Source organism: Nestor notabilis, unplaced genomic scaffold (genome assembly GCF_000696875.1).
Source record: "Nestor notabilis isolate BGI_N333 unplaced genomic scaffold, ASM69687v1 scaffold632, whole genome shotgun sequence".
NCBI lineage: Eukaryota > Metazoa > Chordata > Aves > Psittaciformes > Psittacidae > Nestor > Nestor notabilis.
Genome location: NW_009918409.1, coordinates 26,918 through 92,173, shown reverse-complemented (window position 1 = coordinate 92,173; position 65,256 = coordinate 26,918). Strand labels below are relative to the sequence as shown.

At 40.1% G+C, this 65,256-nt stretch overlaps 1 protein-coding gene across 1 annotated transcript; it reads left to right on the top strand.

The window, feature by feature from the left end:
* Positions 1 to 4,752: 4,752 nt before the first annotated feature.
* On the top strand, positions 4,753 to 61,845 carry SLC7A11 (solute carrier family 7 (anionic amino acid transporter light chain, xc- system), member 11). Its single transcript, XM_010009694.1, has 12 exons — positions 4,753 to 5,029; positions 6,454 to 6,580; positions 10,586 to 10,701; positions 18,274 to 18,399; positions 20,617 to 20,716; positions 23,718 to 23,762; positions 49,799 to 49,922; positions 51,098 to 51,201; positions 51,691 to 51,787; positions 54,721 to 54,870; positions 56,571 to 56,748; positions 61,778 to 61,845. The coding sequence occupies exons 1-12, from the start codon at positions 4,753 to 4,755 to the stop codon at positions 61,843 to 61,845; spliced, it is 1,512 nt and encodes a 503-aa protein (XP_010007996.1).
* The last annotated feature ends 3,411 nt before the right edge of the window (positions 61,846 to 65,256 follow it).

The following is a 65,256-nucleotide window of genomic DNA, read 5'->3' as shown; positions in this document are numbered from 1 at the left end:
CTAAAAATTGACTGGCAGCTATCAGCAAATTGGAGACAGGAAAACTTTCAGAAGTATTTGCCTTCTAAACTGCTATCATTGTCTTCAGTCTTCTTGGGACCAGATTTCTATTTGCTGACTTCATAGGCATTCTGTTGGAAGCTTTTTACTGAAAATACAAAAGCTAATATTTGAATTGCTTTTGGATTTCTTATAGGATTTTGTCTTATTTTGAAAGCCTCTGAGCTGGATGTCTATTTCATTCCTTTTTTTTTTTTTTTTTTTTTGTTCTAAATATCTTCTTTGTATCCAGCACAAAGTGGAATGCAAAATAATTAAGCAAGTAATTTGTGAGTCTCTGACTACAAAATAACACTCTACCCCCAACATTCTCAGTAATTCCATTTTTAACTAAAGTTTTGGCCTGTAGCAGAGACAATAACAAATTGTTTTAATCTTCTTAAAGTTCTAGGTTTGCATTATAACTTAAAAACCTAGTCCCAGTCTACAGAGACTTTTATAAACTTCATGATGTTACTATTCTCACTTGATGACACCTTAATTCTTAAATTGCTTACAGATTTATTTTTTTTTCCTTTCAGAAACTAGTTAAACTCTTTTTCGACACCACTAGAGGAGCAGAAAATTCCCAGTCAGAGCTTTTCAATGTTAGATTATCTATGTGAGACAAATACTTTTAGGTATTTTTGCCCTCCTTTGACATTTGAAACCAGACTACTGCCTTCTTTACAGGGCTGTTTTCTGAGTCTCACAAACAGCTCGGCATTATACAGACAAGACTCAGATCAGTTTCCCAAACAACATTTTCATACCATGCTACCCACACAAAAGAGTTTGGGGCTTTCCTCGCCTCTTCAGTGTTGATACATTTCCTTTTTTATTCCTGAGTCTCCAGTCAGGGTGGCAATGTGTGGCCTGGAGGCTTGGCTTGTGACTCTTTGGATTTGCTCGATGCAATAAGCTGATACACAAATGCCCGGAAGGATTGTCAAGGTATGCTCGCTACACCTAGAAATTATGGAGTTTTTGTGGGCTTGAGAAGTGGAAACTCGAGTCCAGGCTTGAATTTCAGGTGCTTCACTTTGCTCTGTGTGTCTTGTAGTGTTCCCATAAAGGGGAATGCTCTGAGTGTGTTTCATAGCACTCCCCAGGGGAAATATCAAAACTGTGCCTTCTTTGGAATCAGAGATGCAGCTGTGTCCCAGGTATGTGGCACAAGCTCTACTAGTGTGAAAAACGGGGGTGCCCCCATGTCAGGCATGTTCAGCTTGTGAAACACTGTAGTGTCATTGTTTTCCTGTGATGCCTGTGTTTCATTTGCTGGAGTAGTGCAGTGCAGATTCCCAAAACTTATGCTATATACACTGTGAAAGGTCCCAGCAGTGCAGACAGTCCTGGTTGTCAGAGCACTTTGATGTCAGCAGGCAACCAGCATAGATGGGGAGCTGACCCTTTCAGCTAGTGGTTTACCTGTTTGCTGAGTATAAGAGCAGGAGGACTTGCAGCTGGTAAGAATTTCAGTTTGAAACAGTAAGGAGATAGTTCAGAGCTGATGGTGAGATTCAAAATGGAACCATTTCACAGTGATGATTTCAGTTATGTTTTAAAATGTTTGGGAGAAAATGTCTATGGACTTGGAAAAAAAAACCCCACCAGCTAGAGAGAAACAATAAAAGGTTGTGCACAATGCTAGCTGCCATTAAAGGCTGAATGTTTCTTTTCAGATCATTGTTTTTAGAAACATTGCTTCAAAGAATTTCATCAGTCTAGAGAAAATTGCTCATATCTTTTTGTTCTGTTTTCAGAGTGGATTTTTGTGGAAGAACAGGGCTGTTCTGAGTCTTGGACAGGTTAAGCCCTTTGCTTTCAGAGGAGCTCTCTGAAAAGGCACTGAGCATTGTATGTTGCAGTTGCATAGTGATACCCAGTCCTTGCTTTGTGATAAATAATTCAAATGAAAGTGACTGGTGGGCTGCAAATAACCAGGACAGATTTTGTGAGTATGCTGGATAATGGGGGGCAGCAAACAGTGATGGCCCTTTTCCAATTTTGTGCCCTCCTCAGGAATAGACTCAACTGATAGAGAATTCTATAAATTTCCATAATACAACAAATAATCCCCCAGCACCAAATAAGTATTCCCTATCCTGGGTGGAATTAAGGCTTGAACTCAAAGGAGAAAATGTGCTCTTATTTTTTTGATTATTCTCAGGGGATAGTGTAGAGAAGCAGTAAAACAACAGCACTCACTAGGAAGGCTACAAATAGTGTGATCACTAGCAAGCTGCCAGTATTTAGGAAAAAGAGCTTTCTGCATTCAGCTTTCCTTAGTTCCCACCTTAGAAAATGCAGTGGGATTTTCACATGGTCCTAAGCTTTGCATGTGTGTTATCCCTATACCACACAAGAAGCAAGCACCCTTTTCCCTGCATGGGAGAGCATTAATAGCTATGTCCAATGGGCAAACATGCATTCTTCTGGTGAGTGGTCAAATTTGAAAACCATTATACTGCCCAGTGTTTTTACTGAATAGCTGGATTACTGGGAGCTGCCTCAGATCATCTGGGAGGTTTGATCTTGGACCCATCTTCCTGTGTAAATAGAGTAAGCATTAGTTAAGAATGATTAAAGTATTAGATATTTTAAGATGTCATGTTTTTTCTTCACTAAACAGCCTTTTAAAATTAAAACAGAAGTCACCAGCCCAATTGGAGTTCTATGGTTAATGCTTTTTTCCTGTTTTGGTTTCATCTAGTTATTCCCTTCAGGCATTTATAATCTTTTTGGGGAGCAGCCTATGAAATGTACTACCAGGGGAAAACAATTCTGCATAGCACACTACCTACTCATGGCTTTGCATGTGACTGCTGCTGTGAAAACTGGCTTGGTTTGGACTCTGGTGTGACCAAAGGAGATCCTGCCCATGGTCGGCCACCTGCAGCACATGCTGGAGGGGCAATTGCTTCCCCGAAAAGTTGAGCACATGGGGCAGTGACAACAGGAGTGTGAGCTGTGCAGGGAAGTGAGGGATCAGCAGATGGAGGTAGAAGTAGGATGTGCTCAGAAAATAGGCAAATATAGTCAAAAATAGGCAGTATGTAGTCAAAACCTATAATCACTTTGGTTTCTACTTGTGTGCATTTAAACCAGATAAGCTTTTTTTTTAATGCCTTCTTTTATCTCAGTGCAAATTACTACAGGTGAGTTACGACTGCAAATAGGAGACTTTAAAAACACTGAAAGTTTACAGCTGCAGACTGTTGATATTCCAGGATCTCTTTCTCACATAAATTTGAAAGCACAGTAGTGCTCTGAGATCAGTGCCTGCTTTTGAAATGATAAAATGATTTAATTATGGTTCCCTTCTCCCCGCCCCCACCCAATCCTAGGTCCTAATTAAGCAGTAAGGGCAGTAACTGCAGTAATAATTTCTCTTTGCACTGATCTAATCTGAAGCCATGAGCAGCTGCAATATCTATGCTACAAAGGATTTTTCCCTTTTGACGTATATTGCACAGACTGTCCCTTGATTAGGCTACAAGTGCCTGAAGGCTATTGATTTTTACTCTGTTTTATGAGAATGCTCCTTTTTCATTTCTCAGGTTTGAATTTGACTGATCAAGTCATGCGAGAAAAGTATTTATGCATCTGATTACTTGTTTATCTGGTCAGGGAAGAACTAGGATAACACAAAACCCACTTTCTGATTCCTGAGCTGCTGGAGATCCTGGTCTCTGGGGTGTTCTCCTCCTCTTCCTGCCAGATCACACTCGTGAGGTGTCTGTAAACATGAATGGTATTTCTTAAGGGGAAGTGTCATAGCGGTGTTGCTTACTGACGTCCTAGAAACACACAGCATGTGTGAAAATTACTGTACCATGGAAATAACCCCGGGTGTTCATTAGGCTGATTTGGGTGTGTTGCTAGGCAACTCGGGGTAACAAGGGGGATTGTATGTATTCTTTTGGTAGGTACAGGTCCCTGTAGAGATTTCCAGGTAAGTAACATAGATGTGGGAGAAGCTGATCAGCTGTGGCACGAGAAGTTAAGCCTGCAAACTTAACTTTTGTTAAGAGGAGTTTTTCAAGGAAGAAATTGGATTAGACCCAGAGATGACGTACCCTGTTTGATTTCTTTTCTCCTTGCACTCTGACGAGCTTTGTGTTTAGGCAGGCTTTTGTTTCTGGCTCCAAGTTGCTTTGAAAAAATTTGGGAGTGTGTCTCGGGGTGTTGAGGGTGATGTGCTTAGCTTGATTGGCTCGGATTGCTTGGGAGTCCTTTGTTCTTCCCACCACCCTCAGGTCAGTTGTGCAACATGCCCCTACTGCTCAAAAAGAGAAAAAAAAAGAGAAAGAGGAAAAAAAAAAAAAAGAATGCTGAGTAATGCCAGAGGTTTCTCAAATGGCTGATGCAAACCTGGAGAATTTGCATCATCATTCAGCTGGAGTAACTTGGTATGACAAGAGCTTAAATACAAGTCCACGCGGAAGCTGAGCTGGTTCCCAATAATAGGGCAGTACCAGCTTGCAGTGTGAAAGTGCAGGTGTTCCTGAACAGTGCTCTGATTGCAGTAAAGGCTCAAATACACTTCAGAAGCTCTCTACCTGTGTGTAGGAGCAGCTGGAAAGATAAGAGAGGGCAGAGGAAGAGACCAAGTGGTTGGCTACACAGAGGGAAAAAAAAAAACCCTTGAGTTTCTTCTGAAAACTTTTTTGCCTGTGCTTGCTGTCCGTGTGCTGGTGGCACTGTAGCATGTATAGGAAAGCTGCTGTAACCACGATCTCTAATGGAAGTTACCTGCAGGGGCAAGCTAATGGCAGGTTGCCCTCTATGGACAGCGAACAGCCAGCCCAGGAAGGAAGAGTTGTGTTGAAGAAGAAAGTGACACTTTTGAGGGGAATATCCATCATAATTGGCACTATCATTGGAGCTGGCATCTTCATCTCTCCCAAAGGCATCCTGAAGAACACGGGCAGTGTCGGCATGTCCTTGACTGTCTGGACAGTGTGTGGTATCCTCTCGCTCTTTGGTAAGTCCCTTAAAAGTTTCTAATTGGTCCAGGGGGGGGGAGGTGGATTATTGCTATTATTTGTCTGATTTTGTCATTGGATGTCAAGGCACAGTGTGGAGCTTAAGGACCAATAGGGCTACAGAAGGTTTTTGCTGTGTGATAGGTTGCGTGGAGGGCACAGAGGTATGCGACCCCTGTCCCACTGGCGCCTGGTCAATACAGATTGGAAGCATAAATTATTGTTTCTTAGAGGTCCCTAAGGAACAGGAAAAGTAAATGTCCGGTTTATGCCATGCAATGTGCTGTATGTATAATCTTTTTCTTCTGGATGTAAGAGGTAGTTTACAGTTTGCTTGAAAGGCCCCCAGCAGCTGGGATGGGGGTCACTCCAGTCGAACACCAGATGAATGTTTAGCCAGCTCAGTTTAATTCCCTGGAGGCTAGAGCAAGGTCTGAGAGGAATAATTCACACTGGACCTAAGCTGTATAGGCTGAAAAGAAACAAAATAATAACAACACTAATAACTCCTCTCGCCAGTCGTTACTTCATTTGTTGCTCACGGTGTTGCTTTGAAAGATTGAGCTGCAAAAAACAGCATGATGGAAACAAATTTGTAATGCGAGTTTTATTGCTGGCCTGCATGTCATGACAGTTTTTACTAATTTTGTGTACTTTTGAAGAGTGTTAAATTCTGAAGAATGCCAGTTTATTTGTTCCATACACAAAGACTCCATTCAGAGTGGCAAACCGCACCCTGGCCTCTGTGGGACAGAGGGGTCCGCTGACCTACTTAATGAGCTAATCTCAAAGAGGCTGAAGAACTACCAGGAATATTTGGTTTATTTAGAACAGAAATAACTGTTTTCCGGCAGGAGGTAAAGAGGGCAAAGACTGGCTAACGTGTCTGCTTAATAGATACAATATGCAAATGCCACCCTGTGTAAATTGGCTCTGAGCTTAAAAGAAACATGGGCTGTTTGCAGGCTAAGCCCACCCGATTCAGACAAACTGAGTTTAGGACCCATTTTGGTCACATGCTTAATGTGTTGGTACAATGTGCAGTGTAATGTGTTGATCATCATTTGATAACAAGCAAATGTGTCAGAAGGCTTTCACTTAATGGTGACTGGCTGGGGAGCTGGAGTAGCTGGCATGACACAGTGTTTTGTTGTCCCTTTTCATGAGATATGAATGAGTAATGAAATATGTTGGTAGCAGATAGTTCCTTCAGTGGCTTTTCACCTAAGTGTAACTAGATACAAGTACAGTTTGGTTAACTGCAAGCTTAGTTGAATGAATTAAAGCTTACCTAGTTGCTTGAAAAAAATTAAAATATATCTAAAGTAGTTGTGATACGACAGCAGCTCGCTTGTTTTGCTTATAAATGTTTTGAAAGGTATTTCTTGATACCTCTTGTGATGCCAAAGTTTAATTCTCACAGGTGCCCTCTGCTATGCTGAATTAGGAACATGCATTAAGAAATCTGGTGGTCACTACACCTATATCCTGGAGGCCTTTGGCCCCTTACCTGCTTTTGTGAGAGTCTGGGTTGAGTTACTCATCATTCGGTAAGTTTATTGTGGTTTTTCTGTTTTTGTTTTCTGATGGCAACACACTTTTTCAGTCATAAAGAAAAACCTCTACTATGTAGTGGGCAAAAAAACCCCAAATATATCTTGATTAATGAGCTGTGTTCTTTTAGTATGGTTGCTTCAGATAACACAACAACACTATTTTGCTCTTCAGCATTGAAACACTCAAGAAGATGTGCATGTATGGAGGAGAAAAAAAACGATACAAAGAAAACTGCCTGCCACACAAAATCACCTACTTGCATTAATTTTTCTAAGCTTACTGTATCTGTTAATGTAAAAAATAATGCTAATATTCATGTCTATATATAGCATAGTGGAAGAAGGAAGTCACCTTTACATTTTCTCACTCTTAGCACTGGCTTTTGAGGCAGCTGCTGTTGTCTGTGGAAACAGGAATAACTCCTGGTGAAGCTACTGCCCAGTAGTCTTCAGACTTGGGGTGCCACATATTCTTTATATGTCAGTTCAGGTCCCAATTTTTTTGGTTTTGAGGGGTGTTGGAGAGCTTAACTCTTGATGACTGTGAAAAACATTAGCTGGCCAAATAAAGCAATGTTAATTCTTTACATATCTAAAATGTCCAAAGTATTGTTTTGGTCTGTAAGCCTGTGATGCCTGCAGCCCTTGGCATTGTATAGGTGAATTACAATATGAAGATGCTAAATCATGTTAAATATATTTTTGCAATTTAAATGGATCTTTGCATCAAACTCAAATGTGGCCCTTTGAGTAATTTTCTTTTTTTTTACGGTATCACTGAGGCTGGAGGGCTTGTTACATGTAGAACAGGGGCAACTCACTTATAAAATGACTTTGGGAATGCTCCATTCCTGCCTCAGGCTAGTTAGCACACCTTTCCTCTCTCTTCCGCAATCAGCAAATTAGTCACAAAAGTGCACGCCTCATTTCAAATCACAACTATTTTTACATAATATCAACAAGTTCTAGCATAGACTTGAGTTTAAAAGCACTGACGGTGCTGAGTCATTATGAATCCAAGGATCCTTATCTTGTTTCCGGAAGTAATTGTGTATGTCAGATGGTCCCTTACATCCTGCCCCCCATGAGTAAACTTTGCATTAACTCCGTAACTTCCATCAAATGTGATGAAAGAGCAGATGTCTTAACCCTATTAACTTTTTGACAAAAGGAAAACCAGAAAGGAACTTGACCTATTTTTAAACTGTCAGAAGCACAGTGCTATGAATGTAGCTACATCATTGCACATCCCAGGATCAACAACAGAGTCTTAAATACCCCCTCTTAACCTGCACCTTCCTAGGCAGGGAGACCTTATGAATGTAGGCACAAACACCCACAAGAAATCGGGCTTCATAAATTCCTCTCCTTGCAAAATTATTACTTTTTACATATGACAGTGTTCCAGGAGTGTCACGAAAACACTCTTAGTCACCATGATCTGCCCCACACCCAGAAAATAATCACCTTGCATGGCAAGGAACATCAGTGAATTCTTTAATCATCAAATGTGAGAGGCAGCAAGGGAGGTGTACTTGTTAAAACTTGTGATGATCAGAGCAGCGCTGCTGATGCTCTGTGTAGGGTTTTATACCTGACTTCTGCATTGGTAAACTAATTGGCTGCTGCTATCAAAGAAGTTAAGGACTAATATGTATCTAGGGTTTTTTCAAAAGATGAAGTTGCACAGACACTTCTTAGCGAAGCCATTTTTTCCTCTGAAAGATCATAGGATTATCACACCCACAGGCTGGTGAAGAAGCCACGACCAAAATAAACATATCCTGCTCTCATATATCTTTTCAGCCACTATTTTACAGTCTAGGGCACACTCAAACTCTGCCCACATACTGATTAAAATGTACCAGAATCATCTGCAGATTAGATGTACCTTACACTGTGCTGCTCCTCACCCAGTACAAGCAGGAACTTTTTTTCTCACAAAAGTCAGGTTGCAGGTATATTACATGCCTAAAAAAAAAAAGGGGGGCTAGTTCTCAAACAAGTGAATGAGACTATGTGAATGCGTTGGCTGTAGTGATTAACTATAGTTGTTGCTACACACAGATCGGGTGAGAGCAAGCTGCCAAGCGACTGACTCACCTGTGGTATGTGCTGGGGCACTATACCTGCTCCTTATGTGCTGGCTTTTTATGCTCCTTGTCCTTCAATGAAAGCTCCTGATGCCCTTCCTGTCCACTCTTGAACACACAGTATTTAGGGGGATGCCAGCCTGTCTTTAGGATTGTGATCAAAAGGAAAATGTCCCATTCCTTCAACTTCCACCTCCACTGATTAAGCTGCCAGCAGCATCTCCCCCCAAACACGTGAATGCGAGAGACACAGCTATGAGAGGTATAATTTAGGAGCTATGTTTTTTAAAACATAGTGGTGTGAATAGCAGCGAAAGCCTCTTCAAAAAGGCCTGTCTTAAAATGAGAGGGAAAAACCCAACTTCTGGAAAAAGGAGCTGGTACTGAGCAAAAAAAGCCTGAGAAAGCTCCAAAGATCTGATGTTTCATCTGATGTAGGACACTTCAAACTACTTTTGGCAGCCTGAAGTGTTGAAAAGCCAAAAGGAAACCTGGGGATCTGATGTAAATTAAAAATATTGCACCCAGGTAAAGTCATTAAATGTCTGTGTAAATCTAATACAGAAGACATTTGGTCCCTGAACCAAGGCAAAAATTGCAAAGCCAGCTGTTGGCCAGTGAGAGGAACAGTCCTTACGAGTGGGGGATGCACAAGCCACAGCCCTGATTTGTCCACACAGAAACTTTCAGAAGAAGAAACTTCTGTTTTTTACTGCTTTGCCATTTGGTCCAATGCGATGTGAGACATTTTGGTTGAGTCATAACACTAAAAAAGTGAGCTCTGTTTCAAGGGCAAAACTCTCCTGTGGAAAATTCCTTTTTTGTTCGATGGAGAATAATAACTTCTCTGCAGAATTTTTACACTGTTCCATAGCATATTTAGCAACTGTATTTGTATTAAAATTCTGTAAGGTGAGGCATTATTTTATTAAATGCTCTGGATTTTTTTCACAAGAAATTTGCACAGACTCTTGTTTAACACAAAAATCCTTCAAGTCAGAATCATATGCCCTTTTGTTCTTATTGGGCATGTGTGATGAAGCACAGATGCCACCAGCTGTCGTGAGAAGGGTGAAAGTGGCCTCCCAAACCAACGTGAACAGGTCACTGGAACTGTTATATGCAGATGATGTCTGATCTGAGACACAGGGTAATTTGTTGTTAATACGTGTCAGTGCTAAGGCTTCTGGCAGTCATTTAGCTCATCTCAAAGAGAAAGGCTGTATGAACATTATGTGTATTTCAAATTTATGAATGCAACAACTGCATGCCTTCACTTTTCTCTCTTTCATAGTAGGTGCTTTCTGTGCTTCAAGGACTTTTGCTTTCACTTGTAGTGCTAGGAAGTTGTCAGTCAATAAAAGAAACAAATTCTGTTTGTATTTTAGGAAATACCATTTTAATTCATTTTTTGCACGGTCTCAGATTTTAATAACAGCTTTGAGTAGGTTTTGGATACTTATTTTAATATATCAGAATTCTCATCTTGACTGAAATTAATTTGCTTGTGTCTGAGGGGTGGTGAGATATAACTGGCTGCTAAAATTCACTCCTCAATGACTTGGGGTTTTGCCCATGTAATCTAATTCTGGCCATGTTCTCTTTGAGCAAGTTAATGAAGATTTCTATTGATACATTTCCTTTCTGTTTACGACTGCTTTACAGCATGGAGTTTGTAAGAATAATCCTGGTAAGAAGTGCTGCTGTCAAGATCAGAACAGCTGAGCAAAGCTAAACTGCTTATGGTTCCCTGATACATTCAGAGATCACGGTATATGACAGCATGTTACAAGCACCTACCAAAATTAAGTATGATTCACAGTTCTGTGATAATAAAGCATGATCCTATAAGAATATTATCTATTGTGGATTAACTTTGTGATTTTTCTTGTTGTTTTTACTCTAGCCCTGCTGCCACAGCAGTGATATCATTGGCCTTTGGACGTTACATTTTGGAACCTTTCTTTATGCAGTGCGAAATCCCAGAACTTGCAATTAAACTTATTACAGCTGTTGGCATCAGTAAGTATCTAATTTTAGGTTTAAGGGAAGGGTAAAGATGATATAAATTGGGGGAGGGGGAAGTAACTGCACACTGAACAGGCATTTGTTTCATATGAATTATTACAAAACAACTGTGCATCCAGTGTCAAGGACATCGGCGTGACTTTTTGCCTGGGTATGTGTGTTTGTGAACATATGCAGTAGTAAAGAGAATAGCAACCTTTATTAATGGCAGGGAAAATCTATTGCCAAGGCTGATTCTGTTGCCACTTGAGTTAATGGCAGAACTCTCATTACTTTCGTGTAAGCAGTTTCAGTCCCTAAGAGATGGTGAGCTAGTGCCAGAGATATGGAAGAATGATTGCCTGATTTTAAGTGTTTTGCTCTACCTCTGTTTTAGGAGGCAATTGAGTGCCAAGTATGATGCCATGAAGAAATGTAGTTCTCTTGAGTGGAGCACAGGCAACATGAGATCATCTTCCCTAGTGCCACTCTGTCCTTCATAGCAATAAAACTTATTGGGGTACTTGCAGTCTGGGAAGCAGGAACACAGCTGATGACTTCGGGAGCAGGGTGTGCGGCTTGGTGAAAATGCATATCTGTTACCAGCAGCTCATCCTACTCTTGCTGACTTTGAAATTGGTGTGAAAAGGATCATGTAGGGCTACAGAAAATCAATAATTGCCAGTGGAAGGAGGGGGCTACCCAGAGACCACAAGCTTTACAGTGTACCTGGGCTGGAGTGGGTACAAAACAGGAAGGCACAAATCATGATACAAATGGGACTCTGGAGCAGTGTACCTATAGCACTAGAGGCTTGTTTCCAGTTCTGTCTCGTCCCTGGTGACGATGCTCCTTGCACAATTGTGCACACATTCGTATTCAGCTGTGCTGGGAGGAGAGTGCTGAGTAGATCTGAGTAATTAGTAACAGATTGTTCCTTTCAATTTGGTCAATGCACATACCAGAAACAAAAGGACCGGAAAAAGGAATTAAGACATGCAAAATGATCAAAGGCGCACAGGAGACCCCTTCAGTTTTGCACAATAATAGGTTCAGATGCCTTTTTCTTTCTTTGGGGTAGGGAGTTCAATTGACATTGAAATTTCCAGTCTCCAGGTTACCGTGGTTTTTTTGTAGGCGCTCTCTTGACAAGAGTTCCCTTCTGCTCAGAGTGTTAAAAAAATCAGTATGTGACCACATTTCTTTCTAACTTAATTATGCACAAACTATAGGTTTCATAGGAATAATTGAATTAAGGGCCTGAATTTTGAGGTCAATGACTTTTTATAGCTACATCTGTCTAAAATATTTCAGTGCAAGATAAGGGTGAAACAGATGTTCAGTAACTTCAAGGTCATTGAGACAGAAGGAATGTTAAGTGAGGACTCCATCAAAGCATAAGTGCGTGTGATTCAAGCACAATAAGTGAACAACTGGAAATAGTTTTTTATTGCTTTTAATTTAATTGAAAATCTCTGTGATAAGCCAGGGCATTGCAAAGTAGTTAAACAAAGAAGTAGCATTGTGGATTGGAAGGGGGATGGAGGGGGGTGGTGGAGTTATGCTGAAATAATTGCAGCCTAAAGGGAGAGAGGAGTTCACAGCAGAGTGCTCCTATGGTGAGCATGGGTCTCTGTAGGACAGGTAGGATGAGCTGTCATGTCACTGAAAGAAGGGATTCTTGTAGAAAGTTTGTAGCAATGAATGGGACAGCACTGAGGAAGATGTGTCGGAGGCTTGGTCTTTATTATTTTCAGTATGCTCCACAGTGGACTTTCATTTGTAGTAGTTTTCTGATTATATGCTACGCATAAGCTCAGGGATCCCAGAGTAACAAGACTGTTGTTCTTATAGGGTGGGAATTAGCTGTTTTGGTGGTAATTGTTATGAATGTTTTGTGCTGTGCATGTAGGCAGAGTGATAAGTGAGATTAAGGTGGTGTTGAGCTGAGCAGACACATTGGAGCCCTGTAGATTTTGTAATCCAATTTAATGGTCCCAAAGGTAGTCTTTGCTTCCATTGAAAATTTTAAGTTAATCAGGAAGTGAACTGCCTTTTGTCTTCTTATCCACTCCTGGTCCCTTCTCCCTCTTGCGCCTCATGACACAGTGCTCACTGTGTATCTGTCTTTATTGCGTGAGGGTAAGGTAGTGGGGAGCACCATTAAACTCTATCCTTGTGTGAGACTTTGTTCTATAGTTTTTACCTTGTCATTTCTGATCATACTAGAAAGGGCAGGAAGAGATTATGAAAAATGTGCAGGTGATCTCCTGCCCCCCAACACAATCAGTGTATCTAAACAATATCTGAGAGACATTTGTCTAAACTGGTCTTAAAACCTCCAGTGAGGGAGTTTCAAAGGCCTCATCTAATACTGTGGCCCAGTTTTTTCTACCCTTGTCACAAGACATCTTTTCTCCTCCACCCCTCCCCTCCCGTCTTCCTTTTCTGCAATTTAAGCATGTTATTAGAAGGTTGCCCGAGATGGATGCAACCAGAATTATAATAGACAGTGGCAAGTACTGTTGCTCTTCTGCAAGCTGCAATGAAGTACTTCTCATAGAGGAGCTACAGCCTGTTCTGATCCCTACCGCTCTACCTCAGTCTCTCTGATGTTAAAAAAGAACAATAGTGCTGTAGAGAAGATGTAGATCAGATGAGACCTAAAATGAAATTACTGGAGAGGGTAACCTTTAAAAACCCCCTCATTCTTTGTTTTGTATTTATAGGGAAAAAAAATATGTGCTGGGCACAAAATTCCCCTCTAAATCATCTCTGTTCTGAGCAATTTTAAACAATCTTTGTTCTGTTCCACAGTATTATGCTTGCTTTTTTTTTTTTTTTTATTATTATTATTAAACCAACCAACCAAAAACTCCAGGCCTTTCAGGGGCTTGGTAGAGAGAAGGATGCTTGTGTGGAGGTTCTCTGCAGATACCCCAGCTTTCTGAACCTCTGAAGGAAAGGCTGCCTGTTCTTTCCAAACTTAGAAATCGCTTCTATTCACTTGATATTTCTCAAGTGAATCTCTGCAAGGAGAAAAAGCTAGGCAAATACTGGATATGAGTATCTTGGTCTGTACCTGAGAGAAGAGCAGACAGCTCAAAGATACCTAATTACTACAATTTTTATGAAAATAAGTGGCCAGGTAGAGGAGAGACAGCCGGATGTGCATAAGGAAGGACAGCTGAAGAAAATACAAGCAGGAGGAGAGGCCTTTTAAATGCCAACTTTGCTTGAGTTGGACACTACAGCCCCAGGACACAAAGGAGAAGGAAGGGGTAATATCCATCTTTGTTCTGTTGCTGAAGATGGTCTGTTTAGGTGAAAGAGTTAAAAATTTATTTTTTTCTTTATATGAAAGCGGGTAGACTCCATATTTATTGTTTCTTACAATGACGAAACATCCTATCACCGTGCTTAACATGATTGCAAAGCATGGTGATAGACAGTGCAAAACCTCCCTATTTTCATTATTGCTTTATCAGTATCTTTCAGCTCTTCTAATAATGGTAAACTAAAGTATATTGGTAACAGGAAGGGATAAATTATACTGTGCAAAGGTATTGAACTGTACTATCAATATGTAACCTGAATAGATAAGCAATCTTAACTGTTCAAATCTTTTCACTCAGTCTCTATATCAGAAACCAGATAAACAGGTTTCAGTTCTTAAAAACTGAGACAACTTGCAAATGTTTTTGAAGTTTTTACGCTCATTCATGTGTATTTGGGCATTTTACACTACAATGATATATAATATCCCGGTTTTTTGGAGGTCTGCCAAAATGCCTCAAGTATAAGGCTGTTAAAAACTATGGCTGTTAGAGGCAGCGTTATGCTTGAAAACCAAGGTCAGCTGTACACATCTAGCAGTGCTTGCTGGCAAATACGCCAGCCCAAAGCTTTATTGGCATAAATTTGGTGTGTATGTGAGTCTATAGTTGCTTTTTTTCTCCCTATCATGGCAAATGTTACAGATGTTGCTCTCTACTGCTGACAGTTTTCAGACAATCAATTCAAATTAAGACATCTCTTGGCTTGCAGGGATAGCAAAAGCTGCTCTGATGGGTGCTTTTTTGTGCCTCCTGTGACTGTTTTAATTGACACATTAGGATCTGCAAATTGAGGGTATTTTTTTTTTTTTGCTATGTGTGAATGTCTTGACCCTAAAAGCCTGACAAGTGAAGGGAGGGAAGTTACCTTGGTTTCCCGCTGAGGCAACGATGCGTATAGTCTTGAAAAGTAGGCCAGGATGTAATACTTACTGTTACTTCTCCCATTAGATTTCATTATCCAGCTATAGCTGTGGCTGTGTGAAGGGAAAAGATTGTGAAAAGCAACATGATCGGTGTTGCCATTGTGTTTGATTGTTCATGAACCCTATTTTATTTTCCTTCCCTATTCTGATCAGTCAGGATTCATCTTGCTTTTAGTTAAGTATTTAGTTTAAGGTAATTGTCTATGCTCCCCGTAGTGGAGAAAGAGGGGAAGAGATGCCTCCTGAAGACAACTCGTCTCATCTGAAAGAGGTGTTATTCATCCTCTGGAGGTAACTGTATCCTCATTGGAGATGCAGCCATGATAGATGCCTGACTTCTAGTTAGCAAAGTTAGACATGAGTCCTCCTTTCACTGTCCTTTTGTCTGGGCAGTTGCTGTTTCCTTCTGATCTTTGATGTGATTCTGTATCAAAGTGTCTGCAGTCAGTTTCTTGAAGTATCTCCATAAAGCCCTATTCATAGAAGTGATGTGCTCAATAATGACCACGGTCCCAAGATATAATTTCCTTCCTGAATCCTGGCACAGCTGTCATTTTCTTTTCCTGCTCTTCAGCAGCTTTCTTCATGACTCCTCTGTTTCCTTTTTCTATCTAGTTGCTAATACAACCAGTATGGTGCTGATACATGATAATAATATAAGCCCCATATCCCTGTATGTCTGTTATACACATACAGCTGCAAAGACTAAATGTTATAAGTAGGCTGTAAATTTCTGTAGCCTATTAAGACCAATAAAATTAAATTCCCCAAAACACCAAATCAGTCTTAACTCTTATAAGAACTTGAGTGTCAGCCCTGCAATGAACTGCTATATTTATGTAGTTGTCCAAAACTGCAAAGGACTTACTTTTACAGAGGACCATCAAAACTAATGGCATGTGTGCTGGACTGTGCAGATGTAGTGTCCCTTCAGCTTCCCAGTTAAAGGAAGGTCCTCGCAGCATCCATTTTGCTTTCACTGTTTCATTAAAAAGCCTCAGAAGAAACATTTGGCTGGCTTGAGCTCACAGTTGGGAATGGAGAAGATTTTAACACTGCTTGTGAGCAGGCTGCCTTCATGAAAATACCACCCTGCACTTTTTTCTTTCAAGCTAGTGTAGCTTTTCAACAGGTCTGGGGCTGTGATTTGTGAGTGGCTGGCCAGCAAGGAAGGTTATGAGTTTCTGTGTGACCTGACCTTAGTGTTTGTACTAGTTTGCTATCCAGTGACATTCTTGTATGTGTATCAGAAAGGTGAAACTGATGCATTAGAAAACCTTGAGGGGGGCTCTCTGCAGTGAGGATGCTCATGCTAGCTATTCTGGCCTGTGTAAAGTAACAGACAGCTGCAGTCAGCTTGAACTCTGAATAAGCTGGATGTCAATATCTGATACTTTCTTACACATAAAACTCTTCCTTGATATTTTCTTGTGGCGTAGTCTCTGGCTGGGCTTCATCTTCTGGGAAAGAAAGGTACAATATCCTGAACTTTCTACGAAATTTAAAATAAGCTAGTGCTTGTTTATGGCATTGGATTTTCTTTATACATCCTTTATAAGTAAACACTGTTGGTCAAATGAATATTTTGAGCACATTTTGCTGGAATTACAGTTGTTGACCTTCCTGGTAATCAAGCCCTGGAAAAGAGGAGAACCTTCAATCACTGCTAATACTCAGCAGCAACCAAAAGGGATCTTTCAGCATTTAAAAGTGAAGATATGTCAGGGACAACAGAGTAATGAATCAGGCCCCTGGGATTTGGTTTCCTGCCAAGTATAGGTATACATGGAAGTAATAAAGCAAAAAATAAGTACTGGGATCTCAAGTGGAACTTTCCAGAAGTTTAAGTGATTACTTTGTGACTTAGATAAGAATGCGTCATTTCCGAAATACGGTGAAACACAGAACTAGAAAAATATTTTGACCTTTAAGATTATTTTTGGTGAAAAATTCACATTAAGTGATGCGAATTTATGTTGACTTTTGTAAATTGTACATTGGAGAGTGGGGCCCTCTCCTCCCAGATAAAAATTCCAGAAAATACTTTTTATACTTTTTTGCTGGAATTTTTATTTGATTAAAAATATCTAAAAAATACATTGGAATACAGATTACTTGGAATTTTCTTCCTTTTCCATTAAACTTTTTGTTTAAACTGAGTTTTTTTTATGATATGTATGATTTGGCCTTGCTGGTGAACAGAATATGTATAAAACACTTGGGATAAATCAATGTGGTTTGCTGCCAGAAAGTTTGTACCATGCCAGATTTACAATGCTAACTTGTACAAACAAGCTCCCAGACTCTGGCAGGAGATAGCAACTTGTGTTTTTATGTACCCCAGGATGTGTTGATATGGCTGATGATATAGATGAACCAGTGCTCTTGAGAGAGTTTGGAGTATGGGAGGACCATGGTGAAGAGCTAATTCACTAGCTCCATATGATGGCAAGAAAGAGGTGATGAGTCAGCAGGCTTGTTTGACTATATTCTCCTTTCCCTGGAGCAGACGGGGAACAGGACTTCTTATCTAGTGAAATGACTAATTTTCCATTCTTTAGGTATTTAAAAAAAAAAAAAATCTGAACTCCTTTTTTGATTCTGTTTTTCCAGGGTAATAGTTTAAATAAGCTAGAATAACTGGCACTCAAATGATAAGACTTACTGTCCTACTGCCAATCAGTGCTATAGTAAAGGCCAGAAGATGCCCTCCCTGACCCAGAAGGAGATGTGAGCCTAGCAGACAGGACTTTTAAGTCCTTCTCACTTATCTCTCTAAATGTTGCAGACCTGGGCTTTGTTTTCAAAAGTTGAAAGTCTCTGTTTTTTCAGCAATTCCCAGCAAGGATGGGCATGTTACTTGTGCTCTTGCCTTCCTGTATATCTGGTGGTACAGAAATAGGAGAAAGAGTGGAAAAGAGGAGCAAGGGTAAATAAGGTAGTGACGGAGTGACCAATTTATGTGGGGGCTAAATGCGGGTGTGAAAGTTTAATATGATCATTAATTGTTATTGTTTTCTGAAAATGTAAATCTCTACCCAAACTGGCACTGATACAGAGATCTGGAGTGACAAGGGTTAGGCAATTAGTTTCTTTTATTCAAGGCAGGGTCCTGCCAGCAGGTAACAATTCTGGGTAAATGAAGCTGTAATTTGGTGTGGAGGGAGTGAGGCAGAGAATGGCAGAAGCTGAAGAAGGTTATCAGGGTGTATTTCCTTTAATGCATTAGGACCTGTGGTGTGGGCGGCCTCTCTGCTAGTGAAGAATTTTGTGATGATTTCAGCAGCATGACTATTTCTTTCTGACTTTTCTTTTTCCCCTTGCAGCGCTGGTGATGGTCCTGAATAGCACAAGTGTCAGCTGGAGTGCCCGCATACAGATTTTCCTTACCTTTTGCAAGCTTGTAGCAATTCTGATAATTATAGTCCCTGGAGTTATCCAGCTAATTAAAGGTATGAAATGAAAAGTAAATGCTTTTAAAGTGCTTTTATCTTTACCCTCCCCAGTCTTTCCCCACCTGTCTCCACCAAATAATGCTTATAGCAGCAAAATCTCTTAATTAGTCTGTGCTTGCTTAACTGAAGCCCTGTACTGTCATGTAATTGATTAGAAGTGGAACTACATTGGGAAGAACTGGTATTTCCTTCAGGATGCCAATAAGTCTATTCAGATCAGAGTCATGTTTTAAATAAGAGACAGGATTGCTCTTTGTAATTTGCCTTTGGCGTGAACTTTGTGACAAGGGCAGGATGGGTTTTAATGACAGATGGGTATATCCCTCCCTAAAGCACATGCCTAGCCTGGGCAGAGTATGTCTGCTTTAACTGGGCTAGTGCCTAGTCTGTTTGGTCCTGGGTATGTGACAATGCAGGAGGCTCAGAATTGGGGAATATATGAAAGAAGCAGTATAATGGATGCCGTTCTACCACTTTGGTGATGTAAATTGTGAAGTTAAAGGTGCTGTACTGGCAAGAGAAACTGCAGTCAGCTATTGCTTTCATGGGCTTCCTGCCTACAAGTACTAGATGCTCATGCTGCAGGCACGCTTTACTTCTTCCAAGTGGAAAAGTAAAGCATACAGCTAAAGGCAAGAGTGTGGGGCTAACCCAAGTGTAGGAAAGGAGAGCAGAAGTGTTTGGAAGGATGGAATGACTCTACAGACTTTATCAATGTTGCTGCATAAGCAAGGAGTGTGAAAACACACCGCTGTTCTCCCCAGCAGCACCCAGCATGAACGCGGCTGTGAAGGCCTTTCCTTGGCTCTCTGGAAGTTGTTTGGGTAAAGTCATGTGGGCAGAGAAACTCTTTTCACTGAGATAAGCTCAGCTACCTGAAGAAGCTTTTCCATTAGAGCCCTGTCAGCAGCCGGTGTGAGATGGTGAGAAGCCCTAGCTCGCTCTCATTATAATAACGCTAGACAGTAACTGCACAGAGCTCAAGAAGCCATTCAGCTCAGAGGGGTGGAACAGGGAGCACTTTTTAATGAGTTGGTGGCAGATTTTAGCTATCAAAAAATTATCATGGTTGTTGGCTCTGTCCCTGGGATGCTCTTCTGTGATGCTGCGCAAACCCTCCTGTCTGAGTCAACAGCACAGCGTTAGGTTCTGCGGTGAGCTCAGCTGCTCGGGACAGGCGGCTCTCTGTGCTTAGCAATAGACTCTGAAATAAAAGTTTTCCTGTGTAGTACTCCACTGAGTCACTGTTTCTGTTTTCGTGTTTTTCACTTCCTTTTGGCAGATGCAATGCCTCTTCCCTTACCTCCTTTCATGTGCAAAATGCCCCTCTGTTCCCATCTGCCCCATTTTTCCTAGACCTTTGAAGCAGGCCAGACCCAAGCTTGGATGGTGTTTGCTGTGCTTAAGTAGCTTGGCTAGTGTCCCTGATTCCCCACTGGGTCCTTACTCTGGCCACAGCTCTCCTTACCCAAAAAGCCTCTTCTTTGGTGGGAATTTAGACTGAGGGTTCAGTAAAAACTGAGTAAAGGGTAGAGGATTTGACCTATTGCTAATTTAAGTCTGAATGAATTCTGTTTTTTCCTTCTCCTTTTCACTGGAGGATCATTGCTTCTCAGGAAATCTGGGATATTGTAGGGAGGTCTTAGAAACCATAAGGGACCTTGTAAATGAGTAAGAGCATAACACAACTCTTAAATGTTTGCATTTATAGATCTGTAATTCTTACTTAGTGTAATATTAACACAGTACTAATTATAAAGGGAGTTACTAATCTTTCAGTGGTAGAGGTACTGGGTTTATTTACCTTAAAAATGTTCCTTGTGAGTGAAATGCTAGCAATGTTCCTTCTGATTAAAATGTGAAACAAGTGAAATTTTCCACAGCAAAAACCAGAGCTCATTCTACTCTTTCATGTTGTTATAAGTTACTGCTGGAGATGACAGTGTAGTGAGTGTCATCAAGCTCAGAATGCTTTGAAAAAAACTAATAGGTCAAATTCTGCCATTGCATGATTTAGTGACGCCACAAGACCTTTACAGTTGGTGGCAGCTTATGGCTGCAAGGGTTGGGTCAGAAATTAGGGTCAAGGGCAGAACTGGAAGTTAGTGAACTGCTGGGTGATTGAATATTGCATGGTGTGATATATTTATTTGTTATAAAGTAGGAGGTGATAAAAGAGCTTGTTTTTCAATGTTGTTCTTGTTGATGTTGCAGGAGAAACACAGCACTTTAAAAATGCCTTTGCAGGGAATGATGCCAGTGTTATGGGATTACCACTTGCTTTCTATTCAGGAATGTATGCCTATTCAGGCTGGTAAGTTGTTGAAACTTGTGAGTATTTATCCTGAAAACAAACACTATATATGCTCTAACGAAGAGATCTATTTATACGAAGAAATGAGCATCACATTCTAACTGCATCATGTAGTAAGGGTAGATCTCACCACTGTTCCATATGCTCAGTAGTTATTCTGCAAGCAGCTCTATCAAGGAAAGATTTTTCTTCTCTAGGGTACAGTAAGTAAACATGCAATGAACACTAAAAAAAAAACCAAACAAAAACCAACCCTTAGACTTTTATTTCTCTTCTTAAGACCAGAAATAAAAGCAACAAGAAAGGAATGTTTCTAAGTTTTCATCAAATAATTTGATAAAAGGGATAATGAAGCTTTAATTTTGGTTGAGCAAGTAAATAGTTACATATAAAGTAAGTCTAGGAACTGTAAGAAAGTTGTGTGGACCTCAGCCTTTGCTTTGTAAAAGCAGTATTTGAAGAATAAGCAGCGAACCATGATAACATTAGTATAGACCAAGAAACAAGATAAAATGTTAGATTCTTATGTCTCTTCCTCTGAGAGAATTGGACCTCACTTTAGGAGAAGTACAACTGGCTTCTGTGGAAGTCAAGTGCTATTGACTGTAAGCAAAGGTATGAAAATCTGCCTTCAAGTATCCTACCCAGAACTTTCAAGTCCTTTCCCTCTCCCCACCAAAGTACACAGCAGCTGGTTTGAAAGATGCTGCTGCTTCGTATCTGCCTTACAATTTAGTTATGCTTAGTGAGGGCTCCACACTGCATAGCGCCAACATACTTTTGCAGCAGCAGTGTGTGTGGGGAAAAAAGATGACTGCAGTGTAGAGAGTGGGCTTATTCTGAGGCAGCTTTGTCTGCAGGTCTTCCCTTTCCTTTCCATAGCTTCACAGGCAGCCAAGTCCTTCATCTTGCATAAAAAGGCAAGGGCTGAGAGATAAGGGATTTATTTATTTAATTTGGAGGACCAATGGGCTGAGCATTTGAGCCTTTATCTGTAATATATATATATATCTCAATATATCTTATCTATCTATATATGAGTCTGGTATTTTGATGCCTCAAAGAAATTGAACTCATTATGCAGACAGTCTCTACCTTCTTTCCTCTCTTTCATATAACTGCTCTTGTTTCTAATATCCATACATGTGATGGGTTCTCACTTTTAAAATATTAACCTAACTGTACGTTTCTGTACGAAGGCAATTATAAAAGCAGTTTAATATTATTCATCACTGAAGTACAGTGTGTTTGCTGTAAAATTCTACATCAAAAATACTGTTATTCTGTTGCTTTTCCCATTTCTTTTAATTTTCCACTTAACATTCCAACCCCCTACTATAAAAATAATCTCCATTTTTATCTCTGCACCTTCTGACTTTTATTTCAAGGTTCTTATTTGCTACTTATAAAAGAAATTAGCAGGAGAAGACCTAATTTGGCTCGTGGTTCTTCCCAGCTGCCTATTTGTCTATGTCACGAGCTCAAATTGATTGTCTCAGAGCATAAGAAAGCAGACCCTTAAGTGGAGTGTCAATACCCTTGCATTAACTGTTTCATGGGGCTAAATCAATCTAATAAGCTGAATGTGAAGGAGTGTTACAACTGTTGGTGTTTGAGGATGCAGGCAGAGTTTTATGCATAGCCTATGAGACTATTAACTTTCAATGACACAGCTTTAAAGAACAAACCAAAGGTGGTATCTCGTATATGCGTGGGCTCATCCATGTGAAGAGCAAGTGTAGACTATCTGATATATAAAAAGCTGGGTGAAAAAGGACAAGTAGAGAAAAGAATGCAAGGAAGCATGTGTCTGCATCACTGATGCCAGGCTGTCAGGTTACTTCTGTCTAGAACAGGACTAAGACCAGAAAGAAGTAGCTGAATGTCTTACTCTTCAGAAGCCATTTCTCCTTTGAACAAACCCAACCTCTTCTTTTGTGCTCTGTGAAATATCAAGTTTAGAAAAAAAGTACTGAGGTGGTTGTATAAATGGTAAATATAGTTTTTACAGAATTTAGTGCTAGGTCACAAAATTGCATTTTTTTAAAACCACAAACCAGCGCTAAATCATTCTGCTAACCCAGATCTGTTCCGACACTTGTGATGGAGGAAAGATTCCCAGACTTTCTGCCAGCTCAGGTGCCACCTGTTTATTCACTGTAGCACTCTTGGGTCAGATATCATTTGTCTTTCTGCATAAAAGCAGAAAGCCAGCATAAGCACTGTATTGACTGCTCTGTTTAATTAGACAGGATGTGACTTTGAGCCCACATCTGAGCTGGGCACATCTGTATAATCCAGTGATGCACAGACCTAGTGCTAATAAATGCAGAACAGAGGGTTCAGTGACGTTGAGGCTTACAGTTGCTTTGTATGCAGGGCTATGCCCAGTGAATAGTTCCTATGAATTCCCATACATAACTATCTCTTGTATGCTGCTGGAATATAACCAGAGCAACCTGTACAGGAGGCTGTGCAAGAGCACACAGGATCAGCAGCCTGGGTTTGTGATCATATATGACACACTAGTGTCAAAATCCTGGTTTTAGGAGGGGGTTTTGAGGCTTCATTTATTTTTATTGTTAAGAAGTCCTTGCTGAGTACCTTGGTGAGAATTTTTGCCAATACAACCAGAAATTGCAAAAGGCTACAACCACAAATGGAATATGATGCTTGAGGGTATGTGTGTGCATTTGTGTATAAGATTAGGGTAAACCATAATATGCCTATTATGGCAGGGGAAAAAGAATAATTCCACACTGACATCGAAGAGCTTTTTTTTGTCTTTTTTTCTACTCTGCTGTCTTTTCTAAGAATTCCCTTCCTGGGCACAGGGCTGAGGGAAGGTGAAATCTTACACTCTCCTTAATCCAATCATGGGTCTGCAAAGTCTGCTATAACAGCAGTACTTAACTAGAAGTGTCTTCTTGATTCTTTGGGAAAAAAATACAGAATCAAAATCTACCAAGCCCCTCTAATAGCTTTTATAACTCTTTTCTAGGTTTTACCTCAATTTTGTTACTGAAGAAGTGGAAAACCCTGAAAAGTATGTACCTAACGTTTTTCTTGACTTTTGAGAAATGGTTGTAAATTTAAAATGCTATAAAAGCAGCGATCTTCAGAAATTCTGCATTCTGGTCAAGTTGCTTGCTTTCCAGCAGATCTGCTATCTATTTGAATTGCAACTGCTTGAAGATTTGCTATTTTTGGCGTGTCATGACCTTGTTATGTATTCTGCTTTTATGTGCACAGAAAGCAGAAAACTAAGTAGATCTCCAGGGCTCTGATTCTCCCCCTCAGGATACAAGTAACTATCAGTGGCTCCTTTCAGTGGAAGTTACTGGTATCCTGTCAGGGAAATCTTGCTCAAGAAACTTATCTCTTGCAATATTTGGCAGTTTTGCTATGTTTAAATATTAATCAAATACTTAGTTCTACTTGTTTTAGACGTCTCAGAGTTGCAGGATCTTGAATACATGTAGCACAGCATCCGATCCAATTAAACAAAGAGGGGATATTGGTAGGAGTTTGTTTCAAAGCAGAGACAAACACACTCAGTGTCTGTCTGTAAAATATGGCAAGAAAAGCTGTCCTGTTAGGGAGAGTTTGATTTGGCAGGTCTATTTTGGTAGATATGGTAGATATACTGGTAGACAGCCAGTAATAATATTAATTTCTCTAAAAATTATATAAAATATGCTTTGTCAGGTCAAATTGTGTTCTCTGAGAAAAATAACAATTTACTTTATTAAAAATTAATGGGTAGATAACATTTTCTTAGGTGTTTACAATAAGATGCCTGACTGGCTTCCAAAGAACTTACTGTTTAAAAAAAACCCAAACACTGTAAATGCAGAGAATATGAAGCTACATATCTGAGACATGTAAAGAAAGACTGGGGAGCATGCAGAAGATTTTTAGCTGGTTTCTTCAAAGTCTGATCCAAGCCCAATGCTGTTCAGTGTTTTCTTCAGAGACCTGAAAATAATTATAAAGAAATTGATGATTAAACATGAGAACGGCAGAAAGACTGGCAGATTTCCATTGTTTCATTGCCTTTGAGGGGGCTTGGGTGTTAACAGGCTCTTTAATGTGATCAGGATATGTATACAAAGGAATTTATGACTGGAAGCTGAAACCAGGCAAATGCAGGTAGCAAATACATCATTAATATTTAACACGGTGTTTGACTAATCATTAACACAGATACCTGTGTGCAATTTAGATTTTCATTGGCAGTCTTCAGTTCAGATAGAACACCTTTTTAGGAGCTGTGCTTTAGTAAAACACGTCATTTGCCCCAGTGGAGAGCAGCTGGCTAATGCTTCCTAGGCCTGGGACACACAGGAACTCAGGCTTAGATGATCTAGTAGCAAATCTGGGTTTAACTACCAAGCATCTGTGTGCTTTATAAAGTCAGGGGAGGCAGACATCTGAAAAAAAACCCAAACCACCTTATTTTTTTATTTTTACTTTTGAAAAATTGTTGTATGGTAGATGGACTTGAAAGGAAATACGAAACTAAATAAAGAAGTGAAGTGATTCTGGTCCAAGTCTTCTACTGCTTCAGGAAATTCTGCAGTGATAGGTTAGGAGCCAAAGACTTGGCAATGTGATCAAAAGTATTTGCTAAAAGCAATAGAATTTGTAAATTAGCATGTGGTTACCATCAGTACTATGTAATAGTTTTAGAAATGCACATGCCTATCACCCTTTGGGACTTTTCATACACTGATGTGTCTCTGCAGTCCCTTTAACTGTATGGCAATTAACTGAAATTATTGGTAATATTTATTACAACTATTCTGGTTTATATTGACTTTTTTCCTGTGGTTTGAGTCATATTTTTGAACATTTTGTGCCCTCTGCTGTGTAGGACAAAAAGGCATAGTTCCTTTTTTTGTATGTTTTTAACTAAACACCCATTGAAGCATGTGGTATCACAGCTAAGAAAAGTGGCATGGGTTAGATTTTGGGGTTTTCTTCATTGAACCTGGGATGTGAGGCAGGAAGAGACTGTCTTTTCTGCCCACCATCTCTGGAGAGCTTCTCTGCTCTCCAGGTTACCTTAGATTGTTGCTAGTTAATTGTGCTCCTAGTGGGGATGCTGGACTGCAAGCCACCTAGCCTGGCTGGTTAGAGTAACCAGGATGGCTCTGGAAAAAACAGCTCAGTGTTACATCTGCAATGTTGTGGCAAAGCTATTAAAGCTTCCCTTCACCACTCTTCCTCCTGGGGCTGCAGTTCGAGAAGATTATAAGGGAAGATGCCCAGGTCTTACAGCAGTGTGCCTGGGATCACAATCCATGTAAAGGCATAAATATATAGTAGAAGAGGCTGGGATTTTAAACATTGCTAAATAGTAGCAGGTGGTGGCAGGACAAGTGGATTGCTGCTGGCTGGGCTGATGGAGATGTATGCACCACCTGTAAATAGGAATTCTGGACTCCATTAACCCAAACCAAGCAATTAAGCAAAACGGTTGGAATATTGTTTTTCTCCAGTTGCCAACTCTGAATGGCTCTCTTGGAAAGACTTTTTTTGGAGGCCTGCTCCACCACCATTCCTAAAGATACAGGGCAAGAGAATAGTGTGGACTAATCTCAGGGGCAACTGCTTCAGCTCCCACCAAACAGTGCAGACATTAGATGAGCCACTAATTGTTCTGCTGTTGTAGGTGTTCATTAGAACTCAACTACTATTTTAATTTCTTTTTTATTTATATTTTTACCTAAAATCATAGAATTGTAGGATCATTTGTGTTGAAAAAGACCTTTAAGATCACTGACTCCAACCATTAACCCAGCACTGCCACGTCCACCACTAAACTGTACCCCTAAGTGCCAGATCTACATGTCTTAAATACCTCCAGGGATGGTGGCTCAATCACTTTACTGGGCAGCCAGTTCCAATACTTCATAACCCTTTTGGTGAAGAAATCTTTCCTAACAGCCAATCTAAACCTCCCCTGGCGCAGCTGGAGGCCATTTCCTGCCTTTCCTTTCATTCTTGTTGTACGCCTTATGTTAAAGGTTGCATATAGTGCTGCAAATCTATTATGCAGCTGTTTTTAAAAGGAGAGAGGGAAGTATAGGCTTGAACCACATAGAGTCTGTAACAGCTCCAGGTGTGCAATTTGTAATGTTTGTTAGTGGTTAGGGCTGCAAATTACTTATAGTGACCGAGGTGATCACGGTGATGCCTTTTGCATTGTGTATGCCAAAGTAAATGTTTTTCTGAGAATCAGTCACAGTTGCATATTTCCAGGTGTGTGGCAGCTTTTAGAGTAACTGACAGCTGGTGCTGAGATGAATGGTCAGCATTTTCCCCATGTTAACCACTCTGCTACAAACCCATAATGGAGCGTATCCCAGGAGTTGTGGGGAGAATAGAATCATAGAACCATAGAACGGTTGGGTTGGAAGGGACCTTAGAGATCACCTAGTTCCAACCCCTCTGCCATGGGCAGGCTCACCTTCCACCAGACCAGGTTGCTCAAAGCCCCATCCAGCCCGGCCTTGAATAACACAGTTGCAGCAGGGGGAATGGAGAAATGCTCTAGCAGAGAGAGGAGTTACAGTAGAGCTGTCAAGGACCTGCCTTTGTGTAGACCTGGCTTTAAGCCTCTCTTTATGTGGTGAGTCCTCAACTCCCTCTCCACTTCTGTGGTATTGTGAAGGGTGAGAGAGAGATGGGTCACGGCCCTAGGATATATCCTGAAATGCACAGGAAGGTGGAAACATACACTTTTAGACATTAAAGTTTTTCAGATAGGGTTTACTTTGTTTGCGCTGGTGTGTGCAGCACCAGCAGAGCTTGCTGGAGTACAGTGAGTGCCATTGGAAATGTAGGAGAGAGGCAGGGGAAGAGGGGGGATGCTTGTGACCTTGCCCAGCTGAAAGCTGCCTTTGTGTTCTGGCAGAGACACTGTTTGTACCGGCAGAAAGCTGTTCTCCTGAAAGCTGTGGGAGTCTGTGTAGGTGCAGCAGTCTGTCCAGGTGCAACAAATTGCAGATTTAGGTCTATAAATAAGATGAATACTATGGGCCTGAGGCACTGAGATAGCTAGGTGATACGAAATCGTGGAGAGAGAGAGAGAGCTGAGAGTGGAAATGAGCCAAGTGGAGAGGAAGAGCCCTTTAAATTATAGAAGGGAGAAAGGAAAAAGGGGGGAAAAAAATCTAAAAGTGAATGCCATGATTTTTCTAACAGATTTTTTGTAACTCGTGCTGTATTCTCACTTTAGAAACATCACAGTCCCTTCTTTTGTAAAAAAAAAAAGGACATTATTATAATCCCAATTATCATAAGAAGTAAAAGTAGCTGCTTCTGTCTCCTGCTAAACCCCCTTTTGATGTCTCATTTTTAAGCTTGGAACTCATTTCTTTATTCCTCTTTGTCAAAGTGCTTCCCTCATACAGCATTATTAGGACCTGAAGCAACACAAAGTTGATGTTTGTTTTACAAGGAGCTGTGGTTGCAGTGTTCAGCTACTTTAAAGTACAATCTTTTTTAAAAAGAGCCTGAAATAATTTTTATTATTGAGAATACATGGAACAAAGTTGAAGTGTAATAACAAATTTCTTTTACTTCTGAAAATTACGCTTTGTGCATGTGTGCTGGGTCAGTAGTGATTGTTGTTTGAAATGAAGTATTTCTTAAGGTCCGTTCCAACCCTAACCATTCTATGATTCCATGAATAGTCCTTGAAACAGAATTTCACCAAAATAACCTTGTGCAGCCACATCACATGCAGCTTTGATCTTTTTGATTTTCTTACATTATAAGGATCAGCCCTACTCAAACAGAGGTCATATTGTATTGTCTAAATAATAAGTGAATGAAGGAACTGGTGGGTCTCTGAGAAAGAATTTGTCACCTGAAAATTGACAGGAGCTGTGTTGCTTGGAGCAGTAAATTTAGAGGACTGGAAATCAAGCATGTTGAACTTTCGGACTCATTTCTTATACATAGTGTTTGGGCTCATCTGTATTCTTGGTCATCCACTCTGTACTCTCAAGACCAAGTTTTTTCAATAAAGACCCTAAAAGCAGCTCATGCCTAAACAGTACTTTCCTCCTCCCTTCCCAGGCAAAGCAGAGCAGAGCCTAGGATCAGTGCTCAAGTTTGACAGGAATTTCAGCAGACTCCATATGAGAAAATAACACAGGAATGTTTTTACATTACAGCAATGTCTTCAGAGCCTTGTCAAAATCAGGGCCAGACTGTGGCAGATGCTGGCCAAAAGGAATCCTATTTTAAAAAAAAAATATGTTCCTCATCCTCAGGATGGGCAGATGATGAGCCCAAACATTTCACGTAAGGATTATGCTTTTGTTGGAAGAGAAAGAAAATATTATTTCACTTTAAGGGAAGGGAAACTGAGGCTCGAACTCAATAATGACATCAAAGCAGTCTGTGATCAAGTGGGCAGCTGGGGGTATTGATTCACAGTCCTCCTTTAACTCAGTCATATTTTTTCTTTGACAATGAAAGTTTTTGTTAGTGTTCCTGAACTTAGGAAATATTTTTCCTTCAGTGGTCTTCCATTTCAGTTGTACAAAATGATAGATAGGAGATATTTAAAGGACATGTTTTCTGAATATATTTTACAGCAAGAAGTTAGATTCCTTTACAGGTGCAGTTAAATATAGCTGCTATTTGGCATAATCCTTTTGTCCTTTTCTTTTTCCTTCTTTTTCTTTCCCTTCCCTTATTGGCTCATTTCATTTGTAAATATTCTGTTTCTGTTTGTAATATAACTTTGGTTCAGCCCAGGCAATCTATCATTGTTTAAAAAGTTACACAGAGCAAAGAACGTATTATTGAGATGTATAATGTTTATAAGCCTGGTGTAAGATTGATAAATCATGTCTTGTGCTGTTGAAAAGCCAAGAAATGAATTACTTTGCTATGACATTGGGGTCTGAGATTAGTCAGTTTGTCTATTAGATTTTTCCAGTGTTCTTCTCACTTCATTTATTCCTTCTTTTCTAAGGAACTGAGAAGCAGTAGATGTATAGCATGTCACCAAAGCTTGATGTCATTAGGCATTTTGTAAAATCAGGATATCAAAATGTTTGATAGAAACTGGTTTTATATTGGGTTTAAATGATGTGAGTGTCATGTCTAATTAATCTAATGTGTACTACCCATTTGTATTAATTGAAGTTTAAAGTCACACTTGGCATCTATGAGGACTGAAAGAAATGTGGTATTAGTGATTTTTATTTTTTTTTTCAGAGTTTTTATGCATTATAATGGTGCAGATGGATGGGAGGGGAATGGTGGCTAAGACACTAAAACTCTTCCAGCTCCCTAGCTGTTTATGAGATTTTGGCACTTCACATTAGGATGCACCCCTCCACCCCCTTCCAATATCAATCAGAATCTTGTATTGCGCTGTTTTGCACCACCAGTCTAGACCCTGTCTACTAATTCCCCATAATCATAACAATGAAAAATATTTTTAATGTTAATTGGGAGAATGGAAGCCTTTGCCTTTTCTGCTTCTCTGCCTCTTAGTTATTTTTTGTTATTTTATAATTTAATGACAAGCTCTATTCTAAAGAGGAATATTAATATTGATATTGATTATCTTAGGCATCGGAAAAGGAATAAAGTCAGAATTTATCTCCCTGCAGTGATGCTGTCTATCATTTCAAACACACCTCATCACTGCTTTTTATTCATGAAAGACAGATGATGTAGTTGAAGCAATGAACCGGGACTCAGGATAACTGGCTTAGGCACAGACTTGCTGTGAAAATGGAGAGGAGGTTACTTCATCTTTTCTCCTCATGTTTCCCTCCTTTCTCTGCTCCCCTTCTTTTCTCTGTTCACTTTATGGAGTGGGAGGTATCACCTCCTGGCTTCATTTTTGGGGTATTTATGTCCTTCCAAGGTCAGGGGTAAGCCATGCACTATGGGGAACCAAAAAGAAGTTTATTTGGATTTAAAAATCTACATGACTACTCCTTGAACTGTAAGCTTTAGCAGATTTATCAAAACCTAGCAGGTTCTGTAGGTCCTGTAAGATCTTACATAGTACCAGTGGAACAGCAGGGAAGTGTGTGTAGGTGCCTACACAAGTAACTAGCACCTGGGGGTGTTCCCCATGGGGTTACAATCTTGTTTTTAAATAAGCTTTGGACAGCCTTTCTCACAAAATAGCTGGGCATAAATACAGTTTCTTCCTTTCAGGTCTAACACTGGATGCAGGTATCCTGCCTAGATATAAGCAGAATAGCTGTGGTACCTGGAGTTTGAAATCTTTCTTACATTATTCTGTCTCACATACTTGTAAAAGATACGTTTGACTCAAATTAATTTTCTTCATGTCAGGCTACAGTGCCAAATACTCAGTGCAGAAGTTTTACGATTATTTTGTGGCATTTTATCTGAAGATAATGAAAAAAGACAAGTGCTAATCTGCCAAACATTTTGTAAAGCCCATTTGCTCATGTGAATTCATCAGGTCACCTTAAAGGGAAAGCCAGGTCAGTTAAGTGAGCATTTGCATTTTTTTTCTTCAGTATATTAATTGTGTCTTGGGTTATTCTTCTGTTTGCATGCTTATTCTCCATGATAGAATAAGGATGTTCTAATTACCTTCCCCTCTACTATTTTTATGCGTCACTTCAATAGAAATCTTATTCTTTCTAAATTTTATTGTATCTAACAGCATCACAGGCTACCTGAATTCCCCTCAGTTATCTTCTAAGCATCTCAGAAGATGAGATGTCCAGACACTGGTGAATCCAACATCACTTCCCACAATTTAATTGCACCTTGTGTGAGGGATGAAATGGTAGATTCACAGTCATGCCTTCAAAACTATAAAATCCTTGAATGTAGAGCTGAATCTGCCAAATAAAGAAAAATTAATTTACTAGACCAAATATTCTTAAAACCAAGCATGGATTTTGCTATTTGTAAAGTCTATGAAAAAGCATTTAATTAAGAATGTAATTCAGTAGTATTTGTGTGTGTTTGAGAGGGAGAAACAGACAATTACTAGCTCATAGGGGAGATGGCTCACCAGAATGAAACTGTTCTTGATAAAATGAACTTCCCTTTACTTTTGCTTTCTCACTAACCTTATTAACTACTTACTGCTTACATGCCTCACATCATCAACACATTCATTGTAGTTTTTTATAAATGACTGATAATTTCTGAAACTAAGCATTTCAGTCTTGAATGCATGTTTTTGATGGGCTCAGATTTCTGAAATCTCAGTATAGAAACTCATTTTTTGCTCTTCATGATTTATTTATTTTAATTAAAGGATGTTGCTGTTTCTCTTGCTGCAAGCTGGAAATTCTCTTATGAGTGGGATACAAATGTTCTGAGTTTCTTTGCTTTTAATCTGTTTTCACTAAAACTCTTAGTTTGGGAGACTTTGATCATCCTATAGTTTGGTATACAGGGGGTTCCCAAACTGTGTCACTTGAAGCTCATGAGCACATGAGACTCAGAACTGCTTGATGGAATATTATGTGGGAGGCAATACAGGCATTATCTGTGACATGATATGGTTCATAAATACAACTTGCTGGTAGGTGTTGTGGTTTAAGCCCAGCCATCAACTTGGAACCACGCAGCCGCTCGCTCACTCCCCCCTCTTCTTCCTCCCCCGCTCCTGGAGGGATGGGGAGGAGAATTGGAGGAGGGTAACTCCCATGGGTTGAGATAACAGCACTCCAGTAACCCAGGACAGTAGGAAGAAATAATTCTTACTTTATCTTGCACCTGATCTCAGCTAATTTTTGGTAATAGTCTGAGGCAACTTGGATTCAAAACCAATTATGAAGCCAGGGAAGAAGTATTGAAAATACTCTTTGGCCAGCTATGATCTCAATTTAGACATAGCAGTATTTCAGTAAGATTTTCTTGCAGTATCTCCTAATTCCTATTGGGGATGCTGGTCAATTAATAAGGAATAATATGCTTTTGTATAGAGCCAACAGACTTCTTTCAGGACATACTGCTTTTGCTGCAGCACTGTCCTGCATGTCAGTGAGTGGAACTGTTAGAGACACAGGTAAAATGATCTGGAAGAAAAAGTCTGTACTGGAGCAGCAGGTGCTGTGGCACATCCAGTTCTCTTTCTCTCTCCCCTTTCCATTCCACCCACCATGAGACGTACTGTAAATGCTATAAATGCCTTAACCTTAACAACCTGTCGGTTCTGCCATGGATGTATGCAATTAAGTGAGACGCATGTGAGTCATACTAATGTTTCAGGGGCTGCAACTTGCTTGTGAACCTTGGGGCCTGTTTGTGGTAGGATTTGGTGAGGGTCACTGAGTCCACAAAAGATTTCCAAGAAGGGAAACTGTGGAGATCAACAGCACGGACCCAGAGCATCTTCATGCAGTGAATCACCTTATTGTCTACTGCTCTAACTTTTTATACCATTCTAACAACAGTTATTTTTAGCCTATTACTCTTTTATACCATTCTATTTGTAGCCTATCATGTTTAGTTCCTGACTTATAGTTTGTTTTTTAACACTGCTCACTTTCTCACAATCAGCCCCAGAGTAGCCAGTCTCTTATCTTTATGCCCTCTCCTCCTCAGCCAGGTGTCTTGGTATCTTATGCTCTCTCCTCCTCAGCCAGCTGGGTTGCTCTGCTTAATTGCACAATGTACTTTGCTTCTTCTTTAACTCTTTCTTCTCCAGCCAAGCAGTTACTTCTCTTTGGCAATAATCAAATAGTTTCCATTGTCTCCCACAGGAAACTGTTGATTTAGCTGTTAGCAGCTTGAGTTAAAACAGGGAAAATTTTAGGGTTGAATTTGAATTGTTAACCTAAATTAAAATCCAAGTAGTTGGGTTCTTTTTTTTTATTTCTTTTTTTATTTGATAATGTGGATTATCCTGTTCTCCTGTAGCAAAGACTTTTCTTTGGACCTACAATTTTTGAGAATTCCAGCACACTAGCTACCATACATAGTATCTCATAATTAACTGAGGATGCAGATTCAGTCCTTTAGTTCTTGTTTTCACTGCTGTGGGCTGTTGAACACACATTTGTCCTACTAAACCTGGATGGCCCTTGCCCCGTGTGTGCAGTGGGTCCTCCTCAACAGCAGTGCTGTGTCATAAGAGAGAGGAAACAGAGAGCACAGCTGGAAAACATGGTGTGCCACGCAGTCTGAGTCTGGAGTGATCTAGATGTATGCGGAAAGACACTCTGCAAACCTAAATCCCCTGCCTTGCCTTTGACACATGCACTTTATGTCTGAGTAGTGCTTTGAATTCACCTGAGCAACATATGCAGACAGCAGAGGGGCTTGGGAGGTGACTTGCTGAATGAATTCACCTGTCATCTGGAATGGGGATCTCAGAGAGCAAAGGCTTCAGCAGCAGGGATAACCAAAAGGCTGCAGATTTCATTGGGCACTGTTTCTCTTCCTTACCTCTGCGGTCAGTTGGAGATAGCTGCTGTGTGTGCGTACTGCTTTCCAGAGGTTGCATGTTTTCCTTAAGCATTCAGTTAGGGACTGACATAATGGATACTATTACAATCTGTATGTTCAGGAATGCGTACATGACATGCATTCAACATATGCTGTTATTTCTTTTTCCTTTTCCCTTGTGCAGTTTTATGTTTGTTTTTTGTTTTTCCCCATCCCATATTTTTAGGTGTTTATATCAGTGCTGAGTCCTGCGGAGCAATCCCACACCAGGAGAGAGGGAGAGTTGACCCTCGGGTGCAGTTTTCAGGCAGCAGAACTTTGTCATTGGCAGCTGCTTTCTAAAGACCAAGTTAGCATTTGAATTGGTTCAGCTGACCTCCAGTCTTCCTGTCTCCTACTCCCACTTTATAATCCTTCTATCTTAATGGTAAAAAAAAAAAACCCAAACCCAAAAAAACATTCCTGTGATGTTCTGTTTAGCAATTAACTGCAGTGAAGAGCTACCTGTTTAAACTGATACGCCAGTCAATATGTGTAAATTAGAAAAGAGACTGATGTAGTTTATAGGGTCTGTAAAGGTTTCAAAGATGTACCTTGATCATCAATTAAGACAATAAGGATGCCTGGTAAAATTACAGTTGAGGGGACTAATAATAAAGAAAGGCAAGGTCTCTTGTATAATTACCTGTTTGAACATTTATATTCCTTTATAAAATGCTTCTACTGACACAAAAATTGAGCTGATGAGCTGATGGCCATGGAAACTTTCAGGACGAGGAAGTACAGATTTCATGCCTAAGCTTTAAGGGCATTCTAAAAAAAAAAAAACCACCAAAAGTGTAGTTGTATTTTTCTATCTAATCTCTGTTTGATTTTGTAGTATGATTTATTATTTCATACAGTCAAAGTTAACTTATAGCACATCTGGCATGGGTGTTCAGGAAGAGTTATTAGAAAAGTGGAAGAACAGAAGTGAATGCTGTAGATGCAGAGTTAAATCAGTATCGCTGTGCTGGGTTTTTAGTTGTGGATATGTGTATGAAAATAAATAGTACTATTGCTATGCTTTTTCCCCTAGTTGTCTGATATAGGATCTGATTTCAATTCCTTTATCTGATTTCAATTCCTTTTATTTCTTAAGAATGTAATACTGCGAAGATGTTAGTACAGAAATCAGGAAGGTAGTCACCTGCCTGAAAAATCAAATATATTCAGCATAGCTGGAGAATGGAAGGAAAAAGAAAGGGAAAAGATAAAATGCAAAGGCCATAATACCTCATTGATATATGCCAGGACACAGGGTTAGTAGTGGTTCTGTTCCTGTGCATGCTGTTAGGAGGGAGGAGGGTGAGGAAGAATATGAGAGCGGGGTGACTGTGGGATGGTCTCCCTGCTAAGGCAGCACCTACATTAAGGCAATACTTCAAAAGCCATTGCTTTGATACGTTTGTTTCTGTTTATGTAGACCCTGTGGTTGAAGGTAAAAGGCCCAACTTGAAATGAAAATGAGTGCACAAAATCCTTCAGAATTCTGGAGACACTTGAAACTTTTTGAGGATTATTTATAGTTCTGAAAAGGCATCATTTGGGTGAGCTCCCACTGAAGTAAAGGTGTCTGCTGGGTGGGAGAGGTTCCTGTGTGCTGGCTGGTGGGATGAGTGGCCAAGCAGATGCCTGGGCTGCCGTGATGCATAACCTTATTTTTTCTGATCCAAGAGTAGTGGAGAAAGGGAGTCCAGGCTAATCTCTTCTGCAGGGGATGAGAGTATTTCAATACTTTGATTTTTACAGGTGACTGCCTTTGTCAATTTGACACTGATGATGTAGGGTGTCATGACTGGGTGTGGGTGAAGTTATTGCGTGGAGTGTACACAGAAGAGGCAAACATGTACACGGAAGTGGACTTAAGAGGCAAACCCTCAAGCAGGTTTTTCATCTTCTGCCAAGCCTGTGGCACCTCTTTCGAGGAAGCGAAGTTCAGGGAACCCAGCTGGAGCTTCCTGCCCTCCCTCCTCCTCCTCCCCACTGGTGGAGGTGTCTCCCCAGGGTGCCGCATGTCCCGCAGGTTTGCAGGAGCTGGCTGGCTGCCTTGCACCACCTCTAGCTCAGAGTTTCATAGAGCTTTAGTGGCTCTGAACTGTAAGGATGCGATAAGCCACATGCTGGCTCTGGCCGTCGCTGCGGTGATGTTTGGTTTGTATTGTGTCACTGTCGCTAGAAAGCAGGTCTCTCCAGTCCTTGTGACCCTTGTGTGCTTGCTGATGTGATAACCTGCTGAGTGCAAGGTGTGTTTGCTTTGTTTGCTTTTTTTTCCTTTTGTTTGTTTATATGAATCATTGTTACTATGCATTAACCCTGCTAAAGAAGTAGAACAAACATTTATTCACAGTGTCCCTGGGGTAGTTGGCAAAATCCTAATCTGCTTTACCAGCAGGCTAATGTAATGTAACGACAAAACAATGTAAACTTTGAAGTTTCCACTGACCTGTGTTTTCCTTCATCTTCACCTCCTGAAATACATGCCAGACTATTTTAACATCGGTTTCTCTCACATAGAGAAACATAGCAGCACCTGTGCAGAAGGATGACACTATCCTCTTCATAGAATCACAGAACCATAGAATGGTTAGGGTTAGAAAGGACCTTAAGATCATCTAGTTCCAACCCCCCTGCCATAGACAACTTCCAACAGAACAGGTTGCTCAAAGCCCCATCCAACCTGGCCTTGAATACTGCCAGGGATGGGGCAGCCACAGCTTCTCTGAGCCTTACCACCCTCACAGTAAAGAACTTCTTCCTAATATCTAACCTAAATCTCCCCTGTTTAAGTCTGAGCCCATTACCCCTTGTCCTATCACTGCAGTCCCTGATGCAGGCCCCCTTCAGATACTGGAAGGCTGCTATGAGGTCTGCAATGAAGCCTTCTCTGGGCTGAACAGTCCAAATTTTCTTAGCCTTTATGGGAACCCTGAGCTGCTCAGCAGAATATCCATTGCAGGAATAAAAATCTCTTGCCAGACTGATGTACAGCTGATGCTCCAGGGCTGTAGATCATGCTGTATTTTAATGGAGAGATCATGAGTCTCCCAGGGCTAAGCTAGCTCTTCTCTTGCCTGCAGTGAAGGTCCCAGGCTCTCGTCAGATGTTTTCATTCTTTTTAATGGTCCATAAGCAGGTGGCCTGACTGAATTTACTGGAAAAGAGGTGAGGCAGCAGACCACTGGTGGTAGATAGAAAAATGACTAAACTTGCCAGAGCAATTAGAACCAGATGAGGCAAAAAAACTTAGAATTGTCCAAGTAGGGATCAGATAAAGCTGTATCTATGCACTTACGTCAGCCACAGCACTGAGTCCTTTGTGCCAAACATACCTGGCCAAATCAGCAAACATTCTGTCTACGTAAGAATTACTGGCTCAAGAAGTGTTTTTTCATTTAACTATGATGTACTGCCCCTTTGTATGCTAACGAGATGCCTAAATCCCCTGATTATGCTGGTTGATAACCACTATCAGACTGCTTTGGGTTAACAGCTGGGTAAGGTGGCAAAGTGTGAGTCCAAGTGAGGTGGTTCAGAGCCTGCCTTTTGGCACAGAGCACAGTCCCTGTGTCTTCTCCATGGTCTCCACATTTACCATCTTGGGACCTGTGTGAAAGAAAGCAAGTGTGATTGATACGATTTTTGGTGTTGATCTTGGTCTGCAGTGGAGACAAGCCTCTCCTGGGTTTTTCCCTTCCCGCTATAAAACAGGAGCCTGGTTTCCTCTGATGCTGTTGCTCTTACTTCCTTATTTACCAGTGATATTGGCCACTGGGGAGACAATCTGAGTACTGGCCTTAATGTTTTTGTCTTGCGTTTAGATCTGTGTTTCAAATAGCATTGAAATCTCACTGTAAAACCCACCAGTTGCCAAGAAATTCCTCATAAAATTGCATAGGTGTAGAGCAGTCTGCTCATGGGTACTTTCAATGTCAGTTACATCCTCTGTATAGAAAAAAGGGGAGTCTTTCAGCTGTTATTCCTCTTACTTGTAAAAGCAAGCCAACACACTACCTACGGGTAGTTACCTATGGCAGGGACGGCTAGTTTAATTCACAGCGTGATGTTCTGATCTGTACAGTGGTGCATCGTTTCCTGGCTGCAGGAGGATGAGCCTCTTTGTGCCCCTTTTGTTTCATCTCCCCTTTAATGTTGAGCCTCAAAACTCTTAGAGTGCTAAGCCGGTGGTAAGTGAGCATGGTGTTATACTGGAAACTATAACAACATCTTGCATACCATTAGCAGTAACCTTTTATTAGAGCATCATCTAAATCTACTGTAGGCTGATGCTGGCATCTAACTGACAGAGAAAGTGAGATAGCTTCTTTTGCTGATATAAAAAACAAATGTGAGAATAAAACAAAGGAATGAACTACTAAAATTGCAAGGGTGGTATGTTCCTTGTTGTACTTATGTGCATCAGATTGGAGTTTTACAACTGCACAGTTATTAACACATGCCATGTCATCAAGAGTACTTATCCTTTAGAACAGCATGGTCAAAATATCAATAGCAATGGTATTATCGTACACAATGAAAGGAATATATTCCACCTGGTTCAGATAGCAGAATAATTTACTTAACTTTTACATGGTCTTGTTGGATGGGACATTCAATGGGGTTGTCATCTTTGTTCCACTTCAATAAGTAGTGAAAATCCTGGCTTGTATTTAAGATATGTAGTAGTTGTATCAAAACAAGACAGTTCAGCTTTGTGCATCTTTCCTGTGGATGACATATCCCTTTCTGTGTGATCACAGAATTTCCATCAGAGGAGGGTCTGAGTTGTTCGTAGCCAGTGACTGCTCAGATTGCTATTCCCCTGCACACCCATTCCCTATGTGTAGCTGTTTTATGTGTGTGCTTATGAGTGTACTGGCATTCTGCAAGCAAGTCTCATACAGTGTAGCTTATACTTTGATATTTGGCTGTGAGTATGTTGGAATTTTAAGTGCACAGTGACAATGATACTTTATTTAAGAAAAGCATATTGTTAACTAACAACCCATAAGGGTTTTCAATCATTTAAATTACAGTACAGCCTACATCCATGAACTGTAAACTAAGAGGATTTATATAAGATTATAATGGCTCCAGAGGAGCTGTGAAGTGAATAATCTGCATTTTACAAGTTGCACTGCTGTGGTCTATTATGTCAATCCTCATTCACTTGTAACAGTTGTTTGTGAGCAAGTGCTGTTATTTGCATCTTCACTTTGTCATTATGTTTTGTTCATTGTAAAAAAAAAACTACTATATAATAACACTTTAATTTTTTTTTAAGAATAGTGGAATGAAATGTCCCTTAGAAGTGTAGTTTTGATATCATAATTTGAAAAGGTCTAACAGTGATGGAGAAACCTCCTCCATAGATCATGAGAATGAATAGAGAATAAGAGCACTCTAGTATGACGAGAGGTTTAACTTCTGTGTGGGTTATTTTAGAGAAAAGAAGTAGATTCATCCTACAGTGAAGGAATGACAGGTGCTTCTAATTTTCATATCCGTTTGTTATACAAAAAACCCTGCTGCTAAGCAAAACCAGAAGAAAGTAAAGATTCATCCACAAAGAGCATAGAAGACCATGAAATTCCTTTTTGTTGGGCAAAACTCCATTAGGTGAGCTTCTTGTGGGTCTAAGGACAAAATATTTCTATAGATGTGAAATATGCTTGTGAAGGTCACGAGGAGAGTCTTTTTCTTAGTTGCAGGCTATCCCAGACACAAGTGGGTCCCAGCTGTAGGCTACCTGGGCATGGTGTTGACTATCGTCATAGTCAGGATGCTGTCCTAGAGGGATCTACCCTGGAGTTTAATGAATTACATATTTTCACTGCTCTTAAGAATGTAATTTCTCCCACAGTGGCCTAAATCCTGCCATCTGCTTTGTGCTTATTCTGGTTACTGAAACAAGCCTTGCAAGCACTTTTGCTAAACTAACACAACCTTGTCCTGTTCCACTGAGCTGGTGTTTTCTCTAGGCTTACTTTCAGGTGCAGTTGTCAGGGAGGCTGGTACTGGACAGTGTGCTATGGAGTGCCAGAATGTAGGGCTTTTCAGTAGCACCAGTATATGGGTTTTAATATGTTGATTTTGAGTCAGAATAAGAGATGATGCAGTAAATTCTGTGTAAACCATGATTATCGCTTTCATTTTATGATTGTAGCATAGTAGAGTAGTGCAATATGGACAGAGGGTACACTGAGCAGTGTGCAATTGCAAAGATAAATCACCCTTTAAATCCCAAGTCTCACTGACCATGTTGTCCAAGATCCTTGAAAAAGGTTAAGAATTTTGGCTATTTCGTGTCACTATCCAAACTAGATGGAACTTGATTACAGAAGGGTTTCAGTACTAATTCTCTAAGGGTTGTATTTAAGATTTTTCAGCTTGGACACAAAACCACCAGCCTTAAAAAAAAAAAATTAATTGAAAATTTGAATATTCCTTTTCATGACATCACTTCTTAAAAAAACCCAAAAAACCCCCAAATCCCCCAAAAATGGATATGCTCCTCTATGCATGCGATGGTAGTTCAAGCACTGTGAAGTTTTAGTGAGAAGGTTTCAGCGCACTGATATTTCCTTTCTCAAAGCACTGAAGGTAATAAAATAGAAAAAGTTCCAATTTGAGCACCATTCAAGTGCCTCTGGTTATGATATATGATGAAGGCATATTTCAGCTCAAACTTGGAGTTTTCTAGATTTCTGTGTCAGAACAGTAATTTCTTACAGAGTTTTTTCAGTGTGCTATATGGGCTGTCCCACAGCTCTAACCAGCCTGCCAGGCTGTCCTTAGCAAGAGCCTTATTCCTTGCTTTCTGCTGAGAAAACTGTTTTTCTGCCAGGCAACCCTCTTCATGGCAGTGCAGTATTGTTAAGACATCTCCTTTTAATTTCATTTAAAGCTTTTTACATCTTTTAAAATGCTAATGCTTCAAGGCACCCTCCATTACCATTTTTCTCATTCTGAATTCCTTCAGAAGAAGAGTCTTTCTTAGTAAATGATATTTCAGTTTCCATGGTGCTCCTTATTACAAGTAGCTGCTGTTTTCATCACAAATTGTGCAATTTTCATTCATGCCGAAATATCAATGATAACATACAACAACAAATTGTTTCTTTATGATCCTTCGCATTGTGGAAACTCTCTTGTTCAAAATTAAATGTCAGGGAATTAAACAAGTATGAAAAATCCAACTCCTTTCATGCACACACTTCATCCCTCTATGTACCTAAGAATTTGTCTTCCCTTAATACCATAAGGAATCATTAATATGCTACCAGCAATGCTTCCTAAAAAGTTCAGCTGCGGGGCTGTACCCTCCACCAGAACTGAGTGAGGTGTTTTGTATTCAGGCTGCTTGTTCCCAGGCTTCGAATCGAGCAGCTCGTTTTTGGAATGATAGCAGCCTCACCAGCTTGCTCCTTTGCACTACTCAAAGTGTTGCTTAGCCATTTAGGGAAAAATGGCAAATAAAGGGGGGATATCAAAAGGCTGTTAGGTAGAACCATGCAAGTCATTCTTCAAACCCAGGAGCTGACAATAGATTTGCATTTGAATCCTCTGAATTTAGACTATGCTGCATTTTAAAAGTGAGCTTTTGCTGAAGAGTGTGGCAGACATTGTTTAAATTACAGGTCCAGCCTAAACCACACCTTTATTGCAATGCCCTACATAAATGAGCATCTTTATCTGAGCATCTTCACTGTCAATTCAGGTTTTGAAGTGCTAAATGCAGATCCTTTGCTACAGATCCTGCTCAGCTGCTGCCCATATTTCCAGGCACCTGGCTGTTCCCCAGTTAAACTTCTCAAACTCTGTGATAATAAGCATGCTGGAGTTCCCAGGGCAAGCCTAGCTCCAGGCAGGCGTGGCTAGGCCTGACTATTACAATGGGGGAGAAAAGCCAGCTTTAGGTCCTTGGGACCTTTAGGTCCTGGGGAGGGATGTGGCTTGGGCGCAAGTTACAGTGCAAAATAAAACCCTGGTTTGATTATTCACAAGTCTTTGGGTAATGGTCATAAACTTTGTGCATTAAGTTTGCAAACGAGGTAATGTGAAGATGTTGAATATTGACACTTGATGGACATATCAGAGAGCTGAGTGAGAAGTCACAGGGGATAATTTATATGTTATGTTTCAAATCTGCGTTCTATTTTTTTTTTTAAAGAGATATTTTTAAAAATCAGGCCCCCATTTTATTCGCACTTCATATATTTCCAACAGCTCTGTGTGCTGCCTCTTGTGCTTGCTTTCTGGCTCTTAACAGTGATCACATGCTTGCTGTACAAGAAATAAGCATGGCCAAGCAGAGACAGTGCGAGTAACACAGTGTTGTGACCTTGAAAGTCCTTTGTGGATTTAGCTGTCATCTTTAGTGTTTGCTCTGTTGGCTTAGTTTTCTTTGGGAATGCCAGGAATGCTATGCACTTCATGTGAAAAGATTCAGGATCCTGCTTGAACATGAGAGGTCTCTGTAGCTGGTAGTCCAAGTTTCAGAGGAATCCATCCTGCTCTTTAAAGAAAGGTGTTTCAGAAAAGGCATTGGCTTCACAAGTTAGGGCTTGGGCCATGAAATAACTGAATATGGCACTATGGGGAGATCTGTCTTGCCAACTTGACTTAGTACACAATGTGAACACAGCCAGGTTTAAATCTCTACTAAATTAAAGCAAATTATGCCTAGTGAGGGTAACAATTATCCTCAATATCTCAAGGGCTGTTGATAGATCTGCTTCTGCTTGGGACTTCAGCTGGGAGGATTTGCTAGAGAGAGTCAGAAAATTCAAGAAAAAATATTCTTCACTCTAAGATTTTGATTTGTTGAAACTAAAACTTCTGATGGGAAACTACCCATTTCAGTATGACACTTCTTAGGAAAAAAATTTTAGAACTAAGACATAAATCTTGTCCAACCTGTAAAGACTTCAGAATGGCCAATGGCTTAAAATCCATAAGATTTATACGTGTTTTGATACAGGAGATTGCAATATTTTATTTACTTAAAGCAGGCCCAGGACTTGAACTTGAATTTTTTCCTTTTGCATTTCATCTTGGAATGAAATCTCAACAGATTTCAAAATTGAGAAAACTCTTTTCTAATCAGCTGGCTTTAAGTAAATTTTGAGGTGCTGATATTAGACCCAAATTTATACAATGATTTGTAATTGTCTCATGCATTACTGCCAAGATGGTATTGAAGCAGGCTGCTCCCTGGGTGGAAGGGGAAGCCACTGCCATGAAAGTCTTTTGCAATATTCACCTCTTCTCCCAGAACTTTGAAGAAAATCAGTATCAAAATGGAAAAAAAATATCTGAGGAAGCCTGAATCAGGAAAATATTGGCAATGAAATTAAAACATCTTCATAAAATCATATGAGAGACAACTAGGGGAGCTTATAAGCTTCTGAATTTGATTAAATTTGAATCTCCATGCGTTTTAAGATTTATCCGTCCCTAGCTACTATTCAAAACCAAATATTCCCCTTCTGCCCTATATGCAAAGCAATTGTAATGAAGAAGTGCAACAGCTTAAAGAAAGAGCATATCTACCTTGTGCTTCCCTGAAAGAATCACTGAGGAGTCTACCATCTCCTTTAGGAGCACAGCTACTCCATTCCATGGCTATATAGGGATGAAATGCACTGCTGAGCTCTGCTGTGTACAGCTTTGAAGCAAATTTCCTTCTTCTAGAGCCTGCCCCAGAGCTAGGGCACAGGGTTCAGTTAATCAGGATAATCTACTGGGTTTTGGATTTGACCTTTGGTGTGGCAGAATCATAAGTCTCCTGATAATCTGCTCTGATACTGCTCTACCTCCTACAGATATTTTTGAGAGAAAAAACAGAGCAGACCAAGGGATGGGGGAGGGTGGGAAGGAAGAAAGCAAGCAAGCCAGAGTGAGAACCTGGGGATAAGAACAACAGTGTCAATAAATCACCTGAGGAACATTCCCAGAAGACTACAGCTCATATTCCAGCCTAATGACAACTTTTATAACAACAGTGAGCTCTAAGAGCTGTGACCACTGTGGGCTGTTCTTTCTGTGAAACGACAAGCACACAGTCAAATATGCCCCACTGAGTTCATAAGGATGAAACATACTGTCACTGCATCCTTTGTTGTTTAGTGGCTGTGCCAAAATAATTTCCTTGCATCCATTTCAAAGCCAGGTTTTACAAATGTTTAGTCTGAGTCGACTGTCCTGGAAAAAGCTGTGCCAGTGGCACCCAAATGGGAAACATAAGTAAGAAGGTCTAAACAAATAAATTACTTACTGGTAACATAAAGTGAGATAAACAACATCTTTACTGTGCTATGGAAATTGTGAAAGATACTTCTTTACATTTAAAATTAATTAAATAAATAAAAAAGGAGGCAAAGGCCTAATTACTTCATATGATTTCCAAGCAAGGATTTGCTAGGTTTTTGTGAGAATGAGTCTGTATATGCTATATTTCTTTAGTTGAAAATTTACCATCAAAGGAGTTTCAAGATTCTTTTCAGAAGTTCCCGTCTGTGATAATTTATTTGCCATTTGCAATCTGTTAAACAGTTTTTAAAATGAACTCTTTCCAGATTATGGCACTCTAAAAAAAAAATCTAATCATCCACTGCACTGTCCATAGGGCCAACGCTGGGCAGAAGAATTCACAAGTGCAAATTTATCCAAACAACCTGACACTGGAAAAAAAATAACCAAATACAATGCAGAAAGCAGCAAGAGAGACCTGGTAATTTAATATTCCCAGGACCTCATTGCAAGAACAGAAGATGTATAGGCTTGGTTCAGTAAGTGCCACATTTCAGAGCCTGACCTACATCTCTCACCACTCCTAGTTAGTCACTCTGTGAGCTGTAGCAATCCCGAACCCTGGACAAATAAAGCAGTATGTTTTGATATAAATTTACTTACATGGGATGCATGTTTTCCATGTAAAAAGAAGCATACAGGACAGCCCTTTATACTGAAAGGATCAAATGGTTCTCACCATGTCAACATGTGAAAAAATTACAATCTTGCCTATCTGTTAGGAGAAAAGGAGGATTAAAAACTTGAGAGGAGGCCACCTGCCAGGACAGAATCAAAGCCAGGAACAAAGGCAAAAGGGGTAGGAATCATCACAGCACCTCTTGAATCTGTGTATTTGTAAATGCTGATATTGATTTCGGCAATGACTGACTTCAGCAATGAGCTATTGTTACTTTGTTCATTGTAGTGAAGGTTCGCCTCAGAAGTTCCCCCTTTCTCTGCCTCCTAGTATGTTCCAGCCTTATGTTCTGGACTGAGCTGCTACTTGTGGGCTTGTAGCTCAGACACTATTAAATTACATGACTTCTTTTCATTTTCTTTTGATTATGATTTTCCATGGAGAAATGAAATAAAAAAAAAACAAAACCAGGAAGACTAGCTATTAAGCTGCACTGTCATTTATGCCACCACGCACTCCATGGATGTTATGCTGCAGCGAGCATTAAAAAGGGCTCCTTTCTCCGTTTCAATGCATTGGTTCTGTACCTCTGACATCTGCAGACACCCAGCAGCACAGCACTGGGATAATAGAGTGAAGAATCAGGCCACAGTCTGCATTTAAAAACCTTCTTGCTTTCTGTCACCTAGGAAAAGAAGAAAAGCTTCCACAGTGCCTAATTACTTGGTTTCTTCCTGGTGTTTGACTTCACTGGTTTGGATTATAATTGCTTACAGTTCATAAAAGGGGTCTGCTATGACCAGCTGACTTTAAAGGGTCAAACTGTGTTAAAAAGCATGTTAGGAAGGGCAGTAGCTTTTGTTAGCTTCTTGTCCTGGTTTCAGCTGGGATGATAGAGTTAATTTTCTTCCTAGTAGCTGGTGCAACGCTGTTTTGGATTTAGTCTGGGAACAATGCTGATAACACACCAATGGTTTAGTTGTTGCTGAGTAGCACTTAACCCTGATCGAGGACTTTTTAGTTTCATGCTTTGCCGGTGAGGAGGGGCATAAGAAGCCAGGAGGAAGCAGAGACAGGACACCTGACCTGAACTGGCCAAAGGGGTATTCCGTACCACAGCACATCATGCCCAGTATAGAAACTGAGGGAGTTACCCAGAAGGGACCAATCATTGCTCAGGTGGGGCTGGGTATCAGTCAGCGGGTGTTGAGCAACTGTACTGTACTTGGGTTTTATTCCTCTCTTTTTCCTATTCATTATTATTAGTAGCAGTAGTAGTATTTGTATTATTATTATATTTTACTTTGGTTTATTTTGATTGTCAACCAATTTCAGTCCACAAGTTTTGTCTTTTTTTCCCATTTCTCCTACCCTTCTCCTACCCATCCCACCAGAAAGGAGGTGCATGGTGCTGCATGGTGCTTAGTTGCTGGCCAGGATTAAACCACAACACTTCTCAAATGCTTTCAATACCCTTTCCAGCAGGCTTTCCTAAAAAACAAATTAGCATAAATACACTCTTGGCTAGAACTTGAGACCTAGAAAGGTACCAGTTGCACAGAGTAACACTGTTGTCCATAACATCTCCTGGCTAGCTGTGTGGCAGTTGTGAATTTGCCTTATAGCAGAAACAAGGCTTATTGGTGTGCTAACACCCCATGTTATGTTTGATTCATAGGATACAGAAGTAAAAAGGTTAAATCTGCATCGATAGAGACAATTTAATGGAGAATAGAACACAGGTATGATTTTTCCTGATTTGGAGAAAAGATTTGGAAGTTTAGGAGAATATCTGAAATACAAGAAAATTGGTACAGTGGTCCTCCAGGGAAAGGAGGTAATCTTTCTTGGTAATGGCATTACAGTTTTTATTCCAGTGCAGTGACTGTAGTTCATGGCAGAAAGTGTGGCAATGGGATTGTGTTGCAAATTGGGAACTGCCTCTTAAATTGGATGAATAAGAAAGACATGATTAAAGCTCTCACTTAGTAGTTTTACATATGGTTCGTACCTGTCTGTCTGTGCTTTCAGATGATTTGAGGACCAAGTGCAAATCTGAACTGAGGTATCAGTGAGAAATGAACCGTACTGTATTACTTATCCCTGAAATCTTGAAACTGGCTTTTCATTTTTGTCTAAATCTGTCACGGGAAGCACTGGCTAATAAGCAGCACTCAGAGGAACTGTGTGTGAACATACAGCAGCCCTCTGAAAGCCTGCTCCTGCTGCGAGACAAAAGGAGGTGCAACCTGAGCGCTCACTTTGCTCAGAAGATGAGAACTCAGGAGCTTAGAAGTCACAGCATCCCTTGTGCTGCTCCACGTGTGAGTTATGATCTGCGGGATTTTTAATGAGCAGTGCTTGCTGACTAGTTCTGGCTTGTTTGGGGGGTTTTATTCTTCTCCGGAGTTTTGTTGTTGCTGTTGGTATTACTATTCAAGAGGATTAGTGCTCTTCAGCATAGCAAGACAGGAACTGCAGTGCTAAGAAAACAGTCATATTTGGAAGCATGATTCTGCCCCCCTTCCTTAGTTGTGAACTGTCATTTTGTTTTAGAGGAAGTTAGACTGGGATTTAAATTAGAAACAAATACAATGAGCAGGTGTTCGGTAAGAGTCAGAATGGACAATGTTTGTTAAATTTAGCAGTGTGGTTTCAGTCGTTCAAACAGTATTTGTGAAAATAGTACAAATTTGATATCTTTCGCTGGAAATAGTTTTTAAGTTTGAAGTAAGGGCTGATTTATCCAATAGCTTAGTGGTTGAAGCTGTGATACAGAAGATGTAATTGAAATCTCTGTTCTGAGAGGTTTTAAAGCCATGTATCCATTACCTTGCATGGATGCCAAGTAGATTGATTCAATTTACACCCAGGTCAGGTAACGAGCTTAATCAAGCTAGTTGCAAAATATCTGGCAACTGACCCACAAAAACTTTTTCTGCAGATATTATCAACGTGCAGTTCTGCAATGTTGCTTGAGTCAGCAACTCTGTGGTTTTCCCAGCAATACAGTGCTTGTATTCTGGGCTGTTTGCTGTGGTCCTTGCTGTTGCCTTTTCCGTCAACAAGCGCATCCTACAAGCTGACTGGTTTCCCTCCTTCCAGCTTCTTCATGTAAGAGTCTGTGAGGTAGCAATGGGTTAATGCAGAATCGACCTACCCAGATTTAGTGCTGCATTATGGTATGATCCTCTTACCTACCTGTATGTCTGGGTTAATGACAGTATTTGACATCATGGTTTCATAGGCAAGACGTGCAACAGCATTACTGTCCTGCTTTATTTATGTCTCCATTTAGCACTGCTTTTCAGCTCTGTACAGGCATAATAAGAATTTTGTTGAGAAATAAGGACTGATAGTCAAGAGAATCCTTAAATTCTGACCCAGCTGTGTTTCTTTGAGACAAGATATCAGAAAACAATGGATATTTGGTTGGTTTTCAAAACACGTTTTCCTTTGAGATAATTGCAATAGTCCTTTAAGACTGTGTTTGCAGTCTCTTCTGGGACACCAGAATTCCTCATTCTGTCTCCCCTTTCTCCCACCTGATGGGGTGACCTTCACAACAAAGTTCTTCACATATGGCAACCCCTCCATCTCTTCAAAAGCAATCTTAATGTAGATAGCCAGAGGGAACCAGCTGTGAAGTAGGAGCTCTCAGCTCTCCTCAGAGGGAGTGCACATACTGCGTCTTTCCAACCACATCTCTTGGCCTTGGAATTAAAGGACCGAACACTGGTTTCAGATCTGAGTCTCTTCTTGGTACAATGCAGATATCAATGATATCAAGGGGAAAGAGACTAGCGTAACTCTTGAAGCATCTGGGTTTTTATCCCTAACTCAGACATTTGCTGGCAGTGTGGCTTCGGACGAGTTCACTGTGTCTCTGTTCCTCTTCTTTAAAATAGAAATCTGCTTTTCTGCTTTGCTGACTGGAAGGATGTGCTGTATAAAAGTTCAGCATTATTATTTATTTGTTTGTTATTGGTGATTAGCTAAAACGTTAAGGGGTTTGTGCTGTTCAGTACTATTAGTGGTGTACTAACAGTATAAATTTGTGCTTTTCCTTTTTCTGTGTCATATTTGGGCCTCATGTACCCCTAAATAGTAATAAAGATATTTGGGATATAAGGTGTGCAAGGGTGGGATTGCACAGAAGAGGAAAGGGCAGAATTCCGAATGCTAGATGTTTTGGCATCCAGGGGAAGGTGTTGAACCACCTCCAGATGGAGACTCACTGAGCGCTAGTAGGTATGTTGGAGATGCAATTGTGATTGCTCTCCTGAAAGGTGGATCACCTGCATCTGTCATCGGCTTTATTGCTGGTTCAAGCACTGGTACCTGCTGCCTTCCTGTTGGGCTCAGCTTGAAAGTTTATAGGGGTAGGCAGTTCAAATGGGCCATACTTCTTGTATGGGAAGCATGGGGACCACAACCTCTTGGTGTTTCCAAAGGACTCCTCCCTCAGATGGTTTCTCACCTCTTCATTACGAATCTGTTTGCTCTATATAGATGGTTTTGTTTAGATGTGTTATTTTTTTACTGGTACTTTCCAATTATGATATTTCGGGATCACCAAATGTGCATTCACCATCATTAGTGGCTTCTTCTCATGTTATTTGTTTCATGTTCAGGGAACAGCAACCAGATTGCAAAATAATGAGCTACCTTGTGTATTTCAGAAACATACCCCTCGCAATATGCATTTCAATGATTATCGTCACAGTTGGCTATGTGTTAACAAACGTGGCTTATTTCACTACAATCAGTGCTGGGGAATTGCTGCTTTCAAAAGCTGTAGCAGTGGTAAGTTACAGAAATAAAATTCAAAGCTATATCCCTGCTGCAGTTGTGTTTGTTGATATATTTTTATTTCTCAGGAAAAAAATCGGGGGGATGCATCCAGTCAGACTTTTCTATGGCTCCTCTTTTACACCGCATTAGCATCCTGGTGAAATTAGTCTGATTTTTGGCTGATGAGTAGGATTGCACTTAAGGCCATATATAGTATTTGTAGTATAATGTTAGACTGTATTTATTTACTTGGTAAGGCAAAGTCAACAGGACTTAAATTTTATAGTCAAGTGTGTGCTTGAATAATCCTGTGCTAAATTGTAGGCCAAACTCCTGAGAAGCAGGAAACACAGATATCTGTGGAAGTGGGAGCTCTGAATTATTTTTTGTAGCAAGAAGCTGTCTTGCTTCTTGTAAGTTTCTGCACAACGTGCATCCGGAGTACTTAGGAAGGGGGTTGCTGTGAATACTGAAGTTCATTTGGGAAGTTGTTGCAAAGCAACCTGGCTTGGGAATACTGCTTTGATTGTTCTTGCTGAATTGTGGTGATGACACTGATTTTTATGTTTACGGTATCTGACTCGCAATGAGGAAATAAAAATTTCCATTTACTTTCCAGTAGTGTCACTGCCTGTGGCTACTTCAATTGACGTGGCATTTAAAAATGACCAAATTCTGTAGCTCTTGGGAGATTTAGAAAGAAAACATATTGCAAACCTGAAGAAATCTGTACATGTCTCCTGTGGTGTCCCAAACTCCAATTAAGGCTCTTCTGGTAATCTAGAACAAAAAAGCATGAATGGATGGACTATACCACTTGGTAGTATCAGCTAAGTAAAGTGAAGACTGTAGGAAAAAAATATTAGGTAAGCAGATCAGGTTGTGATCCATTCAGATTAGGTCTTTTTTTTTTTGAGTCATAATGGTCTAAACTGACAAAAAAAAGGACCACTACAGCATAGCTTCAACTGACAATTTTCCACATGCAGTAAGGGTGGGAGACCTCATCCACAGTAGTGTTGGTGTCACAAAATAAGGGGTAACAAATGCACAGTACAGCTTCCAGTGAGGGATGTAGAAGAGGGCTGTAACTAGAACTTATCATACTTATTGGTGATTAGTTAATAGAGTAAAATTACTCTTGTGTTTTAGGAAAAATCATTGTATATGTCTCTCTCCTCTAACAGACCTTTGCTGAACGACTGATGGGAAACTTTTCTTTAGCTGTACCAGTATTTGTTGCTCTCTCCTGCTTTGGATCTATGAATGGCGGCATTTTTGCGGTCTCCAGGTGAGCATTGCTAATATTACTGGGGGTGAAGGGCATAGTATATACACTTGAAGCAAGAGGATAGGACAGTAAGATTCATTCCTTTAGCATGAAGTGAAAAATGACTACAATGCTTACCAGGTGTGGGGCTTTTTCTCATCTTTGTTCCTGTTGAGTTTAGACTCTTATTGTTAAAAAACCCTTTGAAATGTTTGGAAGTGGGTCCCTCTGAGCATAGCACTTAATGGCTGCTTTGTTTCATGTGAAGGAGGGAAATTGGAGGGAAAATGTTAACTAATTCTGAACACTGATCATAGCATAAAGTAAGGAGGGGACACCTTCAGAGATGACTTTGATTTCTGCTTATAGGCTTCTCCTGCTAGTCTTTTCATTCAGAATGCCTCAAACAAGCCTAAGAAGTGCTGCTGTGCTCTGTGACTTTCATGAGCTGCTTTGCCTAGTCACAGTAATGAGCACATTTAAAGTCTGTCCACATTTATTTCCCACCAGGATGTTCTTCGTTGCATCCCGCGAGGGTCACCTTCCGGAAATTCTCTCCATGATTCATGTCCGCAAGCACACTCCTCTGCCAGCTGTCATTGTTTTGGTAAATCATACAAACAAATGTTCCTGCACAAGAATTCATATTACAGGCTTGCTCTGGAGGATTCTAACAGAATTTGGGCACTGCTTGAGTCTCATTTATTAATGTGTACGTGGGCTTTGGGCAGGGCAGAGGACAGTAAAGAGAGGAATGAGATTTGGGAGTTATTCTATCATCTCCTCCTTGCTATCTTGTTGGTAGCACTTGTCTGCTTATCACTGCAACCTCATTCATGTCTTACTGCCCTTTGTTTCTAAGGACCTGCTAGTGATGAGCTAGTTCCCTTTCAGAGGAACAAATTCCACTTAAACAAACAAACAAAAAAGGGATTAATTTAACTGAAAATGCAGCTAAACACCAGCATCTGCGAGGACCCTAAAGGCTCATTATACTACCTTATAGTGAAAAATGCAAACAATTATGCATTAAGATAATGGAAGGGGAACCCTCAGCAGTGCAGTGTAGCAGTGATTAAAAAATGAGAGAATGTGTGCCTGGGCAATAGTCTGTGAATTGTCTAAGGAAAAACACCAGCATTTATAGTGGAAATCCTATTACTGACTTCTAAAATAGCAGCAGAGCTAAATGTTGGCCATGTGTTTGCATTGCAGACTAATTTGTATGGTAAAATGTTAGGACAAAATGTCAAAATACTGACCTCAAACCTTGGTTTGCAAAGTGCTTTGAAGATTTTCACTTAACTTGCAGTCTTTGTAACCGTGGGCGTTTAGCCCCTCCTTTGGGACTAATGACTGTAATGTATCTGGACAGACCTCTGCATCTGTGCGGAGATCTAGCCACAGCAGAAGACACATGTGCACCTATGAGTCTGTGGTAGTAAGATCCGATGCTTGTGCTGGAATTTAGATCAATTTTTGCTCTACATGCTTATAAGCTCACTTCTGAAGTGCCAGCTGAAGTGTTGAATTTTATGTGTGCACATACAACTGCAGGCTTCCACATTTTGAATATTAGGCAATGTGATTATGGTGAAAAGTTTTATGGAATTCATTTTACATAAGCATTTACTTTGCTTTTTATTTCTTTGGGTGAGTAGTAATATCTTTCATGTAAATGCATTGTTTTCTGTGGAATGAAATGCTTAAAATATTTTTTTTTCCTAAAAGACATTTTCTGCTATTGCATCTGGTTCTGTTATACCAGTGCATTGATTTCCTTTGAAAAAGTCAGATTCTCACATGAAGATGTCTTTCCTTCAGAGAGAGTAATTTTTTTCTTGCCTCATTACAAATAGAGTAGTTGCAGAACATATTCTGCATCAATAGTCAGTGTTTTAGCATTTTCCTGGTTTATTTCTCCTACCAAGGTCTCCACACTGTAAGAAAGGAAAGAGCTTTTGAGGATAAACTGAGAAAATGAGCATGTTCAGTGTTTGAGGCTTGTTAAATAAAAAACCAACATTCTTAGGGATTAAGAAATCTGTTCATGTATGTATGTGTTGCTATATGATAGATTTGTGTGAAACAGCTCCAAGAAATCATGCAATCAAGTTTATTTTTTATTTCTTGATACAACTTCTTCACTGTCTGTGGCCCTTCCTTGCATTATCATGCTTATAACTGAGGTTTTAAACTTTTAGGGCTGAGTCTATATAGAAGAAATCTTGCCCAATATAATTCAGTGGTAAAATTTCCTTTGACCTTTACAGAGGAGTTTGCTTAATATCTGTGTAAAGGACCAAGCACTTTGTAAGTCATTAGAGGCTGGAATCCAGAGACCCACATTTGAAATATTGATCCTTTTGGTTCAAATCCATGCTGTCTTCACTGATTAAAAGACAGAGAGAGAGAGACAAAGAGGCTGTGAATCTAGATAACTAATAAAAGCTAGTTTTCCTTACATTAAGATCTAGCCCGGTGTTTTACTGCATCTGCAGTTGATTTCACCTGTTGCCTCATTATATACCTAGAGAGGCTGTGGCTGCCAGGATCATCCGTCTTGCTGAACAATAGGGGCTGTGTTGGATTTGATTCCTTCCTTCCTCCCCATGTGCAAGGACTGTGTCGTTGTAGGCATAGGCTGCCTCATGGGAAGTGCAGATTACCCTTCAGAGTTATTCAAGCTACAAAAATTCTGCTTTTGTCTAGACATTACCCTGAAATAGATCTCTGTAGCCTACACTAATAATCTAACCCAAGGCACAGCACTAGTTTATACGTGAGCTTTTGCCTGCATCACAGAAGCCTTGTTTCTCAGAACAGTTTTATAATGAGGAACTGCATTTATTCTAGTGTCCCGTCTCCTCCTTGCTTTTCCGTAGCTGCCTGTGTGACAACTAAATGCTTTTCCCTGCTTAGAAATGTTTGCATTTCTGATGTGTAGTCAGTCCACCTTGCAAGCCTGAAAGGCATAGTGAAAATACAAGCTGGTGGCAAACCAGTGTGCCCAGCTGTCATCCTGTGGTGTCATCCCTCTTTGCGAACTTCCCCTGTTGCAGCTTGCAGGACTGCAAGACTTTTTCCTTCCACAAGATGCTTGGAAACCCCTGCTTTCATATGATCAGATGTGACCTAGATTCAGCTCCTCTTGTCGCCTATATCCGTGATGAGCGAGTAAAACTTCAGTGGGCTAATATATTTGCCAGGTCCCATGAGAAGAGTGCCCAGGATGCTCAAGCATTTTGGTGATGCAGTGGGCTGTGTGCCTGCATGTGGGGCACAAAGGACAGATATGTATTGGTCACGTGTGGTCACCTGAGACAGATATATATTGATCAGATGTGATCTTGGGGACACCTGGATTGATCACACACCTGATTGTATGACAAAGGCAGGCCCCACGTCTGTGGCTCTCAGGTGTCTCTGCACAAGGCTGTGCTACTTGTTCGTCCCTGTGGGAAAAAATTGACATCGCGGCTGTAAAATAATAGAGATCAATCCACTAACCCCCTCTTGTCTTCTGAATTTCTTTTGCAGCATCCTCTCACAATGATAATGTTATTCACCGGGGATCTCTACAGCCTCCTGAATTTCCTCAGTTTTGCCAGGTGGCTTTTTATTGGACTGGTAGTTGCTGGCTTGATTTATCTCAGATATAAACGTCCTGATATGCCTCGTCCTTTCAAGGTAACCTCTGCTCTCTACTGTTTTACATGAATCCTTCTCCCTCTTACTCATTGTGTAGTCAGACAGTAAATAAGAATTTTCTAATGTAGAAGGCTAAGCTCTTTCTTGAGAAAAGTAGAGTTAATAGAAAACAGTCTTTTGCACTGAAAGGTCTCTGAGTGTTTTCCTGCAAGCTCCCCAGTGCTTCTTCAGCTGAGTTCACTTCTGAAAGATAATTCTTGTCTATTCCACGGTGCTTGGGGGCAGCAACTGAAGCTGCTGTGCCAAAGGGGAGATATTTGCTCAGTTTTGCCTGTCTGTTGCACCAAGGCAGTGTGATTCAGGCTGTATGAAAATGCCTCTAGCCCTGTGTAGTCCGTAGAGTTCAAACTGCAAATCTTGGGGTTAAATGTGCCAACTTGATTTTCAGCCAATCCTCTATTTGATCTCTCTTTGATAAAGACCTGAATAACTTTGCCACCAAAACTCATGTCAAGCGTAAGCATTAATATTAAGCATTTATTTCATTGCCTATCCCATATGCCAATTTGATGCACAAATGAGTTGTTAATGCTGTTATTATGATATCTGGGACTTGCAGTGGATTTGCAAAAACAGTTATCGTGAACCCTGAAAGAAAGTGCTAATAGTCTGGCCCATTGAACAGTAGCTGGTTTAGTCTTGGTTCTGCCATTTGTTTTGCTTATTTGAAGTAGCATCTTACAAAGTAAGTTGTCCTACTGTGTATGTGGAAAGATAATGTCCACCATGAAAAAAAATGGAGGAATCTATCCGTATTTGTATATTGCCGAGAAGCCTATTTTGTGAAGAACTAAGAATGTGCACTGTTGCATTCCAGTATGTATATCTGTAAATAGGGTCAACAGCACAAGCTGTTTCACTTTGATAAAAAAAAAAAAAGGCTTTGACAGTCCCCAAAAGAGGAACAGTAATGCTTCAAGGCATGAAAGGAAGAGAATAATCTCCAAGGAATTATCCAATTCTCCGTTACACCAAACATCTCAGCCATGCCTCTAGGTGTTTTCTTCAGAGGTGATACCATAGTGATTGTAGTGATGTTCTTGAAAATTGAAAGAATTAATTTGATATTGTTATTTTTTTTCTGCTTTCAACAGTGATACTGACAATACTACCTGTCATATAGTCAGAAAGTGCTTTTTCAATAGCTACCAGTTGCATATTATCAAATCTCTTTATCACCAGTCAAATTAGTATTTAATTTGTTCTCTTCCTTCCAGATTTTAATTTTTATCTTAGGAAGAAAATCAATATGTTCTTAATAGTTTTAAAAAGAGACTTGAGCTCCTGGTTGTGTTTTAAAGTGTTTTCTAATAGGTAATTATCAAAGAGGAAATCTTTACTGAGGTTAGACCTGCTTACTTATCTACTGGGGGATTAGAGGAAGGACTTTTGCAATGTAGCTTATTTACAGCCTTTACATTTTAGAGGATGTAAAACACTGTAGTGTTTTAGTGTGTAATTAACAGACTTCTGTGGTACTTACTGCGTAGCACTCTGCGTAGCTTGGTTTCTGCAGTCACTGACATTCTGTGTGTATGTTCCAGATACCTGTATTTCTCCAGAACTATTCTGTACTCCTGGGTTTTATCCAATTTACATTTCATGGAACATTAAATGCCACAGTCATTCAATAGCAAGGTCAATGTAAAGTAATGGTTCTTTGTCTGGTTATGTTTCAGGTGCCTTTATTTATTCCAGCGTTATTTTCCTTCACCTGCCTCTTCATGGTTGCATTGTCACTTTACTCTGATCCAGTGAATACAGGGATTGGATTTGCAATAACCCTGACTGGAGTTCCTGCTTATTATCTCTTTATTGTATGGGACAAGAAACCAAAGTGGTTCAGAAACCTCCTAGGTAAGTCCTGGTGGGACTCCTCTTCTTCATGCTGCCTCTGGGAATTTCTCAGGGCTCCCTGTGTTGTGAAATCCTTCCCAGTCGATCCTCTCAGCAGCTCTTAGCTGCGGATGACAATACAAGTTTATTTTTGGCACATGCTATAGCATTGCACTGCTGGTTACAATCAGTGTCCGCTAAGTAATGAGATACATCTACAGCAAGCCTATTCTTCACCTAGTGATTGACTTCAAATGGTAGATGCCTTTTCATCTGTCCTCTTCTTCTCTCCCTCTCTTACAAACATCTGATTCCTTTTGAATCACCCATCTCCCTCGCCTGTCCATTGGCCTATGCTAATAGAGACAGTATTAACACACTCAGGAGAATCTGTTTGGAAACTTAAACATCACAGTTGGGCATGACAGGATGGGCTTGGTGTGCTCTATGGAGACCATGCATCTGTGGAGTGTTTGGAATGGGACAGGCACAGAAGGGCTTGCTATGAAGATACTGTCCTTAGCAGTGGCTCCTGACAAAATAATAGTAAAAGAGGTGTCTGACACACCTCTATGGAAATTGTTTCTGTGCTTCACTCTGTGTGACGTGGCTTGGTTTCACACCTGAAATACACTAAGAATAATCTTTATACCATTTCTGAAAGCTTTTGAAAACATTTGAGGAAGTTCTGCTGTGTTGGAGAACGGTCATTTGGAGCATTTCCATTAGAAAGAAGTCAGTATCATTTATTACAGCTCCCCATTATTCTGGGTTTTGTTACTCAGCACGATAGGTTTTCAAAGTGGAGGTAGTTTTTGAAACATGAAACAAGAATATAGACAAAATATTTCATAAATTATGGATAATTTATTAAACCAAACTGAAAGAAAACCTCTTCTGATGCAAAAGAAAAACTCAAGCCATGAAAGTTTTCAACTAAAAATAGTTTATTTATATAGCTGCTGAATCAGAAATGCATATTGTCTTCTGTGCTTCAGTCTTAAAGGATGATTTAAAATGAGCTGCTTAGAACAAAAGAATGAGGTTTTCATATGTATGTTATTACACTATAACCGTTTATATGTATTTTTTCTCTATAAATATGGGCTGTATAGTTATGTCCTATCTGTTCTGGGATCTATGAGCTTCCCTCCTAAGTCATACTGGGAAGTCCACAGACAATAGGGCAGGAAGTATTTACAGAAAAAGATACTAGCTTAAGGCTAGCACACTTTGGTCATCTTAATTTTTTAACCATAGGGTTATAAAGTTCTCACAATGTCCTGGGAATGAGTAGAAAGCTCCAGTGCAAATGAGAACAGTTATATGCAAAAGAACACTATTAAATAGTTAGGATTTTGTCTGTTTATAATTTCTCAGCCCTGACATTTAGGAAATTTTCCCTTATCAAACCCAGGAGATTTTTGGCATTTTCTGTGAAGTCTCAGAGGTTTTGAATACAGTTACTTGGATTTCTGGCCACAGGATGCCAGTGTTGAACTACATTACATGGGTGAGAGAAAAAATATTCTCTTTAAGGTGGACTGGGTAGATGTGAAGCTTTTTCCGCCAGCTGTTTACAATGAAGGTGAATCTCCTAGCTTTTCAGACAACACAAAATTCCCCTCCTAGAAAGAAGGCCTGGTGTCTGTGTAATACCTATGAAGGGACACAGTTTACTGGCTCAGAGGGGAAAGCAGCGGTTGCCAGTCAGTGGGTGAAACAGCTTGTTTGCTTTGCAATTATTATTCCCAAAATAACAATAATAATGACAGAAAACTGATGCTGACAGTTTTGGGGTGGAGCAGAGTGGATATTTACTTGTTAAATAATAAGATTTTTTTATTTCCTCGGAAGAAGCAATAAACCTTATGTGTGGAGTCATTAAACTGGCATTATTTTGTGAGGCATTGTATAGCCTGAGAGCATTTTTCAAAGGCATTGAGTGAGGATAAATTCACTTAAGGTACATCTGTGAGATATACAAAAGCCATTGGGCAGCTGCAAGTTTAATATTCTAACCTTGAAACAACATGCATTATGTGTGTTTAAGCATGAAAGAGTGATGCCAGACAAGAGGTAAAGGACAGCAGGAAAGAATGGGATTGTCTTTTAAGAGGTAGATTTTTGCCAGGTGAACTGGGTAACTTTCTTTGAGAAGATAACTGATTTTTCTAGACAAAGGAGAATGTGATAGATCCAATCTACTTAGACTTCAACAAAGCATTTTGTGTAGTACCACGGGGAGAGTCAAAGCCTGTTAGTCTGAACATGGCACCATGCTAACAAGACTATTCCCAAGCTGCTTCATCTGTGCAACTCAGTGCATGAACAGAACACTGTGGGGCTCTCTACCCATTTGCAGAGTCACCTTGTGGGGAACTTGACTTGTTCAGCTACCCAGACATGGATACAAGAAATGAGTGCTGCTCATAAATCCTACGTGGAACACATGCTATTTAAGTAAAGGACAAGGTGCAAGGACACATGGGTACAGACCAGGCCCAGAAAAGATTAGACTGGGTATTCAGTAGAGGTTTTGCTAGGATCAGAGGAAAGGGATGTCGAACAGCCAGAATGAGTACTAGGATAAAAGGCCCAGCCTGAAGATGAGTGCATTTGTAAAAGGTGTTTCAGGCTGGTTACAGTAGCCCTCAAATGGATTACCCACAAAATCCTCTCCCAGGCTGAACATCTTTCATTTTGACTGCCCTTAATGGCATTTATGTTCCATTCTCCTTACCAAATTACTGTATTGAACAAAAGGTAACATCACAGTTCGTGGGCTTAATAGGGCCTGGGTGGTATTTTGCAGTGAGAATAACATTTTGTTCTTTCCTCTTCCAAAAAAAAATTTGCTGTAGCACCAGATGTGCCGGGACAAATAATTTCCAGCTAGTACAGGCTTCATTTGACCTCCACTTTCTTGCTTTTTATAGAACTAATGCGAAAATGAAAAGAAAGTCAAGCCTAGCAAAACATACAAAGCAGATCAGTGTGTAAAAAGATGCAGCACCAGCATGAGAATGCTTCTTTTTGGACTTTCTCAGTTGAAAACCCAACCTTAGACTTACATTTAAAACATCATTTTCTTTATAGTGGATTGAATTGTGAGGAGCTTAAAAGTTAAATCCTACTTTCTTCATAGCTTGAGCCCATATTGGAAAAGAGATCTGTTTATACAACAAAATGTCTCTTTCAGGGTTATTTACAAATACCAAAAGATGACACTTGCTCACTCAGAACATAGTGTTATAAGTTTGGTTTGTTTCTCTTTGTCAGTTTATTATGTTGGGCTCTACAGGAAATCATCTCAGGGTTTTGCTGTTGCAGATTTCATGTCTAGCCTTATACATATGCAGTAAATTATCACTGCTTTCTTTCCCCGCCCAAGTTTTATGGGGTCTTTATGTAGATACCAGGTCTAGGTTTTTTTCAAAAGGCTGTCCCTTGCGATCCATTTACTGTGAATTCTCCTCTTGAAAGGAAAAATTAAGGTTTGGGAGGAGGAAGAGAGAGGGAAAGTTGTCTTTACTGTCATGGTATGTTAAGTTGTCTTGTTACAAATGTGAAGCTAGTATTGTAAATCTAGATACTGTTCAAAGCACACAATATAGATATAGATATACTGACTGAAGACAGAAAATTTTGGGGGGTCAAATACTCCTTACACTGTCTTATCTTGAGTATGTTGCAGCCAGTGAAACACCAAGCAAGCATTGCAGCCCCCCCAGTTTGTCTGATTGCTCCTCCATGGCTTCATCCCAGCACAGAGTAAAACTCCTGTGTGTTGGTGGAAGAGTGGCAGCCACCTTCCGCCACAGCAAGGACAAGGTCTTGCTGCAGGTGGCTCTGTCCAGTTTGTCAAACAGGATATTAAAATCCCAGACAGCTCTCGAGATGCTCAGGCTTCCCCTCTGCTGCCGTGCCCTTTTCTAAGAGCTGTTACAGCATAGCTCAGCTTGACAGAAAGTCTGTTTTTCTTCTTTTTCCTTTGCTCAGGCTCAAACCTGGCAGGGGTTGGATGGCCAGGGCGAAGCCCTGCTGGATTCCTGCAGCTGGCTTTCCTCCTGCCCTTCACCCCGGCCATGCTCAGCCCAGCTCTGAAGTCCCTGCTGTGGGTAGGGGAGGGAGATGGGAGGAAAATGCAGTCCCTGTTGACTCTCAGCCTCCCTGACCCCATCAGTTTACAGTTTAAGGGCAAGCTGGCTTTGCATTGAACTGGTGACCTCCAGAGAGAAATGATGGTAGAGTATGCCCTAGACAGGAGAGCAGGAAAGTAGTTTCGTATCTTCTGTGAGTTGCACTGTTTTATCCTCAGTGCAGTGTAAAGCAAGCCCTTGCTTTACGCTGATGTTGAGTTAGGGAAAATCAGAACTTTGTCTTACAACAACTCCTGCTTGTTTAAAATGAGTTCCTAAAAAAAGCGTCAAGTGAAAGGAGTGGTAAGATAATGTTGGTTTACTATTCTGTATATAAATTAACTGTGCCATTTATGAAACAGTGCCCTAAAAAGAAAACCATCAAAACCACCAGAAGGAAATAAATGTCCAGAGTGACAAAAAGACAGTGTGAAGTTGCTTTGGATGTGTGACGTTGTTAGGCCTGTGAAGCTTTGTAATCAGTTTCCTTTTTGAATTAACTTGTTTGAACTCTTCCAGACTTTTATTTCAACACTGCTACTTTGTTAAAGCTAAGCAGTGGTGCACACTAGTTAGGCTTTAAGAAAGCTTTTGAATACATGCAGACCTTTTTTGAATAAGTTTATACATCTATACTCTTCCATTATTATAGTATATGTGTAGCCTTGGATCAGAGACAACCCCCCCCCCCCCCTTGTAAAAAATGTGCAAAGAAGCCCCCCCCCCCCCCCCATAGTTAAAAAAAGAAAAAATTGAATCAGACATTTAAATGATATATGCACCTAGTATATACGCCTGCTGTGAACCACATGTGTAAGTAGGCCATAGAGCAGCTAAGATAATTTTTCTGGCTGCTTCTGCTAGCAGAATTTGCCCCACCAAAATTCTCCATCCTTTTATCTTTGCAGACAAACTAACCATGACATTGCAAATCCTCTTGGAAGTTGTGCCATCAGAAGAAGACCAGAAATCATGATCTTCATGTGCAGCTTTTGGCTTGGTGTTTAATTTCTACCTGAGGAAGAGAGTAGGGAGATTTCTCCCCTTACTTTACCCCTGTCCTGCAAACTGGAGGAACAAGTCACAGCTGAGATTTATACCGAGCAAGTCAGTTGCCAGAACTATATTTTATGATGCTACAAATTTTTGTTTTAATATGATTGGTTTATACGTAGAAAGCAAGAACTCGTGTTATGAGGCAACAAATCTCTTCACTACTTCTTTTGTAATAGTGTCATATTTTAACAAACCTTAGGTTCTTCAAACTAGGATTTTGGTTGCATTGTCACTGAAAATAGGTTTAAGAAATGTGTAAGTAGTAGTCATGTGTACTGTGAAGAATGTGTCCTGCTTGCTGTCCCTGAAGAACCCGACTCTGACCAGATAAAGGATGAGATAAAGCTGCTGAGTTTCACTTACTAGTGTTCTTCCCGTCACTCCATTTGGCAGCCTGATTTGATGACTTCTGCTCACTGGGAGCACCAGCATGCCGATGCAGAAGCACAGCTGTTTCCACCCCTTTGTGGTGGCAAGGTTTCTTCATTCCAGAGTTGTTATACTATATCTGATAGGAACATCTTCTGAGAATTAGTATTCCTGCCAGTGAGGCAGGAAGATTTTAGCCTGGGGACTAATTTTATACATGTTAAAGTTTCTACCAGTCTGGAAATGATTTTTGTTTTTACCAGTGTTTCTCTGTGTACATATGTATAGGAAATACAGCAAGTGAGTAATCACTTCCAAATGAGTGAAAACATTTGGATGCAACCTCCATTGCTGTATGAATATTTTCTATCTGGAAGCTTGTGGACCGGCAACTACCAGTCAGACAAAACTGATTTTAAAGTTTCATACCATTGTCAGTGGGCAGAATTAAATAATAGTCACTACTAGGAATATGGTATAGACAAGGCAATAAATGCAACACCTTTTTATAAATAAGGTATAAGGCAAGTTACAACAGGTCTGTTGATTTGAGTAGAATATGCGCCTAATCTCTGGGCTTTCCATTCAAGCACCCTCCAATTAACAGGGCTTTGAAACACCAAGGAAAAGGTGCTCTGCCAATGTCTTCTTCCCAGTTTTATCTCAGCAGAAACAGAGAAAGGCCATGAAAACTGATAAAATCAAATGAAATTAATCTTTGGAATGATGTTCAAGCTGAGATTTGGCTCAAATATGAGCTCAAGTTTTTCCCTTTTTTAAAAATAGTTGTAGATGAAAATATTTTTTAATGCTTTGAAATTCAGTTTTATATTGTTAGTCAGACTACTCAGACTTAAAGTTTGTTATCACTCTATTAAGAATATAATGCTTAAATATTTAATGCACTACTTTTTGAACTGTTTGCTGTCAGCAAGTTGTATGTTTCATGAAAACTTTTATGGAACTAAGCAACATTAAACTTCCTAAATAGGGAGAAAAGCACAAGTAGTAGTCAGACCACTACAGTAAAGGGAGACTGTGTATTGTATATGTGTTGTATATATCTAGAATATTGACTGTTTTAAGGGTGTACAGTAAAATGCCTTAAATTTATACATGTTTTTCTTTCTTGTATTTCTATGGTGGAATTTTATAGAAGTAGAGAAATGTGAGTAATTAATCCTGTAGAAGAGCAGTAATTTAAGATACAGAAAACATCTTGCAAACAATTTTTTCTTAAAATGTTTTCTGTTTACAGTAACTTAAAGTGTTATTTGAAACTTTTTTAGGCAAACATTTTGAGCGAGATTTTTATATTGATAGTGCATGTGTTTGATTAGTATTTACATTTGGGTCAAAATTCTGCTTTTGATGCCATCTCCTGCCATGCCAGTTCTCCAGAGTTTGGCCTGTGTCATCGTGGAGCATCTTCAGGGTACACAAACTGCATTGCTCTTTGATTAAAAATAAACTCCATGATGCCCTTCAGGACTGCACCTAACACACTCCTCCGCTGATGGATGCTGAGTGCATGGGATCCCAGCAGAGCTAGTCCAAAGCAAAACCACCTGAACATCAGTAGTGTGAGTGCCAGGTTTTCAGCACCAACTGTTTCATTCGAAGTATTCACTCCTGTTGTGCCACGACTTGAAAGTTTAAATGTAGGCAATACTAACTTACAGAAATAAATGTTGCTTAGAAATAACCAAATGTTGCCTTATTTTCCTGTTGTGGACTTTAAAGTTTAGAAATACTTCTGAAGCCTGATTCAGTGACCATATTTTTACAAGGTTTATTTCATAAAAGGGAAATCCTAAGACTCATTGATTGTGAAGTTGTATATGTTATGCACAAGGATTCTAACTTCAGGTTTTGTTTCTTTAGCACACAGAATCACAATACAAAATATTGTAACTGGGTTTCCACTGTGTTATAAAAGTCAGTATTAAGGACTTTTATTACATCTGGAAGTGAAGCATATCCTCACAAATGGAGGAAAGACAGAATTTTTTTAAAGCATCAATTTATTTTGTTAGGACTTTTAAAAGTATTGTCTTCAGAGTCATAAAGGAAATTCTTGTAGAATAAAGGGTAAATTTTGTATGTAGTTTTCTTATGGGGGTCTGAGGTGGTCAGGCCAATGAGACTACTTCTGTGGGTAATTTTAATGATCCTTAATTTTTTTTTTTCCTTACACTTGTCATGTTTTTATCAACTGGACTCTGACAAAATATTTCTTTCTTTTTGTTTAGGTTTGTGCTGCTGTTTTATTCTTTAAATTTGTTGCTCTTCTGGGGTAAGCGCACAAGTGTCACCAAAGGCAGCAGGGGTTTTTTTGTGAGCAGCAAATACTGGTGAGGTTTGGTACAGCACCTCCTAGAGAAACAGTTCAGCATCTGAAGCCTCCAAAGATGCTGACCTATCTTTGCACTTCCTGATCTCAACTGCGATATGGCCTAAGGCATAATTTAATCAGAGAGGCATGTATTGATTTCTGAAGGCTACTCCCAGCTCTGCATGGGCACAGTGTGGCTGACCTTTTCTATGGTGCTGTGTGCTGCAGGTCTGTCCCTGCCATCCCCTCCCAGCCCTGGAGTCTGCTATGGCTTTCGAGGGGCTATTGGATGAGAGCCAGAGGGTCCCCTCTTCCTTCCCTACATCAGCAATACACCCTTTTCTGGACCTAGAGTTTTCATGCTTTGTTTCTGCTACTCCAGATAGTCTCCTTTATAAGCAAGAATCAAAACAGGTCACAGAGAATGTAATTTTTTGAACGAGGTGCCTGTCATTTGATAAAATCTGAACTGTGTGAGTTGTGTGAGACGCTTCCAGATCCACTCTATAGAGCTTTTCATAGTGCCCTTTTTTTGCATTGTAGTACATGACCATTTCTGGTACAGGACAAAATACACTGAGGTCTTTGATGTGTCTGGCAGCTGCAATGTTTTAGGGGTGCTTTTCA

What these genes read in the sequence shown, in the direction of transcription:
- SLC7A11 (XM_010009694.1), top strand. Translation starts at nt 4,753, where the DNA reads ATGTATAGGAAAGCTGCTGTAACCACGATCTCTAATGGAAGTTACCTG. An exon ending in ATGTATGCCTATTCAGGCTG is followed by an intron (nt 20,717 to 23,717) that starts GTAAGTTGTTGA and finishes ACTCTTTTCTAG; the next exon opens with GTTTTACCTCAATTTTGTTA. An exon ending in ATATGCCTCGTCCTTTCAAG is followed by an intron (nt 54,871 to 56,570) that starts GTAACCTCTGCT and finishes GTTATGTTTCAG; the next exon opens with GTGCCTTTATTTATTCCAGC.